The 72089-nt window shown below is 33.3% G+C and overlaps 2 protein-coding genes and 2 long non-coding RNA genes across 7 annotated transcripts; 1 reads left to right on the forward strand and 3 right to left on the reverse strand.

The window, feature by feature from the left end:
- The first annotated feature begins 11004 nt into the window (after window positions 1-11004).
- On the forward strand, window positions 11005-18226 carry LOC131653167 (F-box protein At4g00755-like). Of its 4 annotated transcripts, XM_058923258.1 has the most exons (7): window positions 11005-11267; window positions 11503-12463; window positions 13167-13320; window positions 13593-14009; window positions 14126-14298; window positions 15377-15495; window positions 17332-18226. In XM_058923258.1, the coding sequence occupies exons 3-7, from the start codon at window positions 13185-13187 to the stop codon at window positions 17387-17389; spliced, it is 903 nt and encodes a 300-aa protein (XP_058779241.1). In that variant the 5' UTR covers window positions 11005-11267; window positions 11503-12463; window positions 13167-13184; the 3' UTR covers window positions 17390-18226. The 4 variants fall into 4 exon arrangements, with proteins under 4 accessions (XP_058779241.1, XP_058779240.1, XP_058779239.1 ...); XM_058923257.1 differs by lacking the exon at window positions 11503-12463 and having other exon boundaries at window positions 11007-11267; XM_058923256.1 differs by lacking the exons at window positions 11005-11267; window positions 11503-12463 and having other exon boundaries at window positions 12546-13320; window positions 14159-14298.
- Window positions 18227-19515: 1289 nt separating this feature from the next.
- Window positions 19516-22290, reverse strand: LOC131647585 (F-box protein PP2-A13-like). Its single transcript, XM_058917465.1, has 3 exons — window positions 21749-22290; window positions 21408-21526; window positions 19516-20349 (listed from the first exon to the last, which is right to left on the reverse strand). Exons 1-3 carry the CDS (start codon window positions 22067-22069, stop codon window positions 19929-19931), a joined length of 861 nt encoding a protein of 286 aa, XP_058773448.1. The 5' UTR covers window positions 22070-22290; the 3' UTR covers window positions 19516-19928.
- Window positions 22291-48048: 25758 nt separating this feature from the next.
- Window positions 48049-49457, reverse strand: LOC131653168 (uncharacterized). The gene is made up of 4 exons (XR_009298971.1): window positions 49405-49457; window positions 49204-49299; window positions 48669-48843; window positions 48049-48576 (listed from the first exon to the last, which is right to left on the reverse strand). It is a non-coding gene; the product is annotated as an uncharacterized LOC131653168 (long non-coding RNA).
- Window positions 49458-49552: 95 nt separating this feature from the next.
- Window positions 49553-51378, reverse strand: LOC131653169 (uncharacterized). Its single transcript, XR_009298972.1, has 4 exons — window positions 50911-51378; window positions 50346-50451; window positions 49986-50075; window positions 49553-49690 (listed from the first exon to the last, which is right to left on the reverse strand). It is a non-coding gene; the product is annotated as an uncharacterized LOC131653169 (long non-coding RNA).
- Window positions 51379-72089: the final 20711 nt, after the last annotated feature.

Raw genomic sequence — 72089 nt, forward strand, 5'->3', positions numbered from 1 at the left:
ACTTTTGCCTGAACTGTTTATTTCTGAGATTACAGTCAGCGGGATGCCTTGATTTTGCCTAAGTCGTCTTTTGATTTTTGACTTAGCAGGCTTTTCTTTGTATATATATTTTTCATTTTTTCTTTTGAAGATATTGACTGTCTTGTTTGATGATTAACGAACCATTATTGTCTTTTGATTGACATCTCCAACACTTCTTTGATGTGTGCGGATGACCGCTTGTGATTGAAACCTTTGTTGAAAGGTGTACTGAATGATTCTCTTAAACTAGAACGCACAGCCAAATTAACTGAGAACTACCCTGCCCCAGGTTATGATCAAGGGTTTTAATTAGTACAAGAAAGAAACTTCTACTTCTTAGGCTCAAAGGGGTTGACGAAGGATTAACATCCTTATATCTCCACTGTTTAGGAATTGAAACAATGCCTGTACATCGTCAACATAGTCCGCTCAAAAGCATACTGTATGAGGCTGCGGTATCGTTTTCGTCATCCTCCCTCAAAAGGCTTACAGCTTAGCAGGAGTTGAATATCACAAAATATATGCAGAGTAAAGACGCAATTTAAAATGAGTAATAGCGAAATAATTTATTCAAGACAAACATATGCAATGCACTAATGATGATTATTAAAACAAATAATGTCTATCATAATTCGAATGTTTAAACAAACAGAGTAGAAATCAGCAAATGAAAAAGTAAAACTAATGATCTGAAAGTTCATCCTTCTAGCCATCCACAACATTAGCAGTTACATTAGGAGTCTCAGGAGGATCAAACTCAACTTCCCCAGCATCGATCATATCTTGGATTTTGTTCCTCAATGTCCAGCAGCTATTCGTATCATGCCCAGGACTATCAGAGTGGTATGCACACCTCATATTAGGATTATAGCTTCGAGCAGAAGTACTAGGATTCTTAGGGGGATCCTTTAGAGTGATTAACTTTAACTTCAGCAGGTGTTGTAGTGCTTGAGCCAGTGACATATTGATCTTTGTGAACTGACGCCTAGGCGTGTCTTGCGTGCTTTGACGACTTCTCTGAGGTGTCGGTGTGGGGATCAAAACTGCCCCAACAGATTGGCCGTGGTTATTATTTGAATCTGACTTCCCACTGAGATGCTTCTTTGTAATACCTGAGGATGTAGCAGCTTGAATTTTACCACTTCGGATGCCATTCTCAACGCGTTCCCCAGTCAGTATAAGCTCAGTGAATCCAGATGACGAACTTCCCAGCAAATGACTATAGAAAGGGCCAGTCAGTGTATTCATAAACATATCTACCAACTCTCTGTCAGTCAAGGAAGGTTTGACTCTTCCAGCTAGATCTCTCCATTTCTGAGCATACTCCTTGAAACTTTCCTCGGGTCCCATAGACATGCTTTGTAGTTGGATGCGAGTTGGTGCGAGGTCAGCATTGTATTGGTATTGCTGGTAGAAGGCGACAACCAAATCTTCCCAAGTATGGATGTTGGTACTTTCCAGTTGATAGTACCATTCGAGTTGAGTGCCAGATAAGCTTTCTTGAAAGAAATGGATCCAGAGCCTCTTATCAGCAGTGTGAGGCTGAATCTTCCTTACATAAGACCTCAGGTGCATCTTGGGACAGGAGACTCCATCATATTTAGCAAAGGTAGGAGTTTTGAACTTTGGAGGAATAACGACTCCAGGAATGAGTCCCAACTCCTCAAAATCCATCCCGGGTATCTTCTGAATTTCCACGCTTCTCAGACGCTCTTCCAGCAACTTATATTTGTCATCAGGATGTTCATCCTCAGGGTGATAGTCCTCTTCTTCGTCAGAGTGCTTGGCAGAATCATGGTTACTTTTTGTCTCAGTTTTGATACTAGCATCATCATCTTGCTCATCTTCGTCACTGTCTTCAGAGGTTTCAGCATCTCTGAATTGCAAGATTGGTCTAAGCTTTTTCACCTTAGTCTTCTTACCCTTTTTCTTCTTCTTTTTAGTCAACATGGCTTTCAGCTCTTCTTGCCCTTTGGACAAATTCAGAATCAAGGCTTGGAACTCGGTGTTTTGAGCTTGAAGATCCTTAACTGATTGTTCGAGATTCATGATGCTGAAATAAACAGCGAGGAAGGATGAGAAACCCATCATAGGAAACCTGTTATGCAATGTTATGAATGCAAATGAAATGTTTTCAAGGATCTTTAAGGAATTTAGTTAGCAACTTTAGAAATTTAATCAGTCACAGCTTCATCTGAAGAACCTTGTCTTTCATTTTTAAGCGTCCTTCTTTAAGAATCAAGCTCACCATATCGAGTGGGTCATCGCCTCTGATTCAGGATACTTCTGAATTTGAAGATACGTGGCCAGAGGAAAATAAATCCTCTTGCCCCTTGATAGGTACTGGATCTCTGAATTGGAAGGTATGTGGCCAGAGGAAAGTAAATCCTCTTGCCCCTTGATTAGGAGATCAACCTTTGATAAGGGCACCTGAAATTGTGCGCCCTAAATCCCTAAGATCCTTGAAAGGGTTAGTTAAATCATGTTATGCTTATGATGTCATGATGTCATGAATGTTATGCGAATGCAATTCATTAGGCATAGTGTGAGATAGTAAGGGCAAACACGTCCTTTTAACAAAACCTGCAAAGAACAAAAGTTAGTAGCAAACACAAACAAGTCACACAAGTCACACAATTTTTGGCTTAAGGCTTGCATGAAGTCTGATCAGGTGTCCTTCCCAAGGGTATTTCTATGGATAAGGAGATTTCAGCAACGGGTTCTACAAGTTATCCAGAATTGTCAGCTCTTCTAAAGCACCCTCGGACATGATGCATTTGCACCATGCAATGATACTTTGAGAAAGAACCTATCTGAATTGTAGCATCGGGTAGCAACTAGTCCTTAACATTTGTCAAGGGTAGTCCCCCCACTACGTTCCTAAAGGCCAGGATGGGTTAAGGGTAACTAAAGGTCCTTGAGCTCCGGCGCACCCACAGACACATACATAGACCTCCCTCATTTGAGAAAGGTGTGCATATGCTATGGAGTCCTAACTCAAGCGTGAACTTCATACTGACTCATCTCCCACATATGTGAAAGAGGTCCTTTTGACTATGCCACTCCTAATCTTAAGGGTTCTTGAATCCGGGAATAGGATTCGTCCTTCAGTTAATTCCCAAAACGCCCCTGAAAAATAAAACAAACAAAGCAAACAATAGAAAACATTTTAAAATGAATCCTAAACCTTTAAGGTAACCCCTCTTAATCAAAATTTTCCCCAGCAGAGTCGCCAGTTCTGTAACACGGTGAACTGACTTTTTAATAATCGAAATGTACGGTAAGCAAGAGTCGCCACCGACTTTTATTTTATCCAAACAATATTCGGAAAGGCAAAAAGAAACAGAAAAAAAACCTTTTAAGAAATCTAAGTTCGGGGGGTAATTTATGCAAAGGGAAGGTGTAAGGCACCCTTTGCATCCATGGTTTTCCATGGGCTCTTAATTGCTTTGCTTGCTCGTTTGTCTTTAGAAAAAGTAGATGAAAGAAAAAAAGTGGACTTTAGCTTGTAAATGAGCGTAGCCAGTTTTTTGAAGAATTGTGAGAAAGAATGAAAATTGAGCATTGCAAGGCAATTAGGGGCAATTACCTTAAACTCAGATGATAGGTCTCTTTTTAGCCTTTCAGAATGAAAGGGTCTATCCTTGCCATAAGAGGGCAGGAAGCCTTTCGTTTGGAGGTTGAAGGGTCATCGAAGCATCCTTTGCCATAAGACTATCCCATGCCATAGAAGGGCAGGTAGTCTAAGGCAAGGATCAGAATAAGCCATTTTCGTAGGCAGCCAGAAGATACCTCAGCCTTTTTCCGCAGGCAACTTCCGAGGGTCGAGGTCATGTTAGTGTATCGAAGGCAGCATCATTAGGGACCATGACCCTTAATCGAGGCAACATGGCTGAGGTATCCTCATATTCGAGGGACTGGCTATTCTGCAAAAAATACAAGGCAACAAGGCAACAGGAACAGGCAACAGGCAACAGGCAACAGGCAACAAGGCAACAGAGAGGGTTACCCAAAAGCGTGCGTGTGTGCACCAATCACGTGATTATATTCAGAAAATTATCTTATAATTAATTATCTACATTGATTTAAGGCTTGCACTCCCTAAGATTACTAACCACACAATAATATAACAATAATAATGGGGAAGGGAAATTGTAACCAGCGGAGGAGAGGGGAATTGAAACCAGCGGGATATAATTAAAAAATTAAAACAGAAAATATTAGAGTTAGGGTTTAGGGTTACCAATACGCGTAGCTTTGGCATTCGATAAACCCTGAAAATTGGAAAAGAAAGAATAAACAGAGGGGTGAGTGCATGATCGGTTCGGAGGCAAACGAAATTAACCCTAAAATAAGAAGGTCAAAAGAAATTAAAATGATAAGATATATAAACAAAAGTACTTAGCTCTGATTTGATCTGATATGGTCGGCGGTCGGAGAAAGCCTCGGGGTTAACCCTGAAAAAGGGCAAAGGCAAAAGAGAAAGAAGGCAAGACAGAAAAAGGCGTGAGTGTATGGAAATTCTTTTAAATTGGGAGGGTAAAATAAATGATTAAAAGAATAAAAGGAAAATATAAAAGAAAAGAAAAGGAAATAATAAAGGAAGTTTAATCGGGACTTAGCTTTGTGAGGGGCGTGGCGCGTAGTCGGAGGAAAAAATCCTGTTGTTAATCCTGACAATTGGGCACAAAGAAGAAAAATGGAAAAAATTTCAGTGTAAGAATGATTCTCATAAACCCTGATTAGGGCCACAAGTTAATCATAAAATAAATAAACACCAAATTAATTATTAGTTATTTAAAGTAAACCCTGTTTTAATTAAGCAAAATAAAATGATAAAATAGAATCAGAAACTTAGCTGTTTCGATCTGGCATGGCACGTGGCTGAAGAATTCTGATTAATCCTGAAAGTTGGGCGCCAAGAAGAGAAACGTTAGTGCATTAACTGATCTAAACGCAGATTTATCGGGGTAAATCAGGGTTAGAAACCATTAAATAATTTTAAAAAAAGATTTAAATAATGCCCAAAAGTCGAAGGTTCGATTTAATATACCAATTAAATAATTATTGGATTAAATCCTAATTATTTAATCGATTAAAAGTATTTATGAAAAAGAATTGAATTTTAAATAAGTAGTAAAAACAAATCTTAGTAACATTGTAAAAAAAAATCGAACTTTCGACAAAATAAATAATTGTGATTTGAAAATAATAAGGTTTGTCATTTAAATAAAAGTTACAAATAATAATTATAAAAAAGAAATAAGAAAATAAAGGTAAAAATATTGATGTAATTTAAAACAGAATAATAATAAAAAATTAGAAAGAGAGACTCAGCTAATCCTGTGTGGTGAAAGCTTGATGGTGTACGGTGTGCCTGCAGCATCTAGCACGCTGGATCTGGAGAGAGGATAATCTGAAGGCCATAAACCGAGAGCATACGGTAGGCTTCCACTGACGGACCACATAGGATCTGCAAGGTTAATTTACTGGAAAAAAAATATGTCTAAGACGAGGATCGAACCCTCGCCTCTAGCTTGACCGCTGAAACGTCATGCCAACTCAACCACACGTTGTTAGTTATATAAAGAATGCGCCTTATGGAATATATAAAACAAAAAAAAGAACGCAACACCAAAACGCGCGCCAGATTCAAACTGGCCATTGAGATCACGCCACACCATCATCTTCAACCTGGGCACTGGTTTTATTAACTACGGATTTCTAGGATTTAGCTACGAATTTTTGGCAACTAAATAACCTGCAAACATCAGAACTTCATACAAGCAACCAAAATCAAAAGTGAGAGCATGGATGAGTTCGTTTACTCATCACGAACTCCACTGTACCTGTAATCGAAATCAATTCGTCCTATACCCGCAAAGCCCCAATTTAAAGACCTCTAAACCTAATCATGGCATATCACGTTGCAAGCAAACACTGACTAAATTAAACAATCATGAACATTCAGAGCATCATAGGAAACAAATTTATGCAACCCGAATGAATTTATGCATCACGAATCAAAAAAATCGAATTCCAAAATTTGAAGAACAAACCGTGAGCGCGATGGGGTTGATTTTGTGCGTTCGGAGTGATGGTAACGATACAGTCACGTCCAGAAACCTCGAGAGAATGGAATGCGACGCTTTGCAGTGCCGGAAACGCCCTAGAAATCGATCCGCCACCCTCTCTTTTCTTCACGGTTTTTTGTGAGTTTTGGGAGATTTCTGAAACTGCAAATCCTTGCCAAAACCGAATCCTTTTCTTCTGAACACGTTTGGGCATTTATAGGGATGCATTAGGGTACAAAAATTGGATTAAATCTTTGCCATTGATTTAATTGAGATATTTCTAAATTTGGTCCATTTGAATTCCAATCTCTCTCCAATTTTCTTTGATTTGATTTAAACTTTATTATGGCATGAAATATTTGATAGAAATAAATCAAAACCAATCTCTCCCTATTTTTACTATTTATTTAATTTATATTGACTTTTAAGTAATTTAAATTCCAATATAAAATAAATAATAATAATAAAAGTAAAAGAAAATGTTTTTGGGTCGTGGCTGAGCTTAAGATAGAGATTAGATAAAAGGAAAATAGGCCCATTTGGAAATATTTGGAGTTTTGGACCCTTTCTCTTTATACATGCCCTTGGAAATAGGTGAACTTGTACACCTTGCCATTTCCTCATACTTCAATATTTTTCCAAGTTCTTGGACTTTTTAGAAACCTTGAAGAGTCCTCTAACCAGTGTTTTTGGTCTCATGTCAAAATGATTTTCCATGCTCCTTGTGTGTTCTTTTGAAAAAAATGTCTTTTTGTTGACTTTTGAAAAGGACCTATAATGTATGAAGCCATATCTCTTAAACCATTGACCTATGGGCTCTGATTCTTGGACCATTGGATAGAGGAATGAATTCTCTTCAAAATGAGCTTTGGTGGGAATTTTTCTGATGAAGTATGAGTATTTGGTGAATTTTCAAAGTTTGGTTGACTTTTTCAGTTCATGCCTAAAATAGTAACTCTTGACTTTTGACTTCTCTGATCTTTCCTTGCATGATCATGATCAACCCTTGATCAAATAATGATTTTAGGGTTATGAGGATGTTGTTGACCAAATACCTTGAGTTTTGACTACATATTGACTTGAAATGACTGTTTTGCCCTTGAGAGTCGACTGTTGACCTAATCAGGATTTGAAGGACTAAATTTGCTCTGTTTGACTTGAAACTTTATATGGAGATACTCTGGGATGTTAGTGACCCTATGGAACCATCTTGAGCCATTGATTTAATGATTTTCCATTGAGTTAATCAAACCCTAGTTCAGAGCTTTTGTATAGGAGAGTGTGTTTTGGAGCTTTGTCTTTTGATTTGAATTTGAATAAGAGAAATAATATGGGCAAATTTTGGGGTATGACACTTCGCCACTGTAAGACTTCGACTGGCTTTTGCCTTTCTTCTTGTCGAACTTACCATCCTTTCGTAAGAGTTTTCCTTTAACGGCCAAACCTTCGCCAACAGTCGAAGGTTTATGCTCCTTTCGTTCATTCAAGTCCTTAGAGTACAAGGCTGATTGAACTTCTTCAAACGTCAGGGACTCCCTTCCATACAAGAGAGTTTCTTTGAAGTGAGCATGTGATCTAGGCAAAGAACACAATAGTAACAGCGCTTGATCTTCATCATCGATCTTCACATCAATATTTTCAAGATCAAGAATCAGCTTGTTGAACATATCCAACTGCTCAGCCAATACTTTGTCTTCAATCATCTTGAATGAATACAAAGCTTGCTTCAGGTAGAGTCGATTTACCAGCGATTTGGTCATATACAAACTTTCAAGTTTCACCCATAACCCTGATGCCGTCGTCTCCTTTGATACCTGTCGGAGAATCTTATCACCAAGGCTCAACAAAATTGCGCTGTGTGCTTTCTCGATCATAGTTGTCTTCTCCGCTGCCGTTAATGCAGCATTCATGGCTGCCTCTCCCTTCAACGCTTCCAAACAACCCTGTTGAACCAGTAGGGCTTTCATCTTCAAGCGCCACAGACCGAAATCATTCACTCCGGTGAATTTTTCAATCTCATACTTTGTTGACGGCATCTTCTCCACGCTCACCGCACCAATTTGTTGTGAAAAACGATACCAATAACAAAGTATAATAGGGAATTATAGGGGAGAAGAAGAACACAATAATTGGTTATAACCGTTATTCTTTTACTTTCTCTTAAAACAAGATTACAAGTTTACAAGAATAACAAATAACCTCTCTCACCCTAAATTAGGATTTGCAGCTTAGCAATGATGAGAGACTAGTATGCTATTTATAATAAAACCTAACATACTAACTAATGGGCTTTTTCCACAAGGCCCATTACACAAGCCAACTTAATAAACAAGCTAACTTAACAAATTAGGGTTTAAACACTAAAACCTAATTTAACATGCTAACAACCTTAGCATCTTCGACACAAGCATGTGAACAACCTTCGACATCATGCTTAACTCTGTCGAACCAAGAAGCTACCCTTCGGCCATACTAGAGTTCGATCCAATATCTCACAAGCATCCTAAGACAAAGGCGGTAAAACGGTGTGTCATACCCTCAACACCATAGTCGGAGGATTTGTCGGGGGCAACGAGACATGCTACGCTCGCAAAAGATACGTTGGTCAAGTCATGAGTATATAAGACCTCCCTGATATCACAAATACAAAAGCACTCGAATAAGATGTGTTCGACATCCATTCTCACAACGATGATCCTATGGTCATCACCATCGAATGCCAAGAATGAGAGATCAAAAGAGTCTTAGAACTCCTTTGAGAGAATGTGTCTCGACCCTGAAGACTTGAAGCCCTTCAAGGGATCATTGGTTGGATTCTCAAGAGAACATATCACGTGAAAGGCTTCCTCACCTTAAAGATCACATTTGGAGGGCAATAACATGCCAAAGAAATAAAATCTAAGTATTTAGTCATTGATGCCCCCATTCTCATTATGATTATTAGGCAACCGGTCTTTAACCGACTGGAAGCCTCTTTGTCTATCTTGTATCTATGTATGAAATATCTGTTCCCCAACGGGCAAGTGGGAGTCATTTGAGGAACTAGAAAATCGCTAGGAAGTGCTACGTAGAAAGCCTCAAGTTAAAGAAGACACACCTTACAGGCGTAAGGGCGAAAAATGCCATCCATAAGATAACATTTCCCGAAGAAGCTGGCGAAAGCAAGGAAGCTTCCTATCCATCCTCACAGTCCAGTGAAGCTTGAAAGCAAGAAGGAATCCCTTCTCCTTTGGAACTATCTAGGCAGTCATCCTGTTCCTGTTATTTATTCATGCAATTATTTTATCTTTTGTTATTTACCTAGTTGACATTTTCCCATACACGAATATTAAAACTCAGCCGATTGTAAGGACAAGTTCTTAGTTGAAATGCACTCTTTTTCCCATTGCACCTCCTGGGGAGAAAGAGTTTTTAATGAGTCATCTCATCCTTATTTATCTATGTTTATTCGTTATACCATGCCTATGCAAGAAATCCAGGTCTATAGAGACAAATAATTATATTTGTTAGATCCCTAAAGAGTGAATCCTTGTCGGTCATAGAGACAATTATATTTGCTAGATCCCTTAAGAGTGGATCCTTGTCGCCCATAGATGCAATTATACTTGCTGTATTTCTTACTGTCCATATAGGCAATTAAATTTGCTGGATCCCCAAATGGTGGATATTGTGGCACATAGAGACAATTATATTTGCAAGACCCCCCCAATGGTGGATCCTTGTCGTCCATAGACACAATTATATTTGCTAGATCCCCATATGGTGGATGCTTACCGCTCATAGAGGAAATTATATTTGGTGGGTCCTCCAAATGTGGATCCTTGCCACCCAAAGAGACAATTATATTTGCTGGATCTCCCAATGATGGATTCATGTCCCCCATATAGGGCAATTATATTTGCTAGATCCCTAAAGGGTGAATCTTTGCCGCCCATAGAGACAATTATATTTGTTGGATCCCCCAAGGATGGATCATTGCCACAACTTAAATCATTATTTTGATTCAAACCTTCGACTAATAAACTAAAAACATATTGTGTTAACCTTAATCAAATAACCCAATTATTCTTGCGTAAAAACACTTAAATACTCAAACCTAGAATGCACAACTATGTGATGAGAGTCAATTACAACAAATAAACCACATACTAAATTGCAAACGACAAAATAAATGAGTAGACCTATGAGGCAAACCAACTTCATGGATGTTTTTTAATGAGATTCTCCTTGAAAATGTGTACATCACACAACATCTTGGCTTTAATGATTCATAGCATACAAAAAAATTATACTAAATTCATTTGAATCCACAACTTTTTTATTTATTTTCGCATTCTAGTTCTCAGGAGAAGGGGTAAATAGACATCCGACTTTTAATTAAACTAAATCATCTAATTCAAATACTATTTAGTTGAAGATAATATCTTATCTCACTCATAGGTTTCTCACACACCATGTGTGTTGTCAAATTTGCCCTTATGTTTCCGGAGGTGTATCTCTGGAAATACTTTTATTTATTTATTTTAAGTTGATTTGTTCCGTAGATACATATACAAAACCTCTTTTTAACTGAATTATTTGAGAGTTTTCCCAAATGTTTTTAAAATATTTTCGTAAATGCATCTCCGTATAAAACCCAAATTTTGGAAAAAAAATATTTCCAAAAGTGTATCTTCAGAAACAAAGACATAAATGTAATTACGTCAGATGTCCAAAAGAACATTTTAGATTTATTAATAAATTTATTAATATACTACTACTTCCGATCCCATATATAAGAAAAGATTATCTTTTAAATATATTGAATAAATTATGTATTTGGACATCATATTATTCAGATACATTATTTATTCAATATACATCTCTTCGATGAGACAACAATATACATCTCTTCGATGAGACAAGAGGGAGTATCTCTTATCTATGAAAATAAAAATGGTTGTTACATGTTTTTTGTAATTTCTTTCTTAGAAAATAAAAATATCTTCTAATGTCACAAACCCCCACCTCTCTAAACGAACAGAGAGCGAAAGAAGGATTTTTGATAGTGAGAGAGACAATGGAGAAAGAGGAATTACGCAGAAGAAAGAATGAGCGATGCGAGAGAATCAAAATTGAGCACTGCATGTACCTACTGCACAGCAGAATGGATTGCGGTTTCTTTGATTTCAGGTATCATTCTTGATTTTCTATTTTTAGTTGAGTTGTGTGTTTTTTTCTTCTCACATTTTGTATATGTTAACATGAATGGCCATAAAATTTATGAAAATTCTGCTTCTATTTGTTCTTAATTTTTTGGCTATTTATGTTATAAGAATTTGTTGTTTGTATTAGTTAATTGAAGTGTTTATGGTTGTAGTTTTGTATAATAGAAGATGGTTACTTACTTGTTGGTTTTGAAATCTAGGGTTGTTGTGAGTTATTAGTGTTCTTCAGAGTTACTGCCTTGTGCTTTCTATCATACACATTTTCTTTGAGGGTGTTTGGTTACTCATTAATATTCACTGAGGTTGGGGTTGTCGATTTTTAGGAGGATTTGATGAGGAAGTAAATCATGTTTGCATTATTTAGGTAAGTTAACTTAACCACTTTATAAATTGCTTATTCAAAAATATATAAAATTCTTAAAGAATGAACCAATTCTAAATATATTTTCTAAGAGGAGAGATTGTTATACGGATCATCGCATTGAATTTTTTTTTTGTTAAAATTTGGGTTTGGATTTTGTCCGAGAGAAAAGACAGAGTTCAAAGAAGCATTTTTTAGATTGACGATTTGACGGAGGGTATGGCAGAGAAGATGTGAGGCAGAGAGAGGGGAGGAAGAGAGTGGCTACAGATTGGTGATGGTTAAGGCGGTGAGGATAAAGATGACTTGAGAGGTCCATGGCTTGACTGAGAATTTTCAACACATGGCGAAGCACAAATCAGTGGAGACCAAGGCGGCCAGCCATTTATGAAAGGGGCGGAGCAAAGTTAACAAAACTTTGATCTGACGATGATTAATAGATGACAATATTACCCTGTTGGCAAGTAAAAAAAATATTCAAAAATTAAGATTCAACGATATTTACAAGATTGTGCATCGATACACCGTGTACATTGTATGCTAGAGATCAAAGAAATAGATAAATAAAAAGATTGACCCAAAAAATCTCAATCCACGGTATTTTTTTCCGAAAAAGTACATAAAAAAATAGATAAAACAAATTTCCATAATATTTTATGTGACGGTTACCTCGTCCTTCTAGAAGAGTTCTACTCTTAAGACACCACAAATCTAAATCTTTTGCTATTTCTATGCTTTTGCTTTCTCTCGCTTTCTAGGGTTTCTGCTGTCATTTCAGATTCATACTCTCTTGCTGAAAGGTAATTCCTTTTCCATGCCTATGAGTATGTGTGTTCACAGTTTTTGCACGCAACATCGCGGCTTTATATTTTCTTAGTACAAGCATGGAATTCCTTCTTCCTTCAATGTCTCTTTTCCATATATTCTGATATTTATGTAGCATGATTTGGCCATCAGTGCAAAATTTCTATTTAATTTTTATTGCTCGATGTGATTGTCCTTGCGATATCAAGGTGTGCGGCTTCATCGGCCATATTTGGGTGCCATCTTCTGTTATATCACCATTAATGGCCAGGATTTATACCCTTGATGCGCGCGCGTGTAAACTATTATCAATTTCATTTTTCTTGCATTGGCTTGCCGAATTTTCAAATGGCATGATGTTTCATAAGTTGTATATTGTTCATCCGAAGCGCTATCTGTTAATCATGTTTTGATGGTTGGCAAATTTTCAACGTTTTATTTATCATATATTTTTCAGTGCTTTAATCATAAGACGGTCTGATTTTTATAAGAAATTGATTTCAACTCATTAATGCGCAATTTTCCTTGCATTACCAAACAATTAATCTATATTTGGTGAAGAACTAGTTTTTTTAAAAATGTTTCTTCATGGTGACCATACTTGTGAAGATTTCCAGTTTATGTTTTGATATCACTATTGCTGGCATTGAGCTTTAGCTGTTCTGCCGTTATTGAATGACCACTTTTGCTTGCAATCAGGATCTTATACTTGAGAAAATGTCTAAAGTGAAAACCAATTTGGATTTAATCCAATGGCTCGGATATGACATGTCAATTAAAGTTTTCTCCTATTTGGATAATCCTGGTGATCTTGTTCGTGCATCTGCTGTTTCTAGTTCTTGGAATGATTTTGGTAAGCTATTTGTTTTTTATTGCTTGCAGTGCTAGGATTTTATCATTTGTATCTTTATTAGTTTAAATGTTTATTCATTTGGAAGGTTTTTATGTATGCTATATTAAGTTTGCGAGTTTTAATGGCATGCTTCTGAAAGTGAATTTCTCTAATGCTAAATTGTCCTGTAAATTTTATGTCACTTGTTTCTCCAAACCAGTGAGTAGTTCAATGTTCTCTGGCTTTATTTTGCTGTTCAAGTAGTAATAATATGAAAACGAAATATTTTGCAGTTATTGAAAATGGTCTCTGCAAGCAACTTTGCTTGAAAATGATTCCTGAAATATCTGCTGTTGTTCGAAGCATTGAGGTCGACAACATGATTGAATCTGATGGTGACAAGCTGGGGTATTATTATACAACAAAACAGGAGCGTCTTAATAGAAATCATAGAGTCTATGCACTCCTAGCTTTTGGTCTCATTCCTATCGATGACAGCTGCATCTCACAAGCCATATGTGCATCCAGCACGAATGATCACATAAGAGAAAGCCTTACAAATACATTGGATCCTAGGGATAGTACTGAACATGGCCCATCATATTGGTCAAGTATTGGGCAAAGGGATCCTTCTGTTACCGAGACTTTGCTTTATCGCCTCTTTTCCAAGATATGTCTTGTCACAGAGATTAATGTCCAACCATTCCAAGGTTAGCCCCGTAGATATGTTGATGTATTGTGTATCTCAATTTGAATTGAAAAATAGGTTATGCTGAGGATTCCAAACTTTTGCTTCTGCTGACATAAAATTTGTATTTCTTGTCAGATTATATTAATGATGGCTTTCCTATATATTCAGCTAAAGCTATCCGATTTAGGTTGGGCCGGGAAAGAGACCCCATGGAAATAGATTCAAAGTTTGTTGTTTTACATGATGAAATGACTTTTAGTAGACATATGATATGGACTTATACTTCGCCAGTATTTTCAATGTCTCAGGTTAGTTCTACTATGAACATATGCGGGGTGGTGGTTGACTATCCATTCTAAATACCATTATCTAGTTTTGTTCAATTTTTGAATGAAATTTTACATGCAGTTTTTTTGGATAATGCTAATTGGCTCTGATAAAGTATAAGTTAAAAACAGTTAATTGATTGGGTGGTTAATAAGAGTATGAACTAAGCTTAAAATAGTAAATAGTAGAACTCACACGACACTGTCGACACATACAGAGCGGCTCTATGCCACCAAACTTCCCTCAGTTCTGTGCTATGTCATGACAAGAGAGGGTTCAGTAGGTGCAACCGAGCAGTTAATTGAAATCATCTAAGCTTCTGCAGAGAATACTGTTTGGCTTATTTAAGCGGTATAATACGATTCAAATATCTGGAAGTGTCCAAGAGGGGTACAATACGATTTAGATTAGATGTTTTACAAACATGTGGCAGCCATTTTCTCCACTGCAGTGATGCTTAGGAAAAAATATTTAGAATAACAATATTAACAAAAGACAAACAATGGATAAAGAAATGGAGATTGTTTAGATGGATTTCTAAATGGAAGAAGCACTTTATGAAGGTTAAGGCAACAATCAGATCTTGGTTCGTTAATTCAATTTTGAAGGTATTGGTAGCCTGGTAGGGCAGAGTAGTTGGTTGGAATAGTAAACTAGTTTGGTGTTTAAAACTGATAGTTATAGGTACTTAGCTCAATTAGTAGCAGAGGGGTAGAAGAGATCATTCAAGTTTGTTTGTTTTTGGATAAAGAGCCAAAAGACAGAACAATTTATTTTGAATTCTTTATCTTTTTTGGTTGAGATTTGATAAGCACATTCTCTTCTTTTCCCTTTAGATATTTTAAGTTCTTTCTCGTGTGGATATCTAATGATATCTTGGTAATTACTTACTCATGATACAAAGTTATTTTTGAGGCGGTGCGGTTTCTCATCTCTCTGTACCTTCTTAAAATAACTAGCATTGTTTTGAAATTTTACCCTTTTGAACTGCATTTTTTAGCTTACAATATTCTATGCTTGTTTATGAAATTTGAAATGCATCGGCGGCATATTGTACAGGAAAACAAGTTGCAACATTTCAAGCTACCTGAACCTGTTCTGTGCAGTGGAGGTTTTCTGCTTGTGGAGCTGTTGGGAAGTGTTCAAAAAAATGAAGATGTTAATTTATTCTACATATGGTATGTTTCTCAAATCTCATCTCTTCCTCTCACATGCATACAAATGAATTAATGTCGTTTGGGTCAAATATTGACTGAAGAAGAGCATTATTGCCAATTTAAATGGAATTGATGATTAGTTGGTCATTGATGGATTTCACAAATCCAGATTGATGAAATGTGTATATTATTCAATAGAAATGATGAGGATAGAAGCTCTACAATGTCCAGAGTCAGAGACTCCTTGTTAGTAGACCAGCTGTTAGTACTTAGTAGGGTGTATGTAGGAAAGGGTAAAAGTAAGAGTTAAGCTTGTAACTAGAACTATTACAGTTACAACTGACGAGTAACTAATTCTGTTAGTAAAACAGAATTAGTTACAGCAATTGGAATTGTAACATGTGAGTAAGAGTAACTAATTCTGTTAGTAAAACAAAATTAGTTTTAGTAAGTGGAACTTTAACAAATTCTGTTAGTAGAACAGAACTATAAATAGTAATTTGAGGGAAGAGTGAGTCAGTTTTTGAAATCTATTGTAATTGGAGAGTGACTTTCTCGAGTCAGCCAGTTTATTGCATACTCTGAGTTCTTTTAGATATCTCTCCTAACCAATTCAATAGCAATAGTCATGAAGGCCTCCTGCTAAAGCTACAGCCCTGTCCTCAAGGTTGACATTAGGGAACTGTCTTTGTAGCAACTCTTGATCCTCCCAGGTGGTGTCGTATGTGCCGCTCTTGCCCTTCCATTTGGCTAGTCACTGCCTTACATGCTGTCAAACCTTTTGGATTTCTCTGGAGGCCAGCACCTCTTTAGATTCTTCCATCTCATCTAACAACCTTCAGGGATAGAGGCTTCAACTTCATAATTCCCAATTATTTTAACGGTGATATGTGAAAGATCATTCATATGCATGTCTCTTTTTCACATACCAACATTTTCATCTTCTATGACATTAAGGGTGGTAATTAACGAGGGAGTTAAAGATCTTAAATCTGTTAAGAATTTTTTTTGTAATATAATTCTTTTAATTCAGTCAGATGTATATTTAGATTTTCATTCTTAATTAAAATATTTTGTAACTGATGTTCATATTTCATTTAATTATAATATACTATGCATTAGTGTCGGTGTCCTTTGTTTTTACATTAACAATGTCGACGTGTCAGTGTAGTGTCCGGTGTCCATGTCAAAGTCCATGCTTCTTAGCCTAGAACTACACTTCATAGTTTCTTCCACTTCACCTTCCTTCAATTCAAACAGGGTTTCATCATCTCCCAACACCACCAATTACAACTGTTTTTTATTTTGCACATTGGTATATTGGGTGATATTGCTCCCCATATCTAAAACATAATTCCCGTGCTCTTCGATCCATCAATTCAGAATATGTAAGATTTTTTATCCGTCTATTCTGTTTGTTGTTGCCTCCTCTCCGTCCTTCTTCCTTGTTTATTTGAAGTGGGTTAAAGCTGGACCCTTGGGCATTTACAAATAGAATGGAATGAAAATTGGGTCCATCGCATTTGGGCTGGTTACCCATACTTGGTCCAGAATCTAAACTTCCTCTAATTGCTCCCTGTTGATAACCTGACCCATATCGTCATTGAACATTTGGAAATATTGTAATGATACTATTTTCTCTAGTAATATTCTGACTGGAGGAAATGGGAGACATTCCAACTAGGTTTACATCTCAAACTTATCACTGACACTTACACTTGTTATTTGCATTCTATTTGTGTCGAACTTTAGTGTCCATCAAACACATTCACAGTATGATATCACACTTGAAGTAAAAAACTGTCATCTTTGCTTGTATGTTATTCTGATATGATAAATTGGATTACTGTGGTGCAGCATCTCCCATGTTAAAGTCGGTGGACGAATACTTTTTCCAGAATTCGTCACGAGATGAGGAGGATTCCACAGATGGAAGCTGTAGCTTGAAATATTTCCCTCAGAAGTGGATGATTAAATTGGAGTGTAAGAAATATATGGCTGAACTAAATTGTTTTTACAGTGGCACTTTCAATGATTTTACTATTTTTAGCAAATTGTGTTAAATGACATTAGTGATTTGAATTTACTATAGCATCGATTACATTATGAATTTGTTTAAATAAATAAAATTTCTTACTTGATGCTAGATACCAAGTTGTTTTATTTTTCCCTTTTAACTGTTTAAGCACATATTAGTTTTGCCTCAAGCTAAAAATATGAATGCCACTCATCAAAAAATGTTGGTATCTTTGCAAATTTAGCATTCACCTTCTTTGAGATATGTGATAAATAGCATACACATATTTGTAGTTTTTAAGCACTTATTTTATTTTACTTTTGAAATCTTAGTATGAAGCCTTGCAATTCAAAGAGACTAATTTCACTGTTCATTTACGGAATTCTGTTTAATTTTAAAGTCAGAGCAAAATTATATATAACTTAACGCATAAATTTTTGCACTTAGCGGGATTTGAAGAGATATTGAGAGGAGCAAACTCTCAGGACTAAATCCATAGAGAACGTAAATTCTTATTGTTGTATAAATTGAGTATATCCTCTGCGCCCAACTGTAAAGACTAATCTTCGAGCCGAGAAGGATCATAATAGACGGTAAAGCTCTCTCTCAAGAAGTTTAACAATGTTGCATGTTTAGGATTAAGTTCAATCCCGGAATCTCTGATTAAGCTGGAAGAGACACCTATCATCTCAACCAAGTATTTTCCGGATAGCACTAAGTTTTTTTTACCCCTTAGTTATACAATGTGATTTAATAAAGTTATAATATATAATATTTGGTTGACATTATGTATGATATCTTTTTAAATCTTTGGAATTTAAGGAAACAAAAATTTTTTTTTCAACAAAGTCAGATTGAGATCACTTTCTTTTCGTGTTGTAAAAATAAATAAATTTGAACAAGGTTAGATTGGGAGCAAATTTTTTTTTTTTTTAACAATGCCAGAGATGGAATTACTCGAGACATGACAAAGTGGTTTATACCTCTGTATTTCCATCAGTTTAGTTTATTAACCTAACACTCTTTATTAAATAAATGAATTACATAGCTTTAATAGGAGTCTTTGACTTGCATATCACTTTTCTGAAAATTTATTTCCTAATTACCATCTTTTAAAATTTAATTTTCAATATATTAATTTTTTTGATTTTTTTAAAAAAATTAAAAATCCCTTCCTACAAGACAAATGGTGGAAGGTGTCAGTCCCACAAAGGGGTTTGTCATCTGCAATGAAGCAATTTGGAATGTTAAGATTAAGAAGGTTTTTTTTTTTTTAAACAAGGCTTCTTGTCTAAAGGTGGTAGGATGTTGTACTAGCATGATTTTCTAATACTCATTTCGAACTCAACAGTTATTGATGTCCAATAGAGTTTTTTTGGGCAGCTTAAGTGTATGGAGAGGACTTCCTGTGTCTCTGTAGCCTATCTTGCCCCAGTCTTTCGGTTCTTTGAAGAGATTCACCTCAATACGAGTTTTGAAGCAGTTTTGTCATGATATGATCTTGAGACAACTTGCCCCAATATTCAGATGCTTGAAGCGACTTGCCCCAGATTAATCAACTCTTAGAACGATTTACCGAGCCTTGAAGTGATTTTCTCCAGATTGACTGAGATTTGGAGGGATTTTCCCCTGACCAACAGTGTATTTAGACGATTTTCCCCTAGTCTATAGAGTCCTTAGGTGGTTTTCTCTAGATTGCATCCTCTACGAATGATCAAATTCTTTATTGTTTGTACATTGGTTGAAACTTCCTTAATGCTAAGTGTTGAAAATAAAATTGTTATTTTAAGAATGATAGTTCTAATGTGGGATTCAGTGAATGGATCAACGGTCCGACACAATGTTAGTCAAGACAATGGTAATGAAAGAGAATAATACAAACGAAAATGATAATATACCACAATTATTTTTAACATTTAAAAAAAATGAATTTTTATGGATTAGTCACACTTAATTTTTTAACTAATTTAATTGATAATTTATGTTTAAAAAATACAATTTTTTATTTATTTTGGAAAGATGTAAAAAGATGATAATATAAGACAACTATTTTTAACATTTAACAAGGGAACCCTTTTCATCATATATGCACAGGAGCAGATCATCATAACATTTGATGCCAACAAAGACTCAAAACTATTACAACAAATCATTCTCTACAACATTTACACCTTCAACAATTAGGCACTATTTTTCACTATCCTAATTCCTTAAAATACACATTAGAAAAAAAGAACACTCACACCTACACAAAAGTAGGGGCAATCATCACAGAAGATCCAAGGTTATTTGATCTCAAAATCCAACATTTTTTTCTTCAACAATCCTTTCCCCAATGATATTTAATCCGAAAACATTAAAAAAAAATTGCACAAAAATTTACATTTTCTTTTACAAAAATGCTTAATTAAAAAAAACACTATTGAGTATGAATAAGCTAAAATTGTTTCAACTTATGTGCTAACTCCTTAGGACAAATCACTGCCCCATCTATGCAAAGACCACCTTTGGTGTGTGTGCAATCAATTTGGGCCAAAGAAAATTTAATATTAATGGGCCCATTGGGCTTCTCAATGACAAAGTCTCCAGCATGGTAATAGGCCCATTCCCCTGGCCCATTCAAATAGCACTGCGAGAGCGAATTTTGACCGTCGGATGTCGATAGTTGAAACCTAATGGGCTTTGTGTTCCAACCATGTACTTGTTCAAGATTGCATACTCTTCGGCCCAATCTCTTTATGGGCTTTCCCAATTGAAGTTTGAAAAATAAACTATAATTCCCTTTTGGAAACTCAAATTCTAGTTCCCCTGATGCTTCCACCCACCACATTTGTTGAAGATATGCAACACTTTTAAACCTGCATGTTCATTAAACACTTTATTATTAATCTGTAAATTTTAATTCAATTGACAAAAATGATATTATTATGTTGAACGTCATCATCAGAATTTAAATTATGATACTCGTAATTATGTATGAGTTTCTATCGATTGTTACCACTTTGTTTACCGACAAAAATAAATTTATTATTTAACTTTTTAAAAAAAGTGATTTTTTTTAGTTAATGGTTTAACTAATATTTATGAGCACTTTTACCTAAAAATAGGTCATTTTCAATGAGCTACTTGATTGCACTTTTGTTCTTTTATTATCTTGTAGATAGGAATGGCTGACTAGGATAAACTAGTTGGCAATAGACTTTTAATAATATTTAATTGAATACACAGAAGACTTTTTAACTAATGTAACATTTTCTATTTGCAAGTTGCTTGCACTTTTTGTTCCTTTTTTCTTTAATTACATTTAATATATGAATGCTGACTAAGCTAGAGGAAAAAAATAGGTAAAGCAAGTTGTCAAGAATTTTAATATTAAAAAGTTAGAGTGCCACATATATTTTTGCTATGTGCCAAGAATATTAATTTTCCTCAAAAGAAAATTACTTAATAGTATTTTTTAATTAATATATAATATATTTATTTATATATAATTGAAGAGCTAATAAATTTCAAATAAAAAAACCATGATGAGCAACAAAAAAAACCATTTTAATTTTGTTAAATTATATATTCTCAAAAGAAATAGTGAAGATATGTATCAATGAAAACATAAATTTTTTTGAATGATGGAAAATCTCTCTTATTCTATATTTTTTTAAAAAGTCATTATATAAATTGATATTTTAATTGTAATTTGCTTCATACACAATAATTTAAAGAAAAACATAACATATATTAATGTCAAAACAAAATAAAATTAAAATAAACTATGTTTTATTATTTTTAATTTTCTTTCCATTAAAATATAATATTGTTTATATTTATTTATATATTTTTTATCTATTTTTCATTATTTAATTTTTCTTTCATACTATCAAACAAAGTAATATAAAAAAGTATTTGCACCAACCCTCACCTTGATTCCCCAGTAGGGATATAATTCCAATATCTTCTATCCTCAATCCCAGTTATCTTCAAAGATTTTGATGAAATCAACAAACAAACTTGTCCACTACATCTATCCAACCAAACTTCCTAAATAATAACCATAAACAAACAAATTAATACTTTTCAAAACAATATTATAAAAATAATAATTCAACTGCAATTATATCTGCAATATTAATTTTTTTAAATTATAATAAAAAAATAATATAATCCAAATTATCAATAAAATTGTAATATCAAAAAACAAAAGCAATAAATAAAATTTGATATCTCAGATCCACTACTAATCAAGAGTTTTGAGTAACTTACTTTTGTGCCCTCATCAAATAAATTGGGTTGAGATAGTTTAGCATAGATCTTTTTCTTGGTCATGGAACAAACTTTTTCTTCCCCAATAATTTTGTTGACTAGAAACTTATAGCTTTGTGGCAACTTAGATTCCCATACATAATCATCAGAGGAAGCTCTATGAAAAGTTTTATTAACTCTAGCCAATTTACAAATCTCTTGAGGATCCATCTTCATCATAATGGAAGAGATGCAACTTTCTGGAATATCATCAAGACAAGTCTTGGAAGAAGAAAAATATCCATCATGATCTTCATTAATTGTAGAAATACCAGCCCCCATATCAATGAAAAAAATTATAAGAATTTGAAGAATTATGAGATGAAAGTTTAAGGAGAGAAATTGTTAGAGAGAAGGTGGTTCAATAAAAGGTAGTTGTGTTATGGCACAAAACAAAGAACATGTTTTGGCTTTAAAGAAAGACACAAACAAGTGTGGTGGGGATCTTGTGGGAAAAGGTTTTGTGGGAAGTTTCCAACCAAAAAAGAATTAGTAATCGAAGTGGACGTGTACATGAGTGTGCATGGAATATAATATATGGTTTTTGTGAGGTAATAATTATTTTATGGTATTATATATATTTATTCTAATGGCTCATTTGTGGATATTATGGGCCCTTTAATTTCATTTCCTCCACGTATACATGATGTATTTCTTTCTTTTTTTTCTTCTTCTAAAAAAGAAAGTTCTTGTGGATATATATAAAAGTTGGATTGATGTAGTTTTTTTATTTATTTTATAGAATAATGCTAATTGCAATTAAGAATATTTTTTTTACAATATTTAAGTAATTTTTAATTTATTCAACAAATAATTTTAAATAAATATGACACATTTATGTCTTATGTTCAAATATTCTAGATTTAAGGTTATATATATATATATATATATATATATATATATATATATATATATATATATATATATATATATATATATATATATATATATATATATATATATATATATATATATATATATATATATATATATATATATATATATATATATATATATAAATTTTTTATATAATTATTTGTATTTTTCCTATATTATCTCTATTTATATATTATATTATTTTATTTATTTTTATTATTTGATAATTTTGTTGGTTTTGATGATGACAACACCTTATGTCAAACTGCATTATGAGAAGTCTTTACCTATCAACAAATTTCAATGATCATGATATTTTTCGTGAGATCATGATAAAAGTCAATCAACATTCAGTGAAGTCTTTCGCGATGTTTGTCCAGCAACCTTTGATGATGTCGTATGATCAAAAAAGTTATCTCAAATCTCATCATTAGAAGAGTCAAGTTCCATAAAAAGTGATAAATCAATGTTTAATTAAGAAAGAGAATTCGAAGCTTCAAAGATATGTAAGAGAGAAAGTGTGAAGGTTTGTATGGTTTTATGCTTAATACGTGTCTATGTGATTAGTTTAATGTAAATGTATAAAAGTAGTTTTTGAGATACTAAGACAACTCACACACACAAACACATACACATGCACAAATGTTGTGAATCCTTTCTTTTTTGATAAAAACTCCTAAGAAAACTCCTTATACACATCCTTACTTGATTGCTGACTTGTTTAATCAATTACAAGTGCTTTTTCACATTAGTTAATCTATACACTAGTTAATCTATACAAATTATGGTTAATCAATTAAATCATTTGTAATGCGTCCAAATATATTAAGGAAATCCTTAATCTTTTAATGATGACATAATTCAAAAGCCTCCCATATTTGGCTTGTCTAATCGATTAATAGCTAGGGCTAATCGATTAGAACATTAAAAATGTCATGGGTCATTTCCTTTTTGTGCCACTCCTTTTCCTATAAATAGAAGGCTTCTCCTTATTTCATTTTACTCCAAAATTCAAATTTTAAATCATTCTATCTCACTTTCTACTATTTTCTTCACTATTTTTTATTATTCACCGAAGTTGTCTTAGTGTCGAGAAAGTAAAAAATATATGTGAAATTTGTTGTTGTACTCTTGTTGTGCTCATCCTATACTTCATTAAAATAGTGTTGTATCTTGAGTAATATCTTTAATAGAGGTTGTTGTTTAATTTTTGAGATTAACTAGTTAAAATCTCCGTTTGATTCTTAAGCTCAACCAGTGAAAAGCTTTGCTTGATTTGGAGATATGTCCATGTAAAATATCTAATTTGGTTCGGAGATTAACCCGTGTAAAATCTCTTGTTTGGTTTGGAGATTAACCTGTGTAAAATCTCTTATTTGGTTTGGAGATTAACCTATTGAAATCTCTTGTTTGGATCGTGAAATTAGCTAGTTAAAATCTTTGTTTGGTTGTAAGAAGGTTCATGGGCATAACATGAAGAGCTCACATCTATAGTGAAACTCTCAAGAGGAAACTCTTGAGAAAATGAGATTCTTTGAAACAAAATCTACATTTAATCTGTTTTCTTGATCTTGCGATGAAAAATTATTGGAGAAGTAAGCAGGAATAGAGGTGCTTGCAGAAGTTCTAACTCTCTTTGGTGCCAATAGTGAAGATGATAATAATTTTCATGAAAAACTCATAAAACTCATAAGAATAGAAAGTTAGATAGCAAGTAAAATGAAGAGAAAATATGAGATGGGATAAGAAGAGAGGAGAACAAATTTATCTATTAATATACCGAATGTAATTGATTAAATGGGCTTTTAAACAATTAGGGCATGATTGCAATCAATTCTGATTAATTAATTGATGGCGGCGACAGTTTTAGGATTGTCTAATCTAGTAGTCCATTAAGGTTAATCAATTATATGACGCAAACTTTTAATTTTAAATGCGCTTAATCGATTAGTCTATTAGATTTAATCATTAAATGCATATTTATTTAGCTTCCTTGGTCGGTTTGGACATTGAATAACTGTTGGACCTTTATATTCTTTCCACGCCCTCTTTTCTCCAACTTTGCATCCCTTTTCTTAAGCACATTATTTATTAAAACATATGATTGGTAAAAATAAAATAAAAGGACCAAGCAAATAAATAAGCATTTATTAGAGAACTAGTTGGAGTTTCTGAGTTCATTCCCTATCAATAGAGTTTTTTCACAAACGACCCAACATATAAAATCCATCACACATGAAATTCAAGGTATACTATTACAATTTCCACCTTTTACTAGACTCGTCTTGAATTCTGAACTGGCGTGGGTGTTAGAGTGCTAACCTTGCAGGTCTACTCCGCGTCACCGTATCGGAGATCAACACCACCAGTTCATGATCATTCGCCATCAATATACATCAATTTTGGTTCCAGAAGAAAACAATGGCGCCGTCTGTGGCAATTGACTCTTAATTCCCCTGAAATTCCACGAGTAGATCATCTTCAATCCAATGTCAGATCTCTATCGGAACTGAGTAAGAAGACAACAACAAACACAATCTTTATGAGGAAATCTGTGAGATATTCCGATTTTATTACGTCACATTTGATCATCACGGTTGAGGTCCATAACACCATAAAATCTGGTGGTTATCCGTTATCAGAGCGCCTCTTCCAAGAAACCAATGACAATAAGGCGCGAAATAAGGATCGAGTCGCATTGGGATGTTCTAGAAGCGAGAAGACATGTAGAGCCTAAAGTGCGAAGCTGGGCGTGGTTTTTGCAGTCTCCATCATTGGCAAAATACCTATGAGATACCTCATAGACGGTGGATTTTCTGTAAAAAAAAATTGACTCGACATAGCCTGGCAATAAAACCTCAATCAATCTCATTTGAGTACCTATCATGGTGGAGATCCATTCACCTTCAATAATTCGATAGCTTGTCCTTGCGGAATAACATATCTCTCGTACTTAATAAGAAAAATCAGGCAGGAGGAAGGTGCCCCAAGTTTGTGGTAACTTCAAGAGAGAATACCGTCCAACGCATCTTCATTAGCGTGTCTTAGCAGGTTAAACACCCAGACTCTACCCATAGTGATTGTTAAGGGAATAGTGGGAGAAGCTCTTAGGAAACCTAACCTCCTACACAACAATGGTTTTAGAGTAGTCCAGGTCGAGACTACTCTAGCGAAATCTCTGAGGATAGTCTTCAGCATCCCATTCGAATACACGATTAGCTGAATTTTGGAGGATCGTTGGAGACGGACGTCAACCCCAAAATAAAAAAAACTAAAGAAAACAAACTCAGTCAACCATTCTTAAGAGACAGTCAAAGACAGTCATCTAGAGATGACCTAACCTCCTTAATCATAAATTGACAGGATAACCACAAAAATGTTGGCCGCCCTACATTCATCAATAAATATACATCCATTCTAATTCAAAAACAAAATAATTGTAACATAATTTTCTTTCTTTGTTAATATATTTAATTTCCCTTAAAAAATATAAATTGACATATTTATAGTGGAAGTAGACATCATCTTACGATCTACTCCCTCCGTCCTAAATTATAAGAGAAAATCACTTTTTAGATTCATTGAAGAATTAATGTATCTGGTCTTTATATAGACCAAATACATTAATTATTCAATGAATCTAAAAAGTAATTTTCTCTTATAATTTGGGACAGAGGAAATATATGGTAGGATCAAATTCAATCTAAGTTAAAAACTACTATATCTTACATGGACCAAACAACCATTATCTCCCAAAAAAGTCAGTGCTCTATGCACTCAAGTCGGTCGTAACGATTGTGTTTGTTTTTCTATATCATAAACAGAATCTATTACTAGTATATTGAATAGTGAAACTGTGGCCCAACGTCTCTTTCTCCTTTAATTACTTTTCAGTTTAAATATTACTAGTTGAACTTGAAAGATCAATAATTTTACAAGTATCATTACTTTTTCAATTTTCTTATTTTATTGTCCTTTTTTTATAGCCACAAGTTGTGAGAACATGAGAATGTGGGAACAATTAATATACGTGGCAGTGAGTCGGCATAAGTGCTGAATAAGCAAATAATATTGAGACTAATATGGATAAGATTAATTTCTCAAACTCAAAGCAAAAAAGCTGAATAGAACAAATCAAATAATGCAACATTCATTTCAACACTTGTTCTGTCTTTCAACACGTTCTTATCAACATGTGTCAAATGTTGCACAAAAGCACATCAACCAAATGTTATGTCGATTGTCAAAACTGTTTGCGCCATAGATTATGTATTTTAAAAATCTCAGAAACAGTTTTAGAGGGTTTCTTTAAATACTTTTTTGGCAATACTCGGTAAAGTTTGCTTAGACATTTTTTTGAATTTGACTTAAGTTAAAGAAAATTGTGTACTAGTATTTTCCAAATGTTGTATTATAATACTAGCAAATTATCCGTGTTCTCGTAGATAAACTTATTTAATATGGTATATATTATATATAAATTTAAAATAAATTAATTGATTGTAAGATGATAAAAAATAATATACATTTAATTATATTAAATAATTATACAAAAATAAAAAAATGGTTTATGAAATAAAAAAAATTGTATCTCAAAGAAAGATAATTATTAATTATAAAAAATAGATATTTTCATGATAATAAATCGTGAGAAAAAGAAAAATTTTGACATAAAAAATATGATATTTTGACATTTAAAAAAAAGAATGTTGTGGGTCAAATAAAGATAATTGTTAATTAAAAAATTTTCTGTTAATAATGATCCGCAAGATAAAAATTTAGTTATGTGCATATTGAGTATTATCGAATTTGATAAAATAAATTCATAATTTTATTAAAATTTTAAAATAAATCAACTAGTATTTTTAATAATAATAAATAAATATAATTGATCAAATATGTTGTAAAAACAAAAATAAAGGTCAACAATTAGTATAATATTTATATACTATAGTTATACATATTCATATATTATAAATAATTTTAATATGCATAAAAAGTATAAAAAATAATTTATATTATTATTAATTTAATATATATATATATATATATATATATTTATTTATTTGATTGTATATTATTATAATTATTTTTTAAAAATAAAAAGAAAATATGTCTTTCTTTTACAAATATAATAAAAACAATAACATATTTTAAAAAAAAAGAGTTAGATATATCTATATTTTAATTTTGAAATTTTTTAAAAATTATTTCTTTTGTTTGTACTCATTTTTGTTTTGTTTTTTTAATTTATTTATATGCTTTTTTATTTATTTAAGTTTTTGATAGATCTTGGAAAAATAAATAAATTAATAGTTATAAAAAGTGAAAAATAGTTGTTTGTTTTCATTCGTATTCTTTTATTTATTTTTCTACTTTTTCATGTGTTTTATACTTTTTCATTTTCACTATTGATACATTTGGAAAAACAAAAATAAATTAATAATTCATAGTAGAAAAAAATAAAATAATGAAATAAAAAGAAAAAAAATAAAGAAAAAATAAATTTAATTTAAAAGAAGAATGAGATAGTTAGTGAAACAGTAAAAAGTAGAGAAAAAGTGTTAAATAAAAACTTGACAACCATCAGCATTTCATTAAAATAGAATGAATTAATTGAGAGTTTTTTGAACCTTTTAAAATAAAAAAAATTAGTGGTAATTTACATGTGTGTTATATAATATGCCAAAATATTATAATTGTAAATAATAATATGCCAAATTATTAAAAAAAATGAAACTAGTTTTAATTTTTTTAAAATTATAATCACATATTACAATATTATAATTATTACACGCAGAAGAAAATTTATACATTATAATAAAGAAGAAAAAAACATAACTTTAAAAAAGTTGAACAAAAATACAACTTAAGTTCATTCTCCTAATATCACTTTTCTTTTCTTAATATTAAATTTATATAGTTACAAAGTTAGTAGTGGAATTAAAGAATTCTTAGAGTGATTTGAATAATTCAATCATTAATATAATTTTGATAACAAAATTGTATGAATAAATCAAATAAAATTAGATTACTATATCTCTAAAAAGTAAAAAAAATCATAACACTTAAAAATATAAAAATATTATATTAAATTGATTTTTTGTGTCTATTAAATATTTTTCATATTAAAAATAAAGGTCAAACAAATAAATTTTTTATTTCCTTCTATTTTTAAATTTTAATTTATAAATTTATTTTTTACTTTAAAGCTTTATTGTTTAAAAATAATAATTATAAGACAACTTCTTTTAAAAAGAAGAAAAAAATAATAAGCTTTAATTTCTTCTATTTGTAATATTTCTTATTTATTGATTTTCACAGTTTCACGTTAGTTTTCACCGATCATTTTCTCACTTTTAGGTTCTTCGCATTCTCACTTCATCTTTTATTGCATGAAAAATACTTTGTGGGTTCAAAATGAAACAATATCTTCCAATCTCTAATTAAAATCGATGACTAATTGGACCATCTCAAAATGACATCCAAGTATTTTATGCTTTCAAAGATGCAATCGCGTTGTCGATCTCAATAGCAAAAAGAAGTTATCCCTTCATATAAACATTAGTATCTTGCATAGTGTTAAATTTTAAGAACTAAGGTATATTTATTGGTTTCATATTTTTCACGTTTTGATATTATTTATTACTGCATGATAAACATATGAAAGAATAACAATGCCACTTAGCATTCATCGTCTATTAAGTATGATCATTATTAGGCTAAATACTCTTGTTAGTCGTGCATGATATACCTAGGATTTATTTTGGTTTCATAATTTTAAAAATAACCAAGATCTCTTAATTATAGATACTTAATTATGTTAGTTATTTTTATTCTTTTTTTCAAACATTGTTAACAATGTCTGAGTGGCATCTAGAGCTGTCAAAATGGATTAGTTTATATGAGCCGGTCCGCCAGGTTCAAAAAATTATAGAGTTTGAGCCTTAAAATTAGAGCCCATATTTTTAGGGTTTTTTTAGCCCATTCTTGAAAAGTCCGCTATCCATTAGGGCTAGCCCATATGGGCCGTGGGTAGCCCATCAGACCTGCATAATTATAAATTTTAAAAAAATATATTAATAGTTATATTATCTTACTCCAAAATAACATATTGGTTTTTCTCACTTCACTAAATTTTATCTCTATTTTATTCAATCTTTCTTTTTTTTAAATATTATATATTAATATAATCAACGTTTTTTCATCATATTATATAAGTTTTTCTCTTATAATAAATATTCAAGTATTATTTTATACAATTTAGACATATATTGCATTTAGAAACACATTATAGTATTTATAAGAGATGATATAGTACTTAAAAATATATTATGTTTAAAATAACATAATTTTTAATTTTATTTATAATAAATATTATGGAGTTTTTATTTTAATTTTTTAAATAAAAATGCCCATCTAGGGCCGGGTAGCTCGAAGCCCATCTAGGATCATGCTCAGGTAGTAAATCTCGAGCCCATATTATACAGGACATTTCTGGCCCAGCCCTGAAAAGCCCAGGATCCGCTAGGGCCGACCCGTTTAGGGACGGGTAGCCCATATTGACATCCATGTTCGTATTGTGTGGCATCAATATGTTTGGTACTTTTTAGATTTTATTAGGGCTGGACATCAGTCGGATGGGTCGGATTCGGATCATAAATTACTCGTCCGAAGAAAACCACGGTTGGAAAAACATAGATCATTTTCGTCCGTTCTAGCTCTCGGTTAAGTCAGATTACGGTTTAATCGGGTTTCGGTTTGACTGGGTGGTTTCAAACGGTTTAAAATTGATCTAGATTTTGAACTCTTGAGAAGAAAAAATTCTAGAAGAAACTAAAACAATCAATAGAGATCCCATCAAAATAAGAACAACAACCATTAATATGAAGAAAAAACAGTAGTACAACAACAACTTTAATAATTAAATAGAGCAACCATGGGCGGAGCTATAACCCAGCGAGCCCGGACATTCGTCCGGACTCAACCCCTCCTTTCGTTGTATACTCTTCAAATTAATAGTTAATTTTTAGACAACATCAAAGAAAAATTAGTAATTTTTAGACAAAATTAATAAAAATAGGGTGTAAAATTTTTGGACAAATCAAGAGCAAAATTTTTAGACCAAATCAAAGACAAAATTAGTAGAAATAAATTGTAAAATTAATAAAACAGAATAAATTTTTTGTCCAGGCTCCGTACAATTTCTGGCTCCGCCGTTGAGAACAACTATCTTTTATTGGAATAAATGAAAATGGTTGTGAAAGAAGATGAGAGAAATAATAAAGATGAGGTGAGAAGATGAAGAAGAAAAGAAAAGGAGATTCTGAGACAGGAAATGAGAAAAAAGTGAAGCAACTAGAGGTGAGAGTGAAGGCAGTGATTAATTCAGTTATCTCAGAATCTCAAGCAGCGTTCATCTCAGGTAGGCAGATTCTTGACGGGGTGTTAGTGGCAAACGAGATAGTGGATGAGGCGAGGAGAAAGAAGAAAGAAGTAATCTTGTTTAAAGCAGACTTCGAGAAAGCATATGACTCGGTTGACTGGAATTTCTTATTAATAGTAATGGAGAATATGGGATTTCATGAGAAATGGCGGAGGTGGATATTAGAATGTCTAAGGACAGCATCAGTTTCAGTGCTTGTAAATGGAAGTCCTACCAAGGAATTTAAGATGGGCCGCGGGTTGAGACAAGGAGATCCGCTAGCTCCATTCCTTTTTCTAATTGTAGCGGAAGGTTTTAGCCAATTAATGAAGAAAGCTGTAGATACTGGGAGGTTCTATGGATACAAATTTGATGTTGGAGAAAAACGATTCTCTCACCTTCAATACGCAGACGACACAATGATCATTAGTGAGAAAAGTTGGACCAATATTCGAACTATAAAGGCGATTCTGCTGCTGTTCGAATCGATGTCAGGGCTGAAAGTAAACTTCCAAAAAAGCTCAATTGCCGGGATTAACATACCACAAAACTGGATTGTAGAGGCGGCAAGGATTTTACAGTGTAAGGTAGGAGCTGTTCCATTTTCGTACCTCGGGCTTCCAATTGGAGCAAATCCTAATCGGAAAGATTCTTGGAACCATGTGATTAATATTGTGAAATCAAGGCTAAGCAAGTGGAAGAACAAAAATTTGTCCATTGGTGGTCGGGTTGTATTATTAAAATCTGTTCTGTCTGCAGTTCCGGTTTACTATCTCTCCTTTTTCAAGGCTCCTTCATGTATTATCTCAAAACTTGAGTCTATTTTTTCACAGTTTCTTTGGGGGGGCAGCGAGGATGAGAGGAAAATTTCTTGGGTTAAATGGGAGCTGGTGTGTAGACCGATTGAAAACGGTGGTCTGGGGATTAGGAACCTTAGGAAGTTCAATTCCGCTTTATTGGGAAAATGGGAGTGGAAAGTGATTAACGAGAGGAATGGGATTTGGTTTGATGCACTAGCTAATAGGTACGGTATGTGTAACGGTGTCTTAAGTCCGAGTTTAAATGGTGCGTCAATCTGGTGGAGAGATATACGTAATTTGGATATAGGTAGGTGGGCAACAACCAGGGAATATTCGGTGAAAGAGGTGTACAAAAGCTTGGAGCAGGAAGATCATCAAGCGCGTAGTCTTCCATGGTGCAAAATATGGAACAAGGCGATACCATCAAACGTATCGTGTTTGGTGTGGAGAGTGCTACAAAATAGAATCCCTACCAAAGATAATCTACTCAAAAGGGGAGTGTTATCTAACAGCCAACTAGGATGCGCCGGGGAGTGCGGGAGAGAGGAATCGGTATCTCATTTATTTTTTGAGTGTCCTAAAATTGCAGGTTTGTGGATGCTCATGTGCAACTGGCTAGGAGTGACTACAAATCTACATAATGAAGGATGGCAACACCTTGTACAGTTTGAAGGACTTCTCGGATCACATAGAAACTTAATTATGAAAATGAGAGTTCTTTGGGCTGCTTGTGTGTGGTGCATTTGGAGAGGCAGGAATAACAAAGTGTTTCGTCGCGAGGAAATACAAATGGAAAAATTGTTTGAAGAGTCGAAGATTATGGCGTGGAGATGGCTCAAAATCAAATCAAAGTATATTGCAGATGATATAGCCGCGTGGTGCAAAAATCCTAAGGCGTGTTTTGGCATAATTGACGAATGAGTAATCTGGTGTGTTCTGAGTTGTAGTGGCTTTCGGCATCGGGTGTCGAATTCTGATTTGCAGCAGTACGTCTTCCTTAAATATACCGATTTCTGTCAAGACAGAATTTTTCAGCAGCCTGAATTTTGTCAAGTCAGCCCTTGGCTCCAGATGGCGAGGTCGTTTCTGGGTGTGGAGTGCAGTGGCTGTGCATAGGATGCTGTCGTGTGCTATATGTCCAGGAGTTCATACGTGTCTCGAGGTTTTGTTATCGTAGTTTCGGTGTCGGGTAGTTATGGGCTTTTTTTGTTTTCTGTATCTCTTTCAATATCCAATTTGTGGGTGGTTATTGCTGTTAGTATCAGTTGTAGTTGCAGGTTGAAGGTCAATTGTAAAATATGGTACAGGAGAGTGGGACTCCTACTGTCATGATCATTTGGACTAGGGCCTTGTGTGTATTTGGCATCTCTTATGTCTCTGTTTTATTAATATATTGCTTTTGCTCTTTCAAAAAAAAAAGAAAAGATTTGTTGGGAATCACGATAATAGCCTAGAAATTGTAGAATACTAGTACACTTGTAAACATTAACAGAGACTACATCATAACCTAGAAATTTGTTGAATATTCATTATATCATTAGAAATGATAAGCAGGTGGTTGTTGAAAATGGTAGTGACAATAGTGTCAAGGAGAGGTGTGAAAGAAGGTGGGGAGAAAGAGGTGAGAGAGAGTATGGTGAGAGAAATAAAAGATTTAGATTTTTTCTTTGTTTATTTAATTTAACTAATTTTCAAAGATTTCAGACAATTGCATAACTATACCGACAATTTAGATTTTTCCTTCATGCGAGCTTTTGAAGACATTGCCTTGTGTTAAATTTTAGAAAGTTCACATGTCTTTTTCCATTCTCATGAAGAATGAAAATATTCTCAATATGGAAACATATACGATATTGAAACAATCAATCACAAGTGTTCATGGGTTTTCTGATGAGATCATACAACCAATAACGAAATCCAAAAAGGATTCCACAAAAGGTGAAGATTTATTATCTCGCTTGATCAAAACAAAGGAAGATTCACAGGAGTTTCTTCGTGATACAATAATTAGCTTATGAATTTGAAATTGATAGGGTTTAAAACCTTGAAGCTCGGAAAGATCAATATTTTGTTGGATTTTTTTTTTGTGTTATGCTAAAAAATAACATTTTCTCAAGAATTAATATTTTTCTATGAATTTCATAAATTTTGTCTCGATGGATTTATGGATTTAAAAACAAGGTGATTAAGTTTTTTTTTTTCTTTTTAAAGTTTCCATGATGAAGAAATGAAAATAACATTCAAAATTTGTAAGTGGCCAGCTTTTTTCGTTGTTAAATCAAGACACAAAAGTTGGTTCAAATTATGTTGCATATACCATGACAAAAATAACATGTATGTACCAAATATTCCACGTCAGTGCCACATGTCAGTACCACATAGCCTTATTTATTGACTTTATTAACAAAATGAATGAAAAAGCACTAACATAGTTCAATTTGTTTAAGGGACTATTAATGTAATTTTAAAATTATGAGACCAAAATAAAACTTCGACATAAAGAGAGTACTTAGTCCAATTTTTAATCTAAGAAAAAGTCTATCAAATCTATAAAATAAAATGAAATAAATGTTTAATTAGTGCAAGTGTGGGAGTCTAAACAAGATAATAGGTAAACTCTAATACAAGTAAGATAATTTAAAAAAAAAACTAAATTAGATCCAAGTTTGAAAAATAAAATATTGCCTCAAAATATTTAAATGGCTAATTAACTTGAAATAAATGAGTTAATTATACATATTTAATTTAAAAGACAAAAAAATAAAGTGACAAGGAAGGAATTTAAAGACAATGAAAGACATATTTAATATTTTGAAAACCTTGAGTTTATTTAATATCTCTAGCATACTCCCTCCTTAGAATAGCAGCTTGTATTTGTGGAGTCAGCAAGGCGGACAAAGTTAAAGGCCCCAGTAATTAGAACGAAATGGGCATGAAAGGTGTGAGTATCTTCTGTGTTGTCATTAGAAAATGGAGTGTCAAAAGAAAAATTTCTAGAGGAATCTCCTTCATCCGGAGATCCCAGAGAGCCTTTTCGAATCAAATTCATCAATTATAGATATGATCTCATGGACTAGTTGATTAGGAATTAAAGGGGAAGAGTTTGCATCAAAAGATACTCATGCCCTAACTACGGGAGACTCATCACTCTCAGAATGGCTAGTCAAGCTAACGAGACTATCACTCATGTTGGTTAAGATAAAGAAAATGCGGAAGTTATGAAAACCTTGAGGTAAGAAGGATACCTGATAAAGCAGAAGCTGGCGAGAAAATAAATTATTACGCGGAAGAGTAGAAGCTTTATTCAAGGAACTACAATCACTCTGGTACTCTTGAGAAAGAAAAGAGAAATGCACTCACAAATAAAAATTGACTCTAAAAAATTACGAAAAGTTCCTCAACACTAAAAAACCCATATATATTACTATTGAGAAAGAAAAGAGAAAATGCACTCACAAATAAAAATTGACTCTAAAAAATTATGGAAAGTTTCTCAACACTCGAAAACCCATATATATATATATATGTGTGTGTGTGTGTGTGTGTGTGTGTGTGTGTGTGTGTGTGTGTGTGTGTGTGTGTGTGTGTGTGTGTGTGTGTGTGTGTGTGTGTGTGTGTGTGTGTGTGTGTGTGTGTGTGTGTGTGTGTGTGTGTGTGTGTGTGTGTGTGTGTGTGTGTGTGTGTGTGTGTGTGTGTGTGTGTGTGTGTGTGTGTGTGTGTGTGTGTGTGTGTGTGTGTGTGTGTGTGTGTGTGTGTGTGTGTGTGTGTGTGTGTGTGTGTGTGTGTGTGTGTGTGTGTGTGTGTGTGTGTGTGTGTGTGTGTGTGTGTGTGTGTGTGTGTGTGTGTGTGTGTGTGTGTGTGTGTGTGTGTGTGTGTGTGTGTGTGTGTGTGTGTGTGTGTGTGTGTGTGTGTGTGTGTGTGTGTGTGTGTGTGTGTGTGTGTGTGTGTGTGTGTGTGTGTGTGTGTGTGTGTGTGTGTGTGTGTGTGTGTGTGTGTGTGTGTGTGTGTGTGTGTGTGTGTGTGTGTGTGTGTGTGTGTGTGTGTGTGTGTGTGTGTGTGTGTGTGTGTGTGTGTGTGTGTGTGTGTGTGTGTGTGTGTGTGTGTGTGTGTGTGTGTGTGTGTGTGTGTGTGTGTGTGTGTGTGTGTGTGTGTGTGTGTGTGTGTGTGTGTGTGTGTGTGTGTGGGTGTGTGTGTGTCTGTGTGCGCGCGCGAAGGTAAGTGTTAGAATAATAATGTAAGTGTGAGTAAGTGGGGAATAGTCTCACATTGGATAGAAATGTGGTGACTTGAATATTTATAAGTGGAAGAACCTACTCACCTATCACCTTAAGGTTTTAGGTGGATAAGTGATGTGCCTCTCACAAACATGTCTAGTCCTACACTATGTATCAATGCTCATAGTAAAAACTCCCCCAACAAATGGTATCATGATGATCCTTTGGTTCGAGAAAGAGACCGACTCACTTGTGTATCGAAATGCCCAAGAAGTGGTGTCCCGTTGCAATGAGTCAACGACGGTACAAGTGTGAGGGGGAGCATTGTGGGCTCACACTTGAGCGGGAGTATTAGAATAATAATGCAAGTGTGAGTAAGTAGGAAAATAGTCGCACATTGGATAGGAATGTGGTGACTTGAACATATATAAGTGGGATAACCAACTCACATATCACCTTAAGGTTTTAGGTGGATAAGTGGTGTGTCTCTCACAAAGATGCCTAGTCCTACACTATGTATCAATGCTCCATAATGAAAAAATCCCCTAACAAATAGTATCACAAGCCTTTGGTTCAAGTAAGGGACCGACTTAGTATCGAAATGCCCAAGAGAAGGTGTCTCGTTGCCCAAAAAAAGGTAACGGCGGTACAAGTGTGAGGGTTGCATTGTGAACTCAAACTTGAGGGGGAGTGTTATAATAATAATTCAAGTATGGGTAAGTGGGAAAATAGTCCCACATTAGATAGGAATATGGTGAATTGAACATTTATAAGTGGGAGAACCCACTCACCTATCGCCTTAAGGTTTTAGGTGGATAAGTGGTATGTCTCTCACAAATATGTCTAGTCCTACACTATGTATCAATGTTCCTCGTAAAAACTCCCCCAATAGTAAGCAATTGACATAATCAATGGGGGAAAGAAAAATCTACGTCGGGATTCCTCCTAAGGAACGTAAACGACTTCGAGTGCACTCAAGTGCACTATAAAAAGTGTCATGCCCTAACTTGTCATCTCAAGCCATGTCTTAGGAAAGATGAGGAAAACATTTTAATAATGGGAATACCTTTAATGCATCTGTTCTCCACTAGTTTTGCAACTGATCCAAGGAATTTCCACTTCTGACTAAGTGAACAACATCCTTAGAGGCAGATCGTGACTATTAAGACTTCCCCGACGAATACCTGCTCAACATGCCTTAGGGACATGTTTTGGACCGACCAAAGGTCCAATCCAATTTCATTCCACTTGTCATACCCCAAAATTTGCCCACCAATATTTTCATGCTCAAAGCTCACTTGAATATCAAAGTCTCAATACTTGACTGGATGTGCACTCTCCTAAACAAATAGCCCACAACTAGGGTTTTTGCTTCTCCTCAAGAAAAATCAGGTTTTTACAATTCAAGTGGACCTCATAACCTCTCATATGCCTCAAAGGATCCTCCTGCCAATTTTCAAGCTCTGATTCAAAAGACTTCTCACTCAATGGCCCTAACGATCAATAAACGACTGGTTGACCTAAAAGTCAAACTATGGTCAAATCACAGTCAAAACTTCTGATTTTTGGTCAACATCAACATTTTAATGTTAGATTCATCATTCGATCAAAGGTTGATCATGATTCATCAAGAAAAGATCAGAAATCAACAAATTCAAGAGTTTCTAAAATAGGGTTTCATAGGAAAAGTCAACCAAACTTTGACCAGCCATAACCCTCTCATACTTTCTCAAAAATTCCTTAACCAAAGTTCATTCTCAAGGAAATTTGATTCTCTACAACTTTGATGTTGGGCCCGAGGTCAAGAAATGCTTCCGCATAAGAGATATGAGCCAATACATTACAGGTCCTTCTAGAAACTCGCAAAAAGTTGTTTTCTTCCAGGAGTCATATATTCAATATAAAATCCTCAAATGCAAAATATGTTCCAAAGTGGCCTGTAGAGGACATCTTGAGCTTTCCAAAAAGTCATAGGTCATTTCCATATAAATAATATTGAACGAGTTATGGCTTGCGCAAGTTGGGCGATTTTGAGAAAATACACCTACTACAAAGTGATGAATTCTGATTTCTTTGAACTAATGGACCTAAGTATTGGACTTAAAACATGTCTATGGCCTATATGAGGACCTCTAAAATCATCTTCTTATTTTTGTCACGTTCATTTATATTTATTTGAATTTTACTCACTTAAAATCAAAATAAATTAAATAAGAGTGAACAAATAATTGAAGTAAGTCATATGGTTTTGGTTTCAGCCATTTGGAGGCCCAAATAATATCATAGAAAGGTCCAAATTTCGTTGACATGAGATAGGGGGTTTGTGCCAAATATAGAAGGAAATTACTTGATATTTTTTAATCAATTTCCATCTCACCAATGATCCAATATCCAAGCCCATGTTTTAACCTAATTGAATCCTTATAATAATAGATCCATTCTGCAAACAAGAGAGGACGAGAAAACTTGGCAAGGAATAGGGTTCAAGGTACAAAATATCAACTTAAACTAGGGCAAGCTCGTAGGATTAATTCCAGCCGACTCCAAAGCCTCTCAATACTTCCATTCTACTCCTGAAGCATTATATGGTAAGCCCAAGTAATATATAACAGGTAATGGTACGTAAAACTCATGCACCATGATCACTATATTTGTTCATTACTTTCAAAATTCGTATGTCATGTACCTTTGCGTTTTAACGTGATCTATTGATGCTAGTACGTTCTTGAAGTGTTTTAGAAGGGACCTGGATCATTGGATTGGAGTTATAGTGCCCAGGTCGTGAATCACCATTACTAGGGCACAAGAGAAGCTCCCTTTCGTTTTCATGGCTATCATGCGTTTCTGATCAAACCGATACCACCATTGAATTCAGGGCATCTGGTTTGAGTAATCTGGGTGTTGGTTTCATATTTATAACGTGTTATTTTTTAGTCTCCATGTTGCAGAAAAAACAAAGAAAATTTCGCAGGTGATTCTACAGCAAAATCCATAGCCAAATCCGCAGGTAAATTAAAAGAGAAGATGAATAGTGCATGGGGGACTCTTTGACCGCACGATATTGGCTGGCAGGATGGTATCTTCTCTCTCTTCCACGCGCGCAAGATCCTGATTGGAAGGTCAAACGTTCAAGACCCTCTCTCTCTTCCTCATTGGCCGCGCGCAACAGGGAGGGCCCCACTTTGACTCTATCATTGAATTACGTTTATATTTAATATATATTTATTTTGCTTGTGATCTTATACAACTTAACGCGCAACATCACTGGCAGGGAGATGAAAGGAGTAACGTACAAGACTGGGGTTCGATCCCCAGGTGTGAAGATTTAATTTTTACGCGCAAATTCTCTTCTCATCTCATATTCTGTGATTGTCGAATGTTTCTGTTTAATATTTCTGCCTTTTAATTTTTGCCTTAATTATTTAATTACCGCCACTTAAATTTTGCCTTTATTCAATCTCATCTTCATTCTTATTTATTTATTTTATTTATTTTTAAATTTCTGTTATTTAAATTCTAGAAGGTGTATAAGTTGCAATTTTTTGTGATGTAATAGTAATTAGAATTATATTTTCCGCATTATACTTTTCGCATCCCCCAATTTCTGGTTATGTACCCCCCAATCCCGAAGCTCTATAATAGCGTAGGATTTTACTTTCCGCATTTTCTTTTTCTGCATGATATTAACTGCGTGGTTAGTAAATAGGGAGAGACAACAAGTAATCGAATATAACTCACCTAATACAAGATAACATAACTGAATCTAACCCACGTGATTGCTACACACACCCACCTCTAGGGTAACGCCCTCTGGTTGCCTGTTGCCTTCGATTTCGATCAAATAGTCAAGTCCCTTCGAATATAGGGATACCTTAGCTTGCTGCCTTCGATTCAAAATCACCACGTCCCTCCGATAAAAGATCATAGTCCCTTTCGAGTTGCCTACGATAAAATGTGATCTCGTCCCTCGATTAAATGGTGACAGTCCCTTCGATTGCTAAGGTATCCTTACTGTTGCCTAAATGACTATTATATCCTTCCCTTAGACTACCTGCCCTCTTTATGGTAGGGACAGTCTTGTGGCAAACGATACCTCTCGATGACCCTTCGATGACCCGCACATCCAATTGAAAGGCTTCCTGCCCTCTCGTGGTATGGATAGACCCTTTCGCCCGAAAGACTTAAAGAACACGAAAGACAAACTTAGGGTAGGTAGTTCTTAATTGCTTGCTCATATTCAAATCAAACTTTCAAAATGCTTTTCACACCTCCTTTTCAAATACTTTCAAACAAGGCTACGCTTACTTACAAGCTAAAGTCCTTAACGAAATCTTTTTACTATTCACACACGACACTTTTCAAACAATTCAAACAAACAAGTGAGATAAGTAATTAAGAGCCCATGGATAACCATGGATGCAAAGGGTGCCTTACACCTTCCCTTTGTATAACCTACCCCCCGAACTCAAAATCTTTCAAAGGTCTTTCCTGTTCTTTTTGCCTTTCCAATTGGATAAAATAAAAGTCGGTGGCGACTCTTGCTTCACCGCGACATTTTCAATATAAAAGTCGGTTCACCGTGTTACACCACTCAATCGACCCAATGTATAAAAGTCATCACACATAAAATTCAATGTACAATATTCTGATCTCCACTTTTTATTACGCTCATTTTGAATTCTGAATTAACTTGCATGTTTGAGTGCTAACATTGCATGTCTACTCCGCGTCGTTGTATCAAAGATCAACACCACCGGTTCATGATCATTCACCATCGATATACATTAATTCTGGTTTTGTTGTATCTCTGTGGTTGTTGGTGGATATGTGGCAGCCCTTGAACCAAGAAGATGTTGTTGAAGACTGTACTTGAAAAACTCAAAGTGTGTGAATTTCACACTAACATTTAGGAACAATTCGCCCCCACCAATTATAGTATATTGGATGCAATTGAGAATAATGGTGAATTCCCTTCAGGATACTTTGAATTCCTTAATGTGAATTGCACAAACAAACTAAACGTATCTTTTGATAATAGTTTACAGAAAATTGTTTTCTACACTTTACTCATGCATTAATAAAGTGAAAAAATGATTTAGAATAATTGAAATGGTGAATAATGGGTGAGTATATTTCTATTTTTGTGTGTTTTTTCTGTTTCTCAATTGTCTCTATTTATAGAGAAAATGATGTCACTTGGTGAAGAGAAACACTCTTTGAATTAAATTTTGCATCTGAACAATGAACCATTATATTGTTTAACGTTCAGAATATTCAACAATCAACGTGTTGGTTCAGTTGGCTAAGGAGGCGCCCATTCACCCAAAAGTCGCGTGTTCAAACCAAGTGTCCGTAAGTTTCGAGCCGCCAACCTTTATATATGTATTATACATAAATTCAACTTTCCAATAATATTTTGGAAATCACTTACAATTCCCCACCATTTTCAAAATATAATTAATCACTTATAATTCCCCACCATATGTATCTTACAATTTGAACCATTACTTAGTAAATTAAGTTTTCACTCATCCCCAAATAGATTGGTAGACAAACTTTGAACTAATTATTCATTAGAACAAGCGTACATAATTCACACATGAAATATCGATACTATCAAAATAATTATAAAATTAACACATTTAATACGGCCTTGTGTCACATATCCTTTTCATGAGAATTTAAGAGTAAAGCCCTTTAACTCTATGAAGCGGCCCCATTTCATTCTCGTATAGGTAGACTATATCAGAAATTCACCCATAATTAAACATTCCATCAAACATATGATATATGTCTATGAAGGGGAAATCCTCATCTTACCACATTTATTCTTATGGTCCAAGTACTTTTAACGCTTGAGATGTATCTTTTGTCAAGTACTTCAATCACTCTAATAATGTACTTTAATCATTGAACACAAGACTTGATGTTAGACGAGTGTGAGTTGAGTTTCCATCATGAGTGATTAATAAGATATGGGCTTGTATCACATCCCTACACGATGTCTTCAACATCGTATCCTTGTCAACTATTTCGTCAAATAATTGCAAGATATTTCTATTTTATTAATTTTGAATAATCAAACACATACACAAATATATCTTTTATTTATATATTTTTAATAGTTTAATAAACTATCACACAATCATGACAATGTAGTCATTGAATTACTTTGTATTTCGTACAAACATTTTAAATCATTCAACGTTTGTTATTAATTCCATTTAATAACAAAAAATATGATTTAAAGTTTCACTTTTATTTCAATAAGCACACTACATATTTGAGTTAATACAATGAACATGTAAAACAACCACAATAAACATGATTATCAAATTTTTATATTTAAAACAATAATGATCATATATTTTATCATATATTTAAAACAGTAAACACATAATATTCAACATTTTATCATATACTCAATCATGTAAATCATGAACACATATCGAAATTAAATTTAAATATTTAGATTAATTTAATTATCTTAAATAGACTTTTATCATTTACATGACATACAAAATATGCATGTATATACTTGAAACTTGTTATACAACTGCCAATCATTATACTTTAAATAAGATTAAATTTTAATCCATAACAATTAAATGGATTTAATAAAATAAAGAGAACAATATTTTCCATTTTTTAAAGTTAAGTCAAATCACATTAGTTCAAGACATATTAAACCTCATTATATGTATACTTATTTATGTAACCAAATTCATTAAAGGAAAATTAAACACTTCATGATAAATATTTATAAAAATATCAACAACCAAATTTCATATTCAATTCTTTGTAAATAAAAACAGATCTCATTCTCATATAAATATACCACACAAGAAAGTTATACAAACCAAATAAAATCACACTTTTATTACATACAACACAAACTTTCATTACAACCTTTTACTACATCGAATACACATTCTTAAAAGTGAGTAATTTCTAGAAGTTACTTCTATGCAACAAGATCATCCTTTCGTGCAATTGAGTTTTTCTCTTGGTTCATCTTTTTCAAGAACCTACATTCACTTTTGAAATGTCCTGGTTTGCCACAATGGAAGCAACTTCCTTTCTTTCTTTTCCTTTGTACATTTCCATTGTTGTCATGAATATCTTCACCATCTATTTCCATATTATCGTGAGATCTTTTAGATTTTCCATCTTCCTCAACATGTATTTTCTTATGAGTAAACTGGTCTGTAGTATCTTCTTCTTTACGATACGCTTCTTCTAATCGAAGGTGATCACCCAATTGCTCAAGAGATATATCCTCCTTTTAATGTTTGAGGGTCCTTTTTATATCTTTCCATGAAGGTGGGAGTTTGTCTATTATGGAAGACACAATGATGGTTTCATCCATGTGCATTTTGTGTTGTTTGTAATTATTAAGAATACGTTCAATTTCATAAAATTGTTCCATAACTAGTCTATTCTCGACCATTTTATAATTATTGAAATGGGAAACAATAAATTTCTTACTTGTAGCATCTTCTTGCATGTAGCTTGACTCTAGTTTATTCCAAAGATCTTTTGCGGATTGACTGCTTTGATAGATATCGAACAAGGAATATGACATACCGTTGAGAATATGGCCCATGCAAATGTAATCATCATTGTCCCATTTTTTCCTTTATCTTGTTTCAGCAATTGATTCTTCTTTCCTTTCTACTGGTCTTGTTGTATTCAGAACATATTCGACTTTCAAAGTTTGTAAGAATTTCTTTTTCTTTTTCTGTCAACGGATAAAATTGCATCCATCAAACTTTTCCAATTTTACAAAATTAGATGTCATTTCTTTGAGTGATGCCGCCTTTGATTAAGTAAAGAATTATTCCTAAAGATTGTTGGATCTCTGTGGTTGTTGGTGGATATATGGCAGCCCTTAAACCAAGAAGATGTTGATGAAGACTGTACTTGAAAAACTCAAAGCGTGTGAATTTCACACTAACCTTTAGGAACAATTCGTCCCCACCAATTATAGTATATTGGATGCAATTGAGAATAACGGTGAATTCCCTTCAAGATACTTTGATTTCCTTAATGTGAATTGCACAAACAAACTAAACGTAACTTTTGATAATAGTTTACAGAAAATTGTTTTCTACACTTTACTCGTGCATTAATAAAGTGAAAGAATGATTTAGAATAATTGAAATGGTGGATAATGGGTGAGTATATTTCTATTTTTGTGTGTGTTTTTTTTTGTTTCTTAAGTGTCTCTATTTATAGAAAAAATGATGTCACTTGGTGAAGAGAAACACTCTTTGAATTAAATTTTGTATCGGAACAATGAACCATTATATTGTTTAACGTTCAGAATATTCAACAATCAACGTGTTGATTTAATTGGCTAAGGAGGTGTCCAATTTTTTTTTAAATAAGGCAATATATCATAAAAGAGAAAAGATGGTACAAAAAGAGAGGGGGGACATAAAACCAAAACCCTCTCAACCATTGGGAAATCTAAAGAAGGGCAAACCCAGCCTATTCTTTACAAAGTCAGCTCTTAGGAAAACCGGGATAGAATAAAAAAATATGGAGTCAGGAAGAGTAAGACCATGGTTAGCGAGGGAGTCTGCACAAGTGTTCCCTTCTCTGTAAATATGAGAAACCACAAAAGACTTCTGAGAGATAATATTAACACAATTAATCCATCTATTACGGACTTGCCAAGGAACCTTAAAAGGGGGTGAGAAAGCCTTCACCACCGCCATGGAGTCAGATTCTAACCAAATATGATTCCAATTCTTCTCATTGGCGAACTCAATGGCAGACATCGTCCCGGAGAGTTCGGCGATGAGAGAATTGGAGAAACCAAGAAAACAAGAAAAAGCACCCAAGAAATCGCCATCATGATTTCTATAAATACCGCCACAAGTTGAAGGACCAGGATTATTAAGAGAGGCACCATCGCAATTAATCTTGATCCAAGACCAAGGCGGGGGCTTCCAAATAACCTCAACAATTTGAAAGGCAGCAGGAGGCTGAATGCGGACCCGAAACTGTTTGAGAACAGAGAAATCCAGAAGGGGAAGAAAGGAGCCAGCTTTAGACTGACCACCAGTAGAAGAGCAAGTAGCAATAATCCCTACTATGGAGGAGGCAGCCAAGATAATCTTAGAGTTAAAAGTCAAACTATTGCGAGCAAACCAAATGGCGTTGAACACCAGGACAATGGCACAATGAATAGGAGGTGTCCAATTTCAAACCACCAACCTTTAGGTACCAACCAACATCCTTTACCAAATAATTTAATTCTATGTATGTTCAGTAGCAATATATATGTATTATACATAAATTCAACTTTCCGATAATATTTTGGAAATCACTTACAGGTTTCAGATTGAAACAATTGTAATATATCTTTTTTTATTAATATATTTAATTTTTCTTTAAAAATAAAGAAAACATTGATGTATTTATAATGGTTGTAGATAGAGCTGTCAAAATGGACTACCCGGCCCTAAACGGGCAGGCCCTGTGCTTTTTAGGGCTGGGACAAAAAGGTCCGATTTGATATGGGCTCGAGAATTACTATCCGAACTCGGCCGTAAATGGGCTTCGGGTTACCCGGCCCTAAACAGGCTTTTTTAATTAAAAACTCCATAATATTTATTATAACTAAAATTAAAAACATTTTTAATTACTATATTATTTCTTATAAATACTATAATGTGTTTTTAACTACAATATATGTCCAAATTGTATAAAATAATACTTGCATATTAAAAATAACGGAAAACTAATACAATACAATCTAAGAATGTTGATTATATTAATGTATTATATTTAAAAGTGAAAGATGAAATAAGATAGAGATAAAATTTAGTGAGTAGAGAAAAATCAATATGATATTTTGAAGTAAACAATATAAATATTATATATTTTAAAATTTTATAATTATGTGGGCCTAATGGACTACCCACGGTTCATATAGACTAGCTCTAATAGATAGTGAGATTTTTAGGGCTGAGCTAAAAAGACTCTGAAAAATATTGACTCTAATTTTAAAGCTCAAACCCTATAATTTTTTGGACTTGATGAGCCGACTTATATGAACTAACCAATTTTAACAGCTTTGATTATAAACATCACTTTAGAATTTATAAGGTAGAAGCAAATACAATCTAAGTTTTAAAAACTACTATATATCTTACACGGACCAAACCATAATTATGTCCCAAAAATTCAGTGCTATATACACTCAAGTCGGTCGTATCTATTGTGTTTGTGTTTGTGTTTGTTTTTGTTTATTTGTTTGAAAGTAAAATCATAAACAGAATCTATTATTGTTATATTGAAAAGTAAGAACTGTGGCCCAACATCTCTTTCTCTTTTAAGTACTTTTTAGTTTAATACATACTAGTTCAACTTGAAATAATTTGAGATCAATAATTTTCAAGTGTCAATACTCTTTTCAATTTTCTTTTTTCATTTGTCCTTTTTTTTATATCCACAAGTTGTGCGAATGTGGAACTAATAATATTACGTGGCAGTGAGTCTAATATGGATAAGATTATTTTCTCAAACTCAAAGCAAAAACGTTGAATAGAACAAACCAAATAATGCAACATTCATTTCAACACTTGTTCTGTCTTTCAACATGTTCTTATCAACATGTGTCAAATGTTGCACAAAAGCACATCAACCAAATGTTATGTTGATTGTCAAAACTGTTTGCGCCATAGTATATCGTTTTTTAAAAATCTCAGAAGCAGTTTTAGAGGGTTTCTATAAACTAGTAACAAACCCGTGCATACGCACGGGTTCTGGTCGGACGTATGTTATTTTTAAAGATAGTAATTGTTATTTGTAAAAAATATATTAATCAGAACATAATTAATATTTGAAATACAGAAATATTTTTATTCAAAATAAATTATTAACAGTTTTTAAAAGTAAAGTTGTATGATATTTAGTAATTGTTTAACAACTAAAATGTATCATTAGAAAAAAAAAAATTAAAAGAAGTCAAAACATATAAAAAAAATTGTGACATTGACTTTTGTTTTTGAAAAAGCAAAGTTTAGTTTCCAACAAATATATTAATAAGGAAATAGTAAAAAGAATACTTATCTTTTGACATTATTTATAAAATACATAAATTAGTAGTATTTTTTTCTTGTATATAAAAATAATATTATTTAATTTTTTTTTGGGTTAATCATAGATTGATTTCCCTTATTTTGACATTATTTATAAAAATATTTGAATCAATAGAATATATTTTTTTCGTATATAAAAATAATACCAAAATATTAGTAAAATATTTGACATTATATCATTCTCGTATTAGTGAAATGTTTTCCCGTATTATTCTCGTATATAAAAATATTTAACATCATATATTTCTCTTATTTACATTAGTAACATATATTAGTTAAATAATTACATCAATAATACGTAAATAAAGTTTCCATTTATTTTTAAAAAAAAATATTTTTTAAATTAAAAATAATTTCAAAATAAAAATATTACACATAAATAATTAAAAAACAACTCTTTTCGTATTTGATTTCATAGATTATTTTAAAGAGATTTACTTTGTTTTTTTAAGTGTACAAAAAATATAATAATTATTGTAACAACGATTGTATTTAGTACAAATAATATAACTTTTACTTTTCCTAATGCATGTTTTTCACCAAAGTTTTTTTACTTGATCAAACTTCTAATTCTCCATTATTAAAAATAAATAAAGTTGTATTAGCTAGTTGCAATTTACACCCAATGTAACCATTTCTAAGATCTAAATGATATTTAAAGTCCTACTCGTTGAGAACCATGGTAAAATCCTCTCGGTTTTAAGAAATAAAGTTTATTAATGAAGATTACTATCTGCAACAAAATATACTTATTAAAAATATACTTATTAAAAATTATAAATTTAGAAATATAGGAATACAGTTAATCTGATGAAAATCATAAAACCAACCATTAGAATGAAAGCATGTCACATTAACCAATAAACCAGGCTCACTTAAGCACAATTGATAGGCTTTATGAGTTATAAATGGTATATAACGTAAAAACAATTGTACTGGAAAAGTTTCACAGATCTAGAGAAAGAAAAAAAAGAAAAAGACCGATAAACTTGACAACATGATCTTGGGTCTAAATCCTGGCCATCGAGAAAACAAGAAATTCTTGGGTCTGTTTTGATTTGAAAAACTGCTAAAACCTAATAGCATGTGTTCCAATTTTGCACCACTTTTTTCTTTGATAGCAAATATATACCATCACATGTGTGGGTGCAACTTATCTTAACAAAACCATAGTGTGATGTAGCACTGACAATTTAATTTATAGGAATAATTATATCATTAGACTTAGGACACGTGACAAAAATAGATTCACACATCCAAGTTCTTGTTAATTGGATGTTCAGGGTTGATCTCAAACACCCTTTTGCTTCTCATGATTTCCAAGCTAGTGGCATCATCCATAGTTTGTGACTTCATTAGCCTAGAGCAGCAAGTTTGATTTACATTCAGCAGAGTGCTACTTACATTTTCAAAACCATTATAATGAAATGTGTACGATAGAGTAAAACACACCTTTCCAAACTTGCAGACCAACCAAAATTTTCCGACACCAGGACACAAGACAAAGAGCTCAATTGGTTTGAAATCTGCACACTTGCAACTTTGTCTCCCAATCGTTTCTTAATCCAATCAATTGTCCCGATATATTCCTACTTCATCTCTTTTTCCTTTTCCTCATTTTTGTCACCTACAGAAATATCAAACTACATTTATCAAGTCTGAGTGGTTAAGGGAGCATATTATTAGAGTGCTGACATATTAATTAGTAATCAGTTAAAAAATTGACCAAATTAGAGAAGGGAATGTCTAAAACCATCCCTGCAATTTAGAGACACTTATACAAATTTCCTGACACATGTGCTATAGATGTCAAACATCTACATGTATCAGACACTAACGTATATTAGATACAGCGACACACCTAATCGTAAAATTGTATTTAACCAACAAATAGAGATAGTTATGTATTCAATTTATATATAATTTTGTCCCTAAACATAATAGCTATTCAACCAACAAATATTAGAAATGAAATGAAAATTAATACCTGTTCCTAAAAGAGATTTTATATATCTGCATTGTGGACTCAAACAATTCATCATTCCATGATATATACTTTGGCTTCCCCTGAGTAGTACAAGAACTGCAAAAACAAAGTTCATCAAAAAACCAAAAAAAATCAAATTCATGGACAAAAATCAACATGGAAGGAAAAACAAAATTAACAAAAAGTATATCAGAAAAAAACCTTAAAGACATAGTAGTAATGGATTTTCCAGTGAGAATAGGATAATCATCACCATCAAGAATCTTTTAAATAAAAGGTTCCAAGTCATTATGAGTAGCAAGTGAAACACAAGCCTTGAAACTCTCAGGACCAGTTCTTCCATTAAGACCCAAATTCTGCAAATATCCATCTGATGAATTATCCTCCAAAATTCTTCTCAGTGTTTCCCTCTGAACCTTCTCTGCTTCCTTAGCCATGAATTCAAGTTCTTCTATAACTTTCTCCATGTTAATCACCTCCACTTTCTCTAACATTCTCACCAAAATCATCATTTTAATAGAAGGTGAGTGAGGAATAATCAATTTTTTGACAAAAAGGATACACAAAAAAACAAACCAAATTTTCAATACATTGTTTTCTTTGAATAGATAGGAGTCCTATAAACAAAAGCAAATGCACGTGCTACATGTACAAAGAAACTTTGAGATAAAAACACCAAAAAAAGAAAAATATATTTTTGAGATAGTAAACAAATCTCAAAATTGTTTCATGTGTATTTCAATTGGCATCATGTTTGATTGTGTATTGCATCCCAGGAGTACCTTTTCTCCTCAAGTTGCGTCTGCTGCAAATTTATTTGTTGTAGACAACAAATCTCGAACCGTTTCATTGTATATTTCCAACATTGACACCTGTAAATTTTTACAAATGAAAAACATCATTAGTCAATGAAAAACCTCGGCGTTAAGAGGCCTCACCAAAGAACGTCTCAAAGGTAAATTCAAAACACCAGACGAAACATGAGTAAATGAAATAACATGTATTAGATGAAAAAAATTTAAATAAGATGTTTCATAAAAACCCAACATTAAAAAACACGACATTATACTTTTCGGTAGTGTAATGAGACAAGTAAACTATAAATTAGAAACAATCCATACTTTCATAGTACAACATGATACCTTAATATATACTACTTCAGAGATGGAGTTACTATCTCAACAAATGCAGTTAGATGTTGCTTCAAAAGTATAGCTCCAGAATAACCATAAAATCATCATAATACCTCTGTAAGAAAGATAGAAGAACATTTATATATGATGCAAACTGCAAAAACATTCCGAACATTCAAAACTCAATATTTAGACTAAAAGATATAAACAACCCAAAAACATATCTCTATTTTTTGTTTGCTTGAAATTTTAAACAACAATTTGTAAACAAATTTATGGCCTAAACTCAGAAATGCGAATCAAAACACCAACACCATTGATAACCTCAAATCTATAAAAACGAATGAAGCCTCAAAAATGCAAATCAAACACCAACGTCAGAATACGAAACGATATCGTCAAATGATAGTGAAAACAGAAAAACAGCCATCGAAGAAGAACAGGCATTCAAAATTGAGAGGGGGGCAGAAATAAAACTCAACCCTAAATATAAAAATTGCGAATCAAACACCAACAACAGCATAGGAAACGAAACCCTAAAATTAAAGGGAAAACCGAAATACAACAAACAAACCTCTTTATCAATCAGAAACAATTTGAAGTGCTCTTTGGTCTTTGATAAAACTGTACATTTGTGATGGATTCTGACGACAACTTTCCAGAGTTCCTTACTTTCATTGATGTCCTTCAATTTTTCAAAAGATCTTGCCAAAGTGAACTTCAAAGCTGGAGATTATTGGAAGATGTATTTGTTGTTGGTTGGAAAAGATAAGCAATTGTAGAGAGAGATGAGAAATATAAAACGTGTTGAGAGAGATGGTATGATTGTGTGTGAAGGAAGAAAAGACAAAGGGTAGAGTGTGAAATCGTTCATGTTTGCAGAAGAAGAGCACACTTTTGGCAGAACAAATTAGGGTTTCAAGAAATATGGGGGAAGAGAAGATAAAGGTGTGGCAATTTAGATACAATTTGGAGTAAATTTGGAGTGAATAGGAGAAAAGAGCTCTGCCAAAAAGGAAATTGATAAGACAAGAAGTAAATAATAATGATTTGCAGGAAATAAATATATATTAAACGTGGTTTATGTTGATGTTGGCCCACTGAGTAAATATATATGGTTGTAAGAAATCAACGAAAGACATTTTTTTGCCCCTAAAATATTAACTTATACTAAGATAATCAAAGGGTATTTTAGTGAAATTCAGAACAGTAAATTTTCTTATATTATAGATATTCTTTTTGGCAATACTCGGTAACGTTTGCTTAGACATTTTTTAGAACACTTTTGAATTTGACTTAATTTAAAGAAAATTGTCTATTTTCCAAATATTGTATTAAAATATTTAACAATAATGAACTTTTCTGCGGCACTTTCCCCTCTAATTTTTTTTAATAATTTATTTTAATTTTAATTTATAAATTTTTAAATAATAATATGCCAAATTATTAAAAAAAATTAAGCTAAATTTATCTCAAAAAGTGAAACTAGTTATATATTTTTTTAATTATAATCACATATTACATTATAATTATTACACACAGAATTTTTTTTATATATTATAATAAAGAAGAAAAAAAAAACATAATTTAAAAAAGTTGAAGAAAAATCTAACTTATAAATTTATTCTCCTAATTTCACTTTTCTCTTCTTAATATTAAATTTATATAATTACAAAGTTAGTGGTCGACTTAAAGAATCATTAGAGTGATTTGAATAACTCATTTAATAATTTAGTTTCCATAACAAAATTGTGACTAAATCAAGTTAAATTAGATAACGATATCTTTTAAAAAGTCAAAAAATCATAACACTTAAAAAAAATATTATATTGAATTGATTTTCTGTGTATTAGTTAATTTTTTTATGAAAAATAAATGTCAAACAAATAATTTTTTTATTCCCTTCTACTTTTTATATTATAATTTATAAATTTATTTTTTAATTTAAAGTTTTTTATTTAAAAAATAATTATAAAACAACTTTTAAAAATAAGAAAATAATAATAAGTTTTAATTTCTTCTATGGTTAAATATATTTGTACTCCTTTTAAATATTTGAAATTTCACATTTAGTTCTAAAAAAAATTTCTTTAAAGAATGATTTTTTAAATTTTTTTCATTTAAATTTTTGATTCTTCTACTAACGTCGTTTAATAAAGCTGACATTTAATTTTCAATCATATGCCAACATTTTCCTTATTTTCGTTTCATAGAAAATCAGGTCTTAAAAAATTCATATTTAATTCATCTCAAGTCAAAAAAATTTTAAATTTTTGTGATAGAATTCTTATAATGTAAAAAATTTCTTACAAAAAATCATGAAAAAAAAATCATAATCTAGGATATAAGAATGATCTATTTGAATTAGCTAGGGATTAGCTACGATTTATGTTCATGTTAGCGACGAATTTAGCAACAAAAAATCCATTGCTATAAATTAAATTTATATAAATAATATAAAACGGGAACAATGCCACTTGACATTCATGTCGATATCTTTGTCACGTTGGTATTGCCATGTGTAAATAACAAGTTAGTCTTATTAACGAATGTTAATAGGAAGATTTTTTTTTTTAGGAACTATAAACAAATTTAACTCTTTCTTCTATTTGTAACAATTTCTTATTTACTAGTTTTGACCGTCTCACGTGAGTTTTCACTAATTCTTTTCTCACTTTTTGGTGTTTCATACCCTCGCTTCCTCTTTTGTTTGACACTAAATAATATCTTTCAATCTTTAATTAAAATTGATGACCAATTGCACCATCTCAAAATGACATCCAAGTATTTTACGCTTTCCAAGATGCAATCGCTTTGTCGATCTCAATAGCACAACTAATCTAGATTTCCACAAGAGTAATACTATGCTTACACCCCATATGTACACCAATACTTACACCAAACACTGTTCACCGTATTTATACGGTGAACAGTGTTTTTTTAAATAAAATAATAATTTTTATTTTTATTTTTAAAATTAAGGACGACATTGTTCATGTACGGACGTGCATTAACCAACTTCATTACTGCATTAACCAAGTTTTTACACTGCATTAACCAAGTTTGATGACTGCTAAAAATTATTTTTAATACCTGGATATTGCATTAACCAACTTCATTACTGCATTAACCAAGTTTTTACATTGTATTAACCAAATTTGATAACTACTGTAAAGTACTGTTCATGAGTGTAAGAATAACATTACTCAAATTTGGTTAATGCAATGTAAAAACTTAGTTAATGCAGTAATGAAGTTGGTTAATGCAATATCCAGATATTAAAAATAATTTTTAACAGTCATCAACTTGGTTAATGCAGTGTAAAAACTTGGTTAATGCAGTAATGAAGTTGGTTAATGCACGTCCGTACATGAACAGTGTCGTCCTTAATTTTAAAAATAAAAATAAATATTATTATTTTATTTAAAAAAACACTGTTCACCGTATAAATATGGTGAACAGTGTTTGGTGTAAGTATTGGTGTGCATATGGGGTGTAAGCATAGCATTACTCTTTGCACAATTCAACATGTGATACAAGTGTTTTTCACGAAAAGAAGTCATTAGTTCATACAAGCATTAATGTTCATTTCTAATTAGCCTCTTGCATTTATGGCTCGTATTCAGGGTTAAATTTTAAGAAATAAGGTTTATTTATATTTTTTTTTATTAAAATAAGGTTTATTTATAGATTTCATATTTTTCACGTTTTGATATTATTTTTTACAACATGATAAACATATGAAGGAATAACAATGCTACTTAGTATTCATTGTCTATTAGTATGCATTTTTTATTAATTATTTATGGTTATTTTTAGGCCTGTTAGAAGCTAGTAATTCATTGTTTTAGTATGCAAGTTTGTATTGGATAGAGTCTAACTTAGTTGTATTCGACAAAGTCGAAGTTAACTGAAAAGAGTTAGTTGTATTCAACTGAATCAAATCTAGCACATAGTTGTTGTTGTCGAAATATGTTAGCATGTATTCGACAAAATCGAATACATCATGTAATAAGTCAAATATGTTATTTTCCTATAAATAGGCATGTGATGATGTGAATAAAAAAACCCTAACTTTTCAATACACACATCTCTCTCTCTCTCTCTCTCTCTCTCTCTCTCTCTCTCTCTCTCTCTCTCTCTCTCTCTCTCTCTCTCTCTCTCTCTCTCTCTCTCTCTCTCTCTCTCTCTCTCTCTCTCTCTCTCTCTTTTCTTCCACTTGTTCTTCTTCTCCTTCTTCTTCTTCTTCTTGAATAACCTAATTGTTCCAACAAATTGGTATCAACGAGCCCGGGTTATGATTTAGTTAATTTACAAAGGAAAACGGTAACACAATATCAACATAATTTCTTGCAAATCTGCGAGTTTTCAAAGGTGAGAACTATGAGAGGTGGGTTGCACAAATGAATGTCATCTTTAGGTTTTAAGATGTGGCTGAAATAATGTGTGATAGAGTACCTACACTGGAAGTGAATGCAACTGATGTTCAGAAGGCTGAGCACAAGAAACAAAGAAAGAAGGAAAAGCTCTCTTCTTGATCCATCAATGTGTGGATCCTAATGTGTTTGAGAAGATTATTGAAGAAGAGATGTCCAAGGAAGCGTGAGACATGTTAAAGAAGTTGTATGATGGAGATGAAAATTTGAAGAGGGTGAAGTTGCAAACACTGAGAAAGTAGTTTAAGATAATAAATATTAAAGAAGATGAATCAGTTGCTGATTTCATCTCAAGATTAGTATTACTCACCAATAAGGTGAATGTGTCTGGTGAATTGATAATTGATTTGAAAAAGATTAAAAAACTGTTGAGATCTTTGACTCTGAAATTTGATTACATTGTAATGTCTATCGAAGAGTCCAAGAACTTAGCTGAGATGACGTTAGACGAACTTCAAGCATCATAAGAGGCTCATGAGATGAGGATGAAGTAGAGGAACTCAAAAAGGGGGAAGGTGGTTGAAGAAACATTTCAAGTGAAATTATTTTTAGGTAGGGACAAATGTTGAACCTAATGTCTATGACATTGTATACCACAAAAAACCAGTTTGCAAGACATATAACAAATAACAATTAAAGTAATAAATAACACCAAGGATTGGTAACCCAGTTCGATGCAACGTCACCTACGTCTTTAATAGAATTATTACAAAGTGTCTTAGATGAACAAGCCCATTGTTCAATGCCTCTCTTCTTAATTCTACCCCTAATGTATTTCTATTTAGGATCCCTCTAGATGATTATTTCATTCTCAATAGTCAGAGTGTCTAATGGGCTTACTCTGAACTCTCACAATTCAAGGTCACTTTCTTCATACTACCCGCGAAGCTTCGTTCTAGACTCCCCTAAATTTGAGAACCCTCTCACTTTCACTAAAACACTCTCCCAATTGTTTAGACAATAACAATATGACTGATAAGATGAAACAATCTAAAACTCTCACAAATACTTTGTTCTCAAGCTTATAAAATTAGTATCTAGGGACAAAGTATTACAAGTCAACTCAAAAACCAATCTCTAAGCCTTTAGATATGAACATTTGCGCATAAAGAGGAGCACAAATAACAACACAAACAAATTCTCAAAAGATAAACCTAACACAAGGAATTTTCATTACTTGCGCACATCAAACGTTAGGTTTGAGTCTTCTTAAATAGCAATGCTTCTTCTAGGATTTTTCCAATGGGCACAAGTAGCTTTGATCTTGTCTAGAAATATAAGAGATTATGTTTTGATATCTTCCTTAACAACCATAAAAAAGATTTGATTTGATTCAAATTAAAATCTCCATTTAAATTGATTTGATCACGTCCAATCTAATCAAACAAATCTAGATAAATGCATTGCTAAAAGATAGCAACAAATCTGCAACAAATCTAATTAAAACCCAACAAAAAATTAAATTCAGAATAACATCCATCATGGCGTGCTTCCAAAGGCCAGATGTTGCACACATGCTGGAACATCTGGTCCCACATGCGTCCTCGTGTCAGAATTCTGAAATAACTAAACTTTTACTTGATATAAATCACAATTCCAACTTCTCAAATAAAGGATTCAAAATAAATATCTTGCTAAAACTAAACCTCACTTCTAAATCTTGGGTTGAAGATCTTCTCATTAAGTGCAAATTCATATCTTGCAATTAAAATAAATCTCATTAATTATTTTAATGGAATATTTGTTTAATTAAATCTTCAGCACAATCATGGATAAATCTAAATTAAATCTATCTTTAAGTCATTTCCAATTGAATCTTTTCTTCAATGAAAATCCAATCAAATCTTTTTATTTAAGCTAACTCTGAATCTTTTGAATTAATTTGTATCTAATTAAATCTTCTTCAAACTTATGGATTAATAAAATCTTTTTAGAAAATTGATCCGCTGTCGCGCACGGATAAAAAATGAGTAATTTTATAAACTGTAATAACAATAACGGTAACTCGAATATCGTCTCACAAGGATTCTCGTTGAATATTAACCAAAGGTAAATCGATTTAGGGGGGTTTTGTTTTAGATTTCGATGAAACAAAATAAGTGATTATGAATTAAGTGATTATTGAAATAAGCCAATCTACCGATTCTGTTCCTACCAATCATCGATTATTTATAATTTCACTATCCTAAGCAGATTCTATTCCTGTTCGATTATAACATCAATCAACAAGCGCAACAACATTATCAGAATTATATTTCCCGTTTGCCGAATTAAGCATTCGATTAAGCATACAGCGGATTAACGATTAAGCAACGATAAAACGCAATTAAATTGGAAAACATAAATCAATTGAACCAAACAATCTACTCTATGAATACTCAGATTAAGCATATGATAAACACAAAGTAGGATTGAAGGAATAGAAATTATATTGCAAAATTATAGTAATCTCATAGTATTAGAACCTGAACACGGTAGATCGACCAACATATTAGTTCTCCATGGACATTCGTACTAAGCTCTCGAAAAATATTTTGTGAATAGTGTCCAAAACGTCAATAGTAGGCTGTCCGGCCAGACTTAGACTAAAGAGAAGACAAAAGGAAATTCGGGTCATAATAACCCAACTGGGTCAAAAACATCCAGAACCCGACCCACAATTGACCAAAACTTAAACAAACTAAGGCTGCAACTTAAAACGAAAGTTTGTAAATTATGCGCTCCGAATCTGACTTCGACTCTAACACGAAAGTCGTAGCTTTCTCTCTTAGCTTTCTGGAGATTATTAGAACGCCTCAATCGAATTCCTGGAACTCCAGTTATGATCGTTTCCGCGAAAGCTGCCAAAGCTGAAAATAAAATACGAAAATCAAATAAGTATAAAAATAAACTAAATTATAAAAACACATTAAAAGGGAAAAATAACCAAAATAAAACATGGAAATGTAAAAGTATAAACATAGAGGATCGTGTATCAAAATACATTGATCACAAATCTTACTCAATAATATTTGCTAAAACATACAACAACAAATCTTCCTAGAATCAAACATCAAAATGCACATATTCATTCACAAGTCTTGGTTTGCAGACTAAGGTCTGATGCTGGAATATCTTATCTCACATGTTATCTATACACATAATACATCGACTTTATGTTAGCTGAATTAAAGATTTGATATATAATGTCTTTCATATGTTGTAGTTACTAATGAAATCTTATATTTGTGGAAGACTCGCTTCTTTAATGTTTATTGTTTTGATACCGATTCTGAATTTACATTAAGATTATTTGTAGAAATAAAGATTCAATGGGGTTAAATATTCAAACCCCCCTGTAATATTAGCGAGTTTTAGTTTTAGCCTCTGTAAAAAAAAATTATTGATCCCCCCTGATCTTATTTAGATTCCATCAACAAACCCCCTAATTGCCTAGCGGCATGAAAGATTCTATGTTTTTTTTCCAATATTTGCCACGTATTAAAAGTTATTTTTACACATGGCATTTTGATTAAATTTTATGGCCATTGAATATATAGTTTTCAAAAAGCCCCTTGAAATTTTTAGGGTTCATCAGTGTTTGGAGTTTCTTCATCTGGGCAGTGCAAAGACGAAGGCGTAGGCTGCGAAGACGAAGAAGGTTCCTGCGAAGACGAAGCAAAGGAGCATCGAAGCCCTAGAAGACGGAGAAAAGGCTGCGAATACGGTTGTTAATGTCTCAGGTAAGTTTTTCGTACACTCCACCCACACATGTGCTAGGGTTTTGAACAATAGATCTGCCAACTCTAAATGGGTGGCCAAGCATGTGGTGAAGATGCTGCAAACATATGAAACTGTCAGGATTAGTGACATAATACAAGACATAAAGCGAAAAATTTCCATTGGTATAAGTGTTGCAAGAGCTTGAAAGGCCAAGATGATATCCAAGAAGGTGATTAAAGGAGATGCGGATTCTCAGTATGCTTCCATATGGAGGTACGCAGCTGAGTTAACAAGGGTAAATCCTGAGAACACAGTCAAGATTAATGTTGAAAGACCTAGCCCAACCATACAACCAAGGTTTGGCTCCTTGTATTTTTGTTTTGATGGCTGTAAGAAAGACTTTATAAATGGACGTAGACCTTTTGTGGGGGTTGATGGGTGTCAATTGAAGACCAAATATGTTGGGCAAGTACTAATTGCTGTAGGTAGGGATGCTAGTAATCAATACTTCCCTTTAGCATTTGGTGTGGTTGAGACTGAAACTAAAGAGAGTTGGAGATGGTTCTTATAACTATTAATGGAAGATATTGGACAAGAGAGGAAATATGTTTTTATATCTGATCAACAAAAGGTACACTTATTTATTATGTTCACTTCTTTATTGTTTATTATGTTCACTTCTTCATTGTTTATTATTTGAGAATGCTATTTTTTTGTTTTTCAGGGACTTGTTGCAGTATTTGAGGAAATGTTTGATAGAATTGAGCATAGATTGTGCCTTAGACATTTGTATGCTAATTTCAAGAAACAGTTTGGTGGTGGAACCTTGATTAGGGATTTGATGATGGGAGCAGCTAAGGCTACATACTATGGAGCCAGACCAATTACCAACAGTTCAGAGTCAAAGTGTATCATGTGTTGTAGAGTCAAGCAAGCATAAATCCAATAAACCAATGCCCAAGAAACCAATAGTTAAGAGAAGGCAGAGTGTGAGGATTAAGTTGAACTGGTTTAAAAAGCCAATTATAGGCCATGATCTACTAGTGAAGAACCCATTACTATAAGAGATGCTGAAGAAAATCCATGTGTCAAAGACTCAAAGCTTGGTGTGGCTACTAGGTTTATGAAGACATGGAAGAACAAGAAAACTAGAGATTAGGGATGCTGTAAAACTATGTACTAAGACTAAGTTTCTGTTATTTTGTGTTTGTGGCATTTTTTGTTTATGTACTAAGACTAAGTTTGTAAGGGTGTCATTTTGGGTGTCATGTCATTTTGGGTATCATGTTATAAGGCTGTAACAAGTGTTGTAACAGACCTTTTAGAAGTTAACTTATGATGGAACATGTTTTGTAACAGACCTATTTAAACTTATGATAAGTTATGTTAAGTTATACACAAGTTGTTCAATTACAATATATTATAAGCTATAGAAGGTAAACATAATATTACTTTCATTGATAAACCAAATCAATTACAAATATCAGAACAAGGTTTTCCATTGATAGACCAAACCAATTGCATAGAAACCATGACAGTTACAGGAACCTTCCATTAAAACATAACTACATTAACTTAAACAATATTCTGTACAAGGAAATTACATTAGCTTAAACACTAAAGCAAAAAACATCCATGACACACTAAGTACAACAACCAGAACAAGTTTTTTTCTCTTCTCCATTCCAAGATTCTTCTTCAATTTGTCTAATTTCTTTGAGTCTTCTCCCAATCTCTTCCCAGCTTCCCAATCAATATCCTTAACAATTTCCTTCGCAAATTCAAGAAACGAAACTTTGGTGATTTCACATTGACAGCATCTTGAAGGATTAAATTCGTTCACTAAATCGTCCCACATAAACATACCACAACCATTCTACAAAATCCAATTCAACATTCATCAACTTCTAGAAAAATTGTACATTAAAAGGAATAGAAACACTTACCATTGAATTTCTACATTTTCAGAATTTTCTATTGGGGTTATCAATTGTTTTTGAAACCCACAACTTCATCGTTTTATTGCACCCACATGTTGGCAATCCCCTACCAAAATTACTAGCTGATGATGACGATGACTTGCTACCACCCATGCTTGAAGAAAAATGAAGACGAATCAAGATGAAGAAGGAAGAGAAGAACAGAAACGAAGAAGATGCTGCAATTTGTACAAGAGTCAAAACATAAAGAGGGTTAAATTGTACAAATCGTAACCCTAGATTTTGAAGATTCCAAAATTGGCCATGTTGTTCTGCACACGTGGCATAAAACCATAATTTAAATAAACAATAAAGCCACGTAGGAAAAAAACATAGAATCTTTCATGCCACTAGGCAATTGGGGGGGTTTGTTGATGGAACCTAAATAAGATCAGGAGGGTCAATAATTTTTTTTTACAAGGGCTAAAACTAAAACTAAAACATTACAGGGGGTTTGAATATTTAACCCTTATTATTGTTATTATTATTTTTGTATTGTTTGTGCATATATGGAATTTGATCGCAATAAAAATTTCAATTGAACCAATTGAAAATAAACATGATTCAGAGATAAAATATTAAACGAATCTTAAAATAAACTGACAGCAAAATTTATATAAAATAAATAATATTTTTTATTAATCTCACGAGTATGCTCACCCCTCAACTATTTTTCAAGCGACTTTATAAGACAAGCCAATTAGTAAAATTGAGTTAAAAGCTTTAGTTCAACTCGTCTTAAATAATGAGTTAGATGGGTTAGCTTGACATTGTTTGCTGGTATTTTTAGTAATTAAATCACAAGTTTTAGTTCACTCAAATGATTAAACATCAAAAAATACTAAGGATATTTTTGTGTAAAAAGTTTGAGAAAGTGTATTCGTGCTTAAAGGTTTAGCATTTGAATGTAGAGCAATTGGACAGAAACTCCAAGAAGTACAATATAGAATTGTTTGAAAGGATAAAGTAAATGAAAAAAAATATAGTCAAAACAATTGAGTAATAAATGATTGAATTTAAAAGTGGGACACAAATTTATACATTTCTCACAAATTCTTGATCTTTGTAACTTGGATGCGTGAATTATATAGAGTAGAATGAACATGTGAACCCTTGTCCCAAAGATCATATATATATATATATATATATATATATATATATATATATATATATATATATATATATATATATATATATATATATATATATATATATATATATATATATATATATATATATATATATATATGGAGTATATCAAGTGAGAGCATTTTTAAATGAGAGATGAGAGGAAGAAATATCAACCGTTGGATTCATCAAGAGAGAGAATGTTAATACATTAATGCAGCTATTAATTTCTCTCTCATGATGAATCCAATAGTTGATGAACTTTTGATCTCTTTCCACGTGTCTTTGATTTCTTGAATTGTTTACAACTGCTCCCACTGTCAAAACTGTCTTTAAATCCTCTAACAGTCCCTGTTGAAAAACTCTCTTATCGAATCTTGTGGTATGATGTCGAAATGTGTCTAAGTCATCTAATTCTTGGACTCAATAATATATTAAGTCTCAACAGCTAATAGATGAATCAAACTCCCCATCTCTTTCAAAACAATTAATATGTAGAAATTATAACTTGATCATTTTACACGCGACATTTTCATACCTTTATATCACACTTTCATATCGAAACGCTCAAAAAAATTCTCAGGCTAACCGACATGCTTACCTATTTTGTCACCTCTAATAATAATATAATCTTAATTTATTTTTTTTGGTATAAACCGGGGTATCCTCTGCGCGCAACTGCAGAGACTAATCCCTCGAGCCGGGTAGGACCATATAGGCGGTAAAGCTCTCCCTCAAGAGATTTAACACTGCTGCGTACCCAGGGCCGGGATCGAACCCAGGACCTCTGGTTAAGCTGGAAGAGATCCTTGCCATCTCACCCAAGTGCTCTTGGGTAATATAATCTTAATTTACAAGTGTTTGAAATACACACTTTAGAGACATTTATCATTAAATTTGAACTAAATTAGAATTAGAAGTGTTTAAATGTTTTTAATAAGAAAATATGAACAAACTTAACTGAAATTTTTTAACGTGATTTCTGATGCAGTTACAATACAACTACAAATTTGATTAAAATCACACCACAATCACAATGTGATTGTGAACCGCAATTTAAAATTATATTCACACCAATAATTTGTATTATGTAATATCTGCAAATATATATTAATGAATGCTACACTTCACCTGTCGTATCTGGTTTTATAACATTAATATCAATTAATTAAACTACAAGAATACATAAGGTAGTTTAGCATATTAATTAAAAGTTGAAAATGAATCCAAAATGTTGAATTTGATTTTGATAGTAGCTGGCAAATCGAGAATCACATGGTTACTTCTAAAAAAAAAAATCACAAAATAAATCATTTAACCATGCATCAGTATCATGAGTACTATAAAAGAAAACTCATATAATTAATATTGTAATTAGTTGTCTCTTTACAAATATTCAAATGAAAAATATCAGTCAAAGCATTTTTTTCATTTTAATAGTATTTTTATCCATTTGAATCATTTAAAATTTTTCATAATTAAAAATCCCACATCGAACAATATATGACTTTAATCTATATTTATAAATGGTACAAACTAATTTTATAGGATTGAATATAAAACCTCCTTGAGGATGTATAAAAAAATATTGCAAAATAAGATTGTGAAAAATAAAATTGGCTTAATTGCAGTTTTGATCCCTCTATTTTCATTTTTTTTGAGTTTTGATCCTCTTATTTTAAAATCCTGTTTTTTGATCCCTCTATTTCAATTTTTTGAAATTTTAGTCCCCCTTTCAATTTTAGGTCCAATTTCAATGACATGTCAATCAATTTAATGATGTGTCATTGCCACATGTGCATAAATGAATTACATGTCATTTTTTATTATTTTTATTAGTAACTTAAAAGTAATTTTTATTTTATTAATAATATAAATAATTATAATATTTTAAAAATTGAAAAAAATTATATTATTAATTTATATTGCTTTATTTTGTTTTTTTGGAATAATAATTTTTATAATTATATTGGTTTTTCAGAAGTGATTGAAATATAAATGCGTAGAATTAAAATACGTTGTTTAAAGGGGTCGAACCCCTGACTAATAATGGGTAGCAAGCAAAAATGAACAGCTCAACCATGTGAGCCAAATTGTATTGTTGTTTAATACTGTCAACAAGGTAATATAACTACTATGAACTTTTGATTTTGATTTTAATGATTTTTTTACAAATCATTTCTTAAAATAGAAAAAGAGAAGACCTGTTCAATATAATAAAATTACAAATAAATAGAGTCGCATAATACATATGTTATAATTAAATTATAATTAAATAAAATTCTATTTATTGTATCTCAATTATACTATAATTAACCTACATAGACAGGATTATCTCAATCAATTCTAAAATCATGTTCCAATTTTAAAAGGGTCTAAATTAAAAAATATATTTTTTAATAATTAAAAATGACCCAAAAAAAGTATGTATTTAATAAAAAAGACTTCATTATTATCGTTTTGACTTTTGACTCATACAGTTTTTTCGATGTCATGGACTTTTTATAGCATCTTTCTTATGTTTAGTAATAGAAAAAAATTGGACCTCTGATCTTCCTAAATTTCATTTCACTTCATCTTAAAATAGTTTAAACAATTAATAATTATAAATATTTTCTCATGATAACTGCAATAAAAAAATTACACAAGCACTGATCAAACACGATTACATGTGTAATTGTTTACTGGTATTTTTAGTAAATCAAATCATAAGTTTTAGTTCATTTAATGAATTAAATTTTTTATAAAAAAATTCTAAGGATAATTTGTACAGAAAAATATAACTAGTGTTTGTGTTTGGAACTATGATGTTCGAATGTTGAAGAACTGAACATAAACTCTCATTGAAATAATGCAGAATAACTTTGAAAGAGGAAAGTAAACAAAAAGTATAATAAATGTCATGAAAGTAAACTCTTCTGTTTAAAAGACTTAAAAGGATTAAAAGAAAGGACGCATACACATACATTTTCTCACAAATTGTTTCTCTATGTGACTTGCATACTTTAGTTCTATAGAGAATACCTGATGAAATTTACGACCATGATTACATCCATGAACTTGATTTATATAAAAATCTAAGGTTAACCGTTATAATTAGTCATTTTCAAACATGGTCATTCTTGTTCTTTGTCTAATTCTTCAGCGAAAATCCCCAAGCAAACAATAATATTTTGAATAGCGATTTTTTTTGCACAGAGCCTTTTGTTTCCGCCACTTCCATGTTGCCACCGCTAGTCAAAACAATGAGTAGAGATGTATCTAAGCCTCCTAGGCCGCTGTTCCATGATATTCTCACTCAAGGTCAAGAAGCCACTATTGTGAAAGAGATAATGGACTTGATTGAAACGGGACTTATGAAAGTCTCTCTTGAAGGAGGAAACTAGTTTTTACCAAAGGAACAATGGATAAGAAGCGTTTTTAAGAACTGTGCAATCCTTGAAAGGATGCGCTAGTCATTATGTTAGAGTATATTTTATAAAGGGGGTTAACTTAGTTAACCAACCTTGTGTAGGCCCAATAAGAATGTACTCGTTTAGCCTATCTCTTGTATCAACTTCAATATATAGTTCTGCACTATTCCATTGGAATGGTAAGAGTGACTAATAAACTTTACACAGAGTGTAAATTGTGATTGTAATGCTTTTACATGAATCAGAGATTCAAGAATAATATTCAATCACCAAACTTCAATATGGTATCATTCGCGTGTTCCGATCTAATTCGCTTCCGCTATCAGTGATTCATCACCACGCCATCGTCTTCACCTCGAAGCTCTCTCTGCGTTCAAGATTTGGTGTGCATCAAGGTTCATCAATGGAGTCCCCTGAAAGTGATGGATCAGGTATCAAAGATACAGAAGTCTCCACCATCTTTGCTTCCACCAAAACAAGCAATATGTTTGGACCAAAGTTGTCAATCAAACTCCAAGAAAACAACTACCTACTCTGGAATCAGCAAGTAGAAGGAGTAATCCTCACTCAGAAGATGCATAAGCTCGTTGTCAATCCTCAGATTCCACAGAAGTACAAAACGGATCAAGATCGTATGACAGGTACGATTTCTGAAGAATATGAAGCTTGGATAGTTCAAGATCAAGCTGTGTTCATATGGTTCCTATCCACAATTTCTGAAGCAGTTCTACCTAGGGTTCTTGCCTGCAAACATGCATTCGAAGTTTGGGATCGCATTCATCAATACTTCAATGCGCAGATGAAGGCTAGGGTACGTCAATTGAGGGTTGAACTCAAATCAACCAAGAAAGGTAACAAGAATATCACTGAGTTTGTGCTACGCATCAAAGCCATTGCAAATTCGTTACTTGCAGTAGGAGATGTCATCACTGAACAAGATCAGATTGATTCCATCCTCAATGGCCTTCCGGAAGAATACAGCCCATTTGTGATGCAGATGTATGGGTGTCCTATTCCTCCAACGCTTTGTGATGTCGAAGCTCTCCTCTATGTGCAAGAAGCACAACTCGACAAATTTCGTCAAGAGCTAGCAGCCACCACAGTCTCAGCCAATGTAGCTCAAGCTGGCCAAAGAGATGAAGGTTTTAGAGGTTCCTATGGCAATCGAGGTAGAGGACAAAGATTTACTCGAGGCCGTGGCCGTGGCAGAGGCAGAAGCAGCACTGGCACCACAGGTAATCGTCCCACTTGTCAACTTTGCGGCAAATATGGCCATGCTGTGTTATCTTGTTGGCACAGGTTCTATGAGAATTTTGCACCTCAAAGCTCAGACAACACACAAGGAACTAACACCAACTCTTCTCAAAACCATGCCTCAACACAAGAAGGAGCTAAAAACTCAAAGGCAATGGCAATGATGGCAACTACAAGACATCCAGCTGAATACACTAAAGAGTACTCTCTCCCAACAGAACTGGAGTCTCAATCTTGGTTTGCAGATTCAGGTGCATCCCACCACCTTACTCCTCATGAATTTCTGTTGCAACACAAAAAGCCCTATGATGGCTCAAAATGTGTGTATGTTGGCAATGGTCAAACTCAAGCCATAAAGTCTATAGGTTCTTCACAGTTTCACTCACAATTTAATTCAAGTCACAAACTCAAACTGTCACACATTCTACATGTCCCTTCTATAACTAAGAATCTTTTATCTGTCTCCAAATTTTCTGCTGATAATCATGTCAATTTTGAATTTCTGGCTGACAAGTGCTACATTAAATGTCAGGCTTCTAAGCAAGTACTTGTTGAAGGAAACCTAGATGCTAGTGGTCTCTACTGCTTCCCCCAGCTTCAGTTGGAATCAGCAACTCAAACCAGCTCAAATAAAAGCCTTGTAACTGGTACTAAAGTACATACCTATGTAGCTTCTCATTCACAAATGCACACACCAAATAAGTGTAGCAATAGTACTATCTGGCACCATAGGCTAGGACATGCTAATTTTTCCTCAGTTGCTTCTGTTCTCAAATTGTGTAATATTGATGTTTCTAATAAATCAAGTTTTGAGTTTTGTAATTCCTGTCATATTGGTAAAGCACATAGAATACATGCTCCACTTACTAATACTATCTATCACAAAGCCTTTGACATGGTCTATACTGATCTGTGGGGACCCACCCCTAATCCATCTAAGTCTGGGTTTAGATACTATATAGCCTTTGTAGATGCCCATACAAGATACACCTGGCTGTATTTCCTCAAAAAAAGTCAGAGGCTTTATATGCATTCAAACTATTTTACCAATTTGTCAAAACACAGTTCAAAGTCACCATTAAATCAGTTCAATCAGACTTTGGAGGAGAATATAGACCATTCACTAAATACCTAACTGAGTTAGGCATCACACATAGACTGACTTGCCCTCATACATCACACTAGAATGGGTCTGTTGAAAGGAAACATAGGCACATAGTGGAAATGGGCCTAACCATACTTGCTCATGCTTCAATTCCCTTAACATACTGGGACCATAGTTTTTCTACAGCTGTTCATATCATAAATAGGATACCCACCTCAGCTCTCCCTACATCTAACTCTCCATACCATGCCTTATATAACAAGCAACCAGATTACAAAGCTCTGCATGTGTTTGGATGTTCCTGTTTCCCCCTACTCAGGCCCTTCAATAAGCATAAATTTGAGTTGAGAAGTCAAGAATGTGTATATCTAGGACTGTCACCTCAACACAAGGGGTTCAAATGCCTTAGCAAGGAAGGCAAAATCTTTATCTCTAAAGATGTAACCTTTAATGAACAACAGTTTCCCTTTTCTAAACTTTTTCCCACATCCAACTGCTCTAACTCATCAAAACCCTCTGTCAGTCCAGCAAATAGCTTGTCTCTCTCTTTTCCTCCTAGTGTCACTACTGAAAATCCCAAGCAGTCTTCAGTCCAACAGTCCAATAGAAACACCACCTATGAACCTTTGGTTATACCTGATACCCCTGAGCAACAACACATCAATATTGATGCTGACAATCAAACTCAGGTTAGCCATCATGACCAGTCCAGTCCCAGTCATGCTATTAGTCAGTCTGCCCAAAGTACTGCATCAAGGTCTACAAACAAATGTACTCCTACCAGTGCTACTGTCTCAGCATATGGAGATGAACTGTTGGACAATAACTAGAACTTCAGTCCTTCTAAACACAATAATTTTGTGGATCAAAATAAAACCCCCATGTACCAGAGGTACTGCACCATTCAGAGGGCTATCCCACAGCTATATCACCACAAGGTGAGATAAATCTACAAACTAACCAAAATTCAAGTAACTCAACCCTTGATGCCCCTCACATCCCCAAATTCACAACCAGTCAACAGACTTCTCAGACACCTCCTACTTCAGTCAGTCCTGTGTCTACATCATCTCTCTCTCCCTCTATTAAGTCCAGTGGAGCTATAGAGCCTCTTGTGGAGAATGCTCACCCCATGCTCACTAGAGCTAAGACAGGGCATTCCAAACCCAAAGCCCTTCTTGCTCACACAGAAGTGGAACCAACTAGTGTTAAACAAGCAATGTCCAAACCTGAATGGCTTCAAGCTATGAAAGATGAATACAATGCTCTCCTAATCAATAACACTTGGACACTCACTAAATTACCACCTGACAGAACCCCTGTAGGTTGCAAATGGGTATTCAAAATTAAAGAAAATGCATATGGCTCTATACTTAAACACAAAGCCAGGTTAGTAGCAAAAGGTTTTCATCAGGAGCATGGGTTTGATTACACTGAAACATTCTCTCCTGTTGTAAAACCAACTACTATCAGGGTAATTCTTACTCTAGCTATCACTTACAAATGGGACATTCAACAAATAGATATCAATAATGCTTTTCTGAATGGTAGTCTGAGAGAAGATGTCTATATGGTACAGCCTCCAGGTTTTGTGAGTAGTGACAAGAACATGGTATGCAAACTGAATAAGGCTATCTATGGTCTTAAACAAGCACCACGAGCCTGGTATGAAAAGCTTACTCAAGCCTTACTTCAATTTGGTTTTTCTTCTTCAAAATGTGACACTTCATTATTTGTGTACTATAAGCAAGGGGTTACTCTTTATGCTCTGGTCTATGTAGATGATATTCTACTTACAGGTTCCAGCTCTTCTCTCATACATGATCTTATTAGTAAACTGCACTGCAGGTTTTCACTGAAGAAACTTGGTAAACCCAAGTACTTCCTTGGCGTTGAAGTTCTCTTCTGCAACAATGGCTCTATGATATTGACACAGTCAAAATACATTCAAGACCTTCTAGCAAGAGCAAAGATGTCAGCTGCCAATGGAGTACCTACTCCCATGCTTAGCACTTGCAAATTGAGCAAACATGGCACTGATCTCATGTCAGATCCTCAACAATACAGATCCATTGTAGGAGCTCTACAATATGTTACTCTAACAAGACCAGACATCGCATATAGTGTGAATAAAGCTTGCCAATTCATGGCAAATCCTCTGGACACTCATTGGGCTATGGTTCGAAGGCTTCTTAGGTATCTTAGTGGCACGTTTCAGTATGGTCTGCTTCTATCACCATCTGCTTTAGCTCCAAAATTTTCCCTTCGTGCTTACAGTGACTCAGATTGGGCAAGCGACCCAGATGACAGACGTTCGACCTCAGGATCGTGCCTCTATTTTGGTTCAAATCTCGTTGCCTGGAGTTCCAAGAAGCAGACACTTGTGGCTCGTTCAAGCACTGAAGCTGAATATAGAGCTCTAGCTCACTCTACTGCTGAATTATCATGGTTAGAATCTCTTCTTAATGAGCTCAGGATTCCATTTCATGTTCCAGTTCTGTTATGCGACAATCTCAGTGCAGTGATGGTTTCACACAACCCGGTTCTTCATGCTAGAACAAAGCACATTGAGCTCGATATCCACTTTGTTAGAGAAAGAGTAGTAGCTGGAAATATGAAGATACAACATATCCCAGCTGCAACACAAATTGCCGACACCCTCACCAAACCTCTAGGCACAAATGCTTTTCAAGATCTGCGAAACAAACTGAAAGTTGTTCATGTTAAGCACTACTGTTCAGTTTGAGGGGGGGGGTGTTAGAGTATATTTTATAAAGGGGGTTAACTTAGTTAACCAACCTTGTGTAGGCCCAATAAGAATGTACTCGTTTAGCCCATCTCTTGTATCAACTTCAATATATAGTTCTGCACTATTCCATTGGAATGGTAAGAGTGAATAATAAACTTTTCACAGAGTGTAAATTGTGATTGTAATGCTTTTACATGAATCAGAGATTCAAGAATAATATTCAATCACCAAACTTCAATACATTAAACTCCTTGGAAAGAATATGGGCTATGATAAGTGCAAAATTGTAGTTATTTTGTATATATGTTTTGTTGCACTTATCGATACTTTTTGTTAATACCGTTCGAATAATACCCCGTTTTGTGTATAAATACGTATACTTTGTGAATAGATGTATTTTCATATACTTTTATACTTTTTGATAAGTTTTCTATTCATTTTGTAGGTATTGAGGCGTATTTGGAGCATGAGCAATAACGTGGCGAAGACACGGCTTCAAATGCGCGATTTTGAGCGGCGGAGTCAATTCATTTGACGAATAAAGCTCAAAACCAAAGAATAATAAATCACCAATTTGGTTTATATGTTGTCATTGTTAGATAGGAAATTGAATAAGCTTTCCAGCGTTTCGAACCAGGCGCAAATCGGAGTTACGGTTCTCAAGTTACGCTATTTTTACTAAAGCTGATTTTTTCAAATTAGTAGTCAGCGCGCGATGCGAGATCCTGCGCGCGACGCGCGCTGTACCAGAGCCAAAATTGCATATATAGGTGGAAAACAGATTTTTTAGGTTATGTTTTGGGTATTTTTGAACCCCAACTCATCAACCTTCAATTTTTGGCCATTAGAGCTTAGAAAACAACATTTATGGCTTGCTCATTGATGATTCGGAGTCGGGAGCTTAGTGGATCGTGTTTGACACCGCGAGAAATTGGGTTTTCTTCTCTTCCTCTTCTCTTTGTAACCATTTATGTTTGGGTTTTTGTTGTAAGTATGCTTTGTTTATATGTATAGTTATTGCTCATGGTGTTGTTTAATGCTTTCATTACAAATCTTCATTAGTGATTGCTTTCTCTATGTGGATTTGGATTGTTTCAGACATGGATGATTCAAATCCGGGTTTAGGAAGAACATTTATCGGGTTTTAACTCTAGATATAGATTAGAACTTGGTATTCACTTTAGTGTCGGTTCTTAATGCTTCCGTGTTGCTCGTATTGTGCTGAGAGATCGTTGACGCGAGTAATACGGTCGTTGTCTCACTTTGCGTTAGACATAACCTCCGTGTGAGCGATACGTGATGATGTTGATTTGTAGTTTAAGTTGATTTCAACTGAGTAGTAAGTATAAGTATTTAACAGGTATATGAGTTTCAAATCTCGAGAGTCTCTATTGTCCGACTAATGAAATTCTTTTATGTTCATAAGTTAAATTTCCGCATTTACCGTCTAAACCCATTTTAACCCAAACTCATAACTAAGACCCCGTCGAACGGCGATTCGGTATCACCAATCTCTGTGGACACGATAATTTCCTGGATAAATATTTCCAAAACTTTTGTTGCTTGCCACTTTACCGCCACAACAGGCTATCATTTGATGAAAGATAAGTTGAAGAAGCTGTGGAAACTTACCAGAGGTTTTAAGATCATGGACGTTGACAATAGTTTACTTATGGTCAAGTGTGAACTGCTCGTAAATAGGGAAAAAAGTTGTGTCAGAAGGCCCGTGGATATTATTTGACCATTATTTAGTTGTGGCTCGATGGAATACAGACTTTTCAGCTCCTCTCGCAAAGGTGGAGAAGACTCTAGTTTTTATTCGATTTCCAACGCTTAACTTATTGTATTATGATGAAAGTTTCCTTCTTAGTTTGAAATTTGTTGTGGGTACTCTTGTTAAGGTAAATACTAACACTATGAATGTAGAGAGGGGGAGGTTTGCGAGAATTTGCGTAGAGATTAATTTGACCTTGCTAATTGTCGGAAA

Source organism: Vicia villosa, linkage group LG2 (assembly GCF_029867415.1).
Source record: "Vicia villosa cultivar HV-30 ecotype Madison, WI linkage group LG2, Vvil1.0, whole genome shotgun sequence".
Classification (NCBI taxonomy): Eukaryota; Viridiplantae; Streptophyta; class Magnoliopsida; order Fabales; family Fabaceae; genus Vicia; species Vicia villosa.

What these genes read in the sequence shown, in the direction of transcription:
- LOC131653167 (XM_058923255.1), top strand. Translation starts at nt 13,143, where the DNA reads ATGACCACTTTTGCTTGCAATCAGGATCTTATACTTGAGAAAATGTCT. An exon ending in TAGTTCTTGGAATGATTTTG is followed by an intron (nt 13,321 to 13,592) that starts GTAAGCTATTTG and finishes AATATTTTGCAG; the next exon opens with TTATTGAAAATGGTCTCTGC. An exon ending in CAGTATTTTCAATGTCTCAG is followed by an intron (nt 14,299 to 15,376) that starts GTTAGTTCTACT and finishes CATATTGTACAG; the next exon opens with GAAAACAAGTTGCAACATTT.
- LOC131647585 (XM_058917465.1), bottom strand. Translation starts at nt 22,069, where the DNA reads ATGGGGGCTGGTATTTCTACAATTAATGAAGATCATGATGGATATTTT. An exon ending in TATTTGATGAGGGCACAAAA is followed by an intron (nt 21,527 to 21,748) that starts GTAAGTTACTCA and finishes GTTATTATTTAG; the next exon opens with GAAGTTTGGTTGGATAGATG. An exon ending in ATCCCTACTGGGGAATCAAG is followed by an intron (nt 20,350 to 21,407) that starts GTGAGGGTTGGT and finishes ATGAACATGCAG; the next exon opens with GTTTAAAAGTGTTGCATATC.